This window comes from Mesoplodon densirostris, chromosome 2 (assembly GCF_025265405.1).
Source record: "Mesoplodon densirostris isolate mMesDen1 chromosome 2, mMesDen1 primary haplotype, whole genome shotgun sequence".
In the NCBI taxonomy this organism is placed as follows: domain Eukaryota; kingdom Metazoa; phylum Chordata; class Mammalia; order Artiodactyla; family Ziphiidae; genus Mesoplodon; species Mesoplodon densirostris.
This window is the reverse complement of record NC_082662.1, coordinates 153,305,631-153,377,719: the sequence shown is the minus strand read 5'-3', so window position 1 is coordinate 153,377,719 and position 72,089 is coordinate 153,305,631. Positions and strand designations below refer to the sequence as shown.

Genomic DNA, 72,089 nt, shown 5'->3' with positions numbered 1-72,089 from the left:
ATGTTCCTACATGAACATTTCCTATATGTCAAATCATTTGTTTTTCAGTGTAGGCTCACTGACTAAATAATTTCGGAGGGAATCCTTGAGAAATGCAGTGGAGGCTAATATGGAATAAGCTAAAATGTCAGCTCAGGAAGGTCACCCCTCCAATACCTTCCTTCTTAGGCCTCACATTGAGATAGAACAGTATAGAGAATGCACCTTGGAAAGACACTAGGTCAGACTCTCAGGTCTACATTTTATTAGCTGTGACTCTTGCTTTCTGAGCCTCAGCTTCACCATCTGTAAAATGAAGATGGCAATGCCCACTTTATAGGCTGTTGTTATTCAATAAAATAACATGGATAAGGTCCACATAAGATACCTGACCTGTGTCTTTCTCCCTGCTCTTCCTTTAGCCTTCTGAAGGAAGGCTGCCATCATGCTAAGACAGAGCAATGGGTAAGATGTTGATTTGAGGTTTGATCCAGGCAAGGACATATTCCACAGGCATTCAGGAGTCTCTTTGCATACAATGATCTCTCCAACGGCATTTGACTCAGTCCCTTTCCCAGATCTAATCCTGTTAGCATCAGAATTCCTCAAAACATTAAATAAAACAAAGAAAATCCTAGTATTATAAAGCTCTAAACTTGATGTAGTATTTCACCCAATACATAGAATCTTTATTGCCCCCCCAAAAGAAATAAGTTTTTAAAAAATAGGTGATTGTGGACTTCCTTGGCGGTCCAGTGGTTAAGAATCCACCTTCCAATGCAAGGGATGTGGGTTCGATCCCTGGTCGGGGAACAAAGATCCTACATGCCGCAGGGCAACACAAATTTTACAATGAATTGCAATTTGATGAGCAAAATTTTAAACTATATATATTATATAAAAAATATTTTAAGATAATAAAATGGACATTTACAGCAAGCACATAATAAAACTGATCAATAGTCAAAAGAGAGTCAATGTAATTAATTGCCTGAAATCAAATTTAAATAACCAACAAAAGATGTTTTTTTTTTTTTTTTTTTGCGGTATGCGGGCCTCTCACTGTTTTGGCCTCTCCCGTTGCGGAGCACAGGCTCCGGACGCGCAGGCTCAGCGGCCATGGCTCACGGGCCCAGCCGCTCCGCGGCATATGGGATCCTCCCAGACCGGGGCACGAACCCGTATCCCCTGCATCGGCAGGCGGACTCTCAACCACTTGCGCCACCAGGGAGGCCCTACAAAAGATGTTTTTAATGATTTTTAACAGGATCTGAGCTTGTAACATTGGTCAGCTATAAAACAACTTGACTTCCTGCACACACACACACACACATACACACACATACATATCACACTTCTAGATGGAGAGAGAGTAGGTGTAAGAAGTTATTATTTGTTATAGAAATTTTGTTAGAAATTTATGAAGAAAAGAATAAAAATATATTTTTATTACCATTAACCACTGTGCCACCAGGGAAGCCCTCAATATTTTAAAATATTAATTACATGTTGAGATGATATTACTTGAAATATATTGGCTAAATAAAATGGTATTAAAATTAATTTACACCTGTTTCTTTTACTTTTTTAATGTGACTACTAGAAAATCTAAATTTACATATGTGGATTGCATTAAATTTCTGTTGGGCAGTGCTGGGCTGGAATGTCAGGTGTATGGCTACCTGTTTCTCCCATGGACTGCCAGCTCTTTGAGGATGGATACTACAGCTTGCTGATCATTTGCTTACTGTGCATTACCTTCATGAAAAAAGGTATTACATGAAATAATACTTTTCATGTAGTAGATAATCAATAAACATTTGCTAAATTTAATTTATTTTGGAACAAGACACTACTTTCTGTTATGAGAAACTACTCTCATCTTGTGGATTTTTAGAACATTACTAGCAATGACTGTTAAATTTAGATTTTATTTTTCAACCAGAGAAATCTAATATATTTCACATTTTTCTGTCTTCCCTTATGTGCCAGTTCTTTGAAGCATCTTTATTTGCTTCTGAGTTCACCCCAGTGCCAATTACTTGAGGATACCAGATAGTTTTGCTCTTTCTGTACTGATTACTTCTGTCAGCACCAAGATAGAAATACAAAGCTAAAACATCGAGAAAAAATCCTGAGGGAAAAGAGAGGAGAGAAGGTGGGAAGAGAAGAGAGATCTTAAAAACAGAAATGGGTAAAAATCTAGTTCATGAAGCAGGAAATGGAATGGAGAGTCTGGTCATGAATCCCAAGTAAGTACCTTGAGGAGAGGGACCCCGACAGAAGAAGGCAAATACAAAGACCCAAGGGTCAGTCATTGTTCAAATCAATGAACAAGAAATTGGGGTTTGGAGGCTAAGATGTGGAATGATCAGTTCAAATGAATATTCCAAGGCAGCAGTTAAATATACTTCTGAAGACCTGGGTCCAGAAGGCACCCGGGAAAATGTTTTTGTTTATCTTGAGTGAGTTTGACATATGGCCACCTTTATGATCTGTTTAAGTTCTTTTGATTCTGCTTGATGGAAACAGGTGCACCAGAGCTGCAACACGTCTTTCTTGGTCTCCCATCAGGTACTCAGTGAAGCACAGGGAACAGAAGAGAGTTCCCAGTAATAACGTTCCTTCCCCTAACTGGTCCTGCTTTATAGACAGAAAGTGAAGAACCAAGATGGGTTTCTGTGGCTCTTCCAAGATTTGAGGAATGTGTGAAGCACGCCCAGCTGCAATGTGGGGCAGTGAATGCCAACATTTAGAAGGCTATATTAATCAAACAAAATTATTTTGCTAATATGTATTCACAATGTATAGTCACAATCACCTATTTTTATTTGATCTTTTTTTTTTTTTTTTTTTTTTGCGTTATGCAGGCCTCTCACTGTTGTGGCCTCTCCCGTTGCGGAGCACAGGCTCCGGACACGCAGACTCAGTGGCCACGGCTCACGGGCCCAGCCACTCCGCGGCATATGGGATCCTCCCGGACCGGGATATGAACCCATGTCCCCTGCATCGGCAGGCGGACTCACAACCACTGCGCCACCAGGGAAGTTCCCCGACCAGGGATCGAACCCACATCCCTTGCATTGGAAGGCAGATTCTTAACCACTGGACCACCAGGGAAGTTCCTCTGCCTTCATTTTTAATTTAAAAATCTGTCCTTGCTTATTTTTCAACCTGGAAAAATAATTTAATTGCATTATAATGAAAATAATATGTATTTCAATTAGTTACCAATTATAATTTATATCGATACTACTGTAACTCATGCTGTCTCCATAAAATATTCAAATAAATGCACTATAATATTGCACTGGGGGCTTCCCTGGTGGCACAGTGGTTAAGAATCCACCTGCCAATGCAGGGGACGTGGGTTCGAGCCCTGGTCAGGGAAGATCCCACATGCCGTGGAGCAACTAGGCCCGTGAGCCACAACTACTGAGCCTGTGCTCTAGAGCCCGCAAGCCACAACTACTGAAGCCCATGCACCTAGAGCCCCTGCTCTGAAGCAAGAGAAGCCTGCACACCGCAATGAAGAGTAGACCCCGTTCACAGCAACTAGAGAAAGCCCTCACGTAGCAACAAAGATCCAACACAGCCAAAAATAAATAAATAAAATAAATACATTTATAAAAAAAAAGGTTACATTTATTCATAGAAAAAAATTCAAATTGAATCAGTGGATTGACACCAACTAGATCCATGATGTTTATGTATATTACTAAAATGACACACATGCCTGACATCCACACTATAATACAATAATAATATCTGAGACAATACAGTGTTTAAAGTGAACTATGATCTTACCAAAACAATAAAGCTGTGTTTAATGGAGGAATATTTCACACTGCTGTAGCTTTAAATTTTAAATTAATTACAATTAAATAAGTTTAAAAATTCAGTTTCTTAGTCGTCCTAGCCACATTGCAAGTGCTTAACAACTATACGTGACTATGGCAACATCTATCTCGTTCTCTACCCTCCTATTTTTTCTTTTACTACTTTTTTTTTTTTTTTTTTTTTTTTTGTGGTACGCGGGCCTCCCACTGCCGTGGCCCCTCCCGCCGCGGAGCACAGACTTCGGACGCGCAGGCCCAGCGGCCATGGCCCACGGGCCCAGCCGCTCTGGGGCACGAACCCATGTCCCCTGCATCGGCAGGCGGACTCCCAACCATTGCACCACCAGGGAAGCCCCACTTTTTTTTTTTTTAAACTCTTTAACCTTGCCCAAGAGAAAAGGTATTGTTAATCTAGTTGTGTTCAAGGTCATTGGTTGAAACATATTTCTCAGTGATTGTTTCTTCCACTTCTCAGTGCCATGTAGATGGCTGGGTAATTTGAACCCACTTCCCTGGATCTCTTCTACTTCCTGGTGACAAAATAGCTGCCTAAAACTTCAGAATTACATCCTATCCTCTTAGCAATTCACAGTGAAAAGAACCTGCATCTTTTCCAAAAGTTAAAAAAAAAAATTCTAGAATTGAATCTATTTGCCTCCAGTGATCTTGACTTGGGCTATATTCCTGGCAGGGGTGGCGTCAACCTCACTGAAACCACGCGAATGCAGAGAAGGAACCAGCAATTCCCTAAGAAGAGTCAGGGCACATTTACCAGAAAAAGGGCAAGTGATTACTAGGAAAGCTAAAATGATCAATCTCTGATACACAGATAAATTGGAAAATAAAAATAATAACCCCTAATTTCACCATTCAAATATAACTATTGTTGGTATTTTGGCAAATTTACTCCCATTATTTTTCCTGGGTATTTTTTAAGTAATTGTAACTACAGTTTACTTAAAATTTTTCTCCTGCATTTTTTTCTCTTCCCATTCTATTATATGCATTTTGCATGTCTATCATTTTTCTAACCATAATTTTAATGGTCACATATAAATGAACTCTAATTTACTCCCATGGACACCAAGGTTGCTTCCTTTTCTTTAAAAATTATAAATAAAGCTGTGATAAACATCATCATGCATATAGCTTTTTCTACTGCTTGGACTATTTCCTTAGAATAGTTGAATTTTCTAAATGTTGAATTACTGGGTCAAAAGGTATGCATACATTTAAGCTCTTTCTAAATTTTGACCATTTCCCAAAAAGGATTGTACTTATTCATAAGGCTGTCATCAATATAAAAGTAGGCATCATATATAAAATGTTCTTGTAAAGTCAAAGGACACCACTAAAGTATGGTGAAGGTAGCAGTTTCTTTGAGGGTGATAAAATGCTTATGAAGAGGATTTTTTTAACCTTTGAGTCTATAACAGTTTTGCAGAAATCAGTCCCATACCATTCAATTATGCAGTTGCAAGTTTTCTTTCTTGGAAAATTGTTAACCATACAAGAATGCAAATTAGTAGGATATTATTTTTAAAAGTAATATCAATAACATGGCATGGGATTATTATAGATTTCAACTAATTCTCATTTCGCTAATATCTTCCACACTGTATAGCTAATTAGGCATCTGGACAAAAATGTTAGTGTTGTTAATAATAGCAACACAATGGAGACATGTCTCCTGAGTTTTAAATACCTTTCTCTACCCGTTTGCTAGACGTTTTGAACCTGAATGTTTCAAGACATCTCAAACACATCCAAAATGGAAATCATTCTAGGGTTTAGCACAGTGCCTAGCATGTAGAAAATGCTCAGTAAATCTGTAAATGAATGTTGTCCGATAAATCTACTTTACTTCCTATAGTCCATTGTGCTGAATATTTTTTCATCTACATGGGCTTTTCATCTAAAGCCCATTATCCTACAGTCTACCTCCTATGTACCTTTTTATTTGATTAATCACCAAATTCTCTTGATTCCACTTTAGAAAGGCCCATTGTCCCTACTCTCCAAACCATTTCTTTGCCCTAGTTCACTCCGTTATCATCTCTCACCTGGATTATTAGCACAACTTCTTTGTTCTCCTGCTTCTAGTCTCATCCTTTCCCCACCCTCCTAACCTAATGAGCTTTCTAGAATTCAGAGCCAATCATGGAACTCCTCTGCTCAGAATTCCACAATGGTTCACCATACACAGGGCAAAATCTGAAACCATCTGCATGGCATATAAGATCCTTCATATTGTTTGACCTCTGCCTATCTGCCTGGCCTCACCTCTCCTCTCTCCTCCCACCCCTACCCCCAGCAGTTCACTGCACACTGCAGCATGGCTGAACTGACGATAGTCCTCTCAATCTGTACTAATCTTCCCCTCTTTCTTTCTGCAAATCATTTTGCAGCTGCCTCCCTGGAATACTCTCTCTCTACTTTGTGAGTCTGACAGAAAATTTCTACTTTTACTTCAAAACTCATCTTAAGAGAAAAGTAAGTCCTTTGAAAATACTGAAGAGGAGGTCATATGAGAACAGGCTCAACTATATAGTTCTGGCACATAGTTCTGCATAAAAGCATTGGTTGAAGTCATCAGAGTGGAAGAATTCTCAGGACAGCATGAAATGAGAGACAAGCAGTTGGTCACATTAGAAGGCAGAGGAAGAGGGAAAAAAGGAGTGTGATGAATGCAATCTTCCAGAAACCAAAGGAGGGGAGAGTTTTAAGCAGAATGGTATGAAAAAAACTCAAATGCAGCAGAGAAATGGAGTTGGATGATGACCTCAGAGCATGCATTGGTTTTGATATTGAAGTAGCTTTTGTAATCTAAGACCAGTTTCAGTGGAAGGTGGGGGCAAAGTCTGACTTAAATGGTTTGGTTGAACAAGAAATGGAGTTAACAACTATGAACTACACCTTCCTCTCCAAGGCTGGGAATAAAGAGGTGGGAAGATGGCCATTGGGTAGTGACTTGAGGGGTAGATAGGAGGATAAAGGCAGGATGTTTTTGAGAGAGAATATTAGTGAGCAGAGAGGATGCAGCAGGGGAGGAGGGAATGATGAAAGATACAGATCTGAGACAGAAGAAGATCCCTGAGGGGACTGAAAGGGATGTGATCAAGGGCCCAGATGGAGAACTAGGTTTCATATAGGAGAAGGGACACCGCAATCTCTAAGAATGTAGGAAAAGAGAAAAGGCTGTATGTGATTGTCAGTCTCCAAAATATTGCACAAGGCCTTGTTAAAGTTTGCCAAATGATCAAAAGATTAAAGGATGCTTGATAGGATTTCTACATACTTCACAATATTACTTCCGGCCAATCTTGAAAGTGAGAGGCAAGGATTTAGTGGTATATATATATGAATATGGAAAATGACAACTCAAAGTAACTCCTTGGGAAGGAAATGGGGAAAGGTAGTGTTAGCTTGGAAATAATGCCACAAAGAAAGTGAGGGAAAGAGGGGAGAATGTGATGAAGGTAAAGCATGGTTTTTGGAGCCAGACAGACCTGGGGGAAATACTGGCTCTACCATATACTAGCTTTGATCTTAAATAAGTTTCTTAACTTTCTCTGAACTTGAGTTTCTTCTTCAAAAAATAGGGGGAATAATGCTTGCCTCATAGGATTGGAATGAGAATCAGAGATAGTATATTTTGAAAGGTGCAAAGCATGTACTGTTTTTTTCTCACTTTCCACTCCCTCATTTCCAGGAAATATCACTTGGATATATTTATTGACTATATTTAAGAGATCTTCATTAATATGTGTGCTGGAGAAGTTTTTAAAAGAAATATGCCATGTATAGATAGATTAAGATGGTTTACTTAAAAAAGAAAACAGTAAAAAATGGATAGCATGAGGCCAGAATAGGGTGAAAGACAAAACTTGTATAGCTTTATAGCTTGTGACTATAAAGGATAGTATAAGAAACCTTACTTTAAAAGGTAATATTGGTAGAGAAGTCTTGAAAGAAAGAAGGAAAAAAGGAAGGAAAGAAAGAAAGAAAATGAAAGAAAATGAAAGAAAGAAAGAAAGAAAGAAAGAAAGAAAGAAAGAAAGAAAGAAAGAAAGAAAGAAAAGGGGGCTTCCCTGGTGGCACAGTGGTTAAGAATCTGCCTGCCAATGGAGGGGCCACGGGTTCGAGCCCTGGTCCAGAAAGATACCACATGTCGCAGAGCAACTAAGCCCGTGTGTCACAACTACTGAGCCTGCACTCTAGAGCCCAAGAGCCACAACTACTGAAGCCTGTGTGCCTAGAGCCCGTGCTCTGCAACAAGAGAAGCCACCTCAATGAGAAGCCTGGGCACCTCAACAAAGAGTAGCCCCTGCTCGCTGCAACTAGAGAAAGCCCTCACGCATCAATGAAGACCCAATGAAGCCAAAAATAAAGAAAGAAAGAAAGGAAGGAAGGAAGGAAGGAAGAAAGGAAGGAAGCAGTATTGCTCATAGGGAATATTGTAGAGTGAGAATAGAAGAGAGGGACTCACTTTTCTAGTATGAGTCAGTATTTGATTTTACATCATTTTATCACAGTAAAGTAGAATAAAGACTGATTCAGCGCAGTGTAATCAAAAGAGCATGGATTTGGGAGTCAGACAGCCATGAGTTTGACTATTGACTTTGTCTCACACTAGCTGGGTGATCTTGGACAAGTGACAAATTCCTTGAATCTCAGTGTCTTAGTTTCCTAAGCCTGCCATAACAAAGTAACAAAAACTAGGTGGCTTAAAACAACATACATTTATTGTTCCATAATTCTGGAGGCTATAACTCCACAATCAAGATGTCAGCAGGGTGATACTCTCTCAAAGACTAGGGGAGGATCTGTTCCATGCCTTCTTCTAACTTTTGGTAGCCCCAGGTGTTTCTTGGTTTATAGATACATCACTCCAATCCTCTGACTTCGTAAGGCATTCTCCCTGTGTTTCTGTGTCTTTACATGGCTGTCTTCTTTCAAGGACCAGAGTCATATTGGATTAGGAACCCACCCTACTCCAGTATAACCTCATCTTAAATAATTATAGCTGCAATGACCATTGAGTAATTATAGCTGCGATGACCCTATTTCCAAGAATAAGACCACATTCTGAGGTACTGAGGGTTAAGACTTCAACGTATCATTTTTGGGGGTACATAATTCAACCAATAAGACTCAAGATCTTCACTCCTTATATGAAAATAAAAGTATATTCCTTGTGGAGCCCTCCTACATCGTTGGTGGGAATGTAAATTGGTGCAGCCACTGTGGAAAACAGTATGGAGGTTTCTCAAAAAACTAAAATTATAATGATCATATGATCCAGCAACCCCACTCCTGGGTATATATCTGAAAGAAATAAACACTAATTCAAAAAGATACATGCACCCCAATATTCATAGCAGCATTATTTACAACTGCCAAAGTACAGAAGCAACCTAAGTGTCCATCAATAGATGAACAGATAAAGAAGATATGGTATATATATATATATATATACAATAGAATACTACTCAGCCATAAAAAAGAGTGAAATTTTGCCATTTGTAGCAACATGAATGAACTTGGAGGGCATTATGCTAAGTGAAATAAGCCACACAGAGAAAGACAAATACTGTATGATAGCACTTACATGTAGAATCTAAAAAATGCAACAAACTAGTGAATAAAACAAAAAAGAAGCAGACTCACAGGTATAGAGAACAAACTAATGGTTACCAGTGTGGAAAGGGAAAGGGGGAGGGGCAATATTAGGGTAGGGGGAAAAAGGGTTATTATGGGATTATATGAAATCATGTGTGTGAAAATTTGAAAATTGTAAAGCACTGTAGAATTTAAAGAATCTTTCATTCAATAAAGACATAACTAAATAAAAGTCTAATTAAATGTGAAAAAAATACATTCCTTGCAAAGTTGTTATGAGAATCCTGTGTGAACTTATGAAAAAATAACTAGCATAATATCTAACACATAGTAAATGAGAAAAGTGAAGAGGAATCAAAACCAGTCATCAAAACTGCATTTTGGGGCTTCCCTGGTGGCGCAGTGGTTGAGAGTCTGCCTGCCGATGCAGGGGACACGGGTTCGTGCCCCAGTCCGGGAAGATCCCACATGCCGCGGAGCGGTTTGGCCTGTGAGCCATGGCCGCTGAGCCTGAGCATCCAGAGCCTGTGCTCCACAATGGGAGAGGCCACAACAGTGAGAGGCCCGCATACCGCAAAAAAAAAAAAAAAAGTTGCAGAAAGTATTACCTGTTAGCCCCAAGTACTCCCACATGTAGCTCCCAAGAACAAAGACATTCTCTTATGTAACCATGGTACAATGATCAAATTCAGGAAACTTAACATTGCTAAAGAACTATAATATTTCACCAATTCTCCCACTTAAGTCCTTTTTAGCAATTTTTTTTCTGACCCAGCACACGTTGCCTTTGTCATTTCTCTTTAGTCTCTTTTAATCCTGAACAGTTCCTTAGAAATTATTTTTCATGATATTGACATATTTAAAGAGTACAGGCCAGTTATTTTGTTTCCTATTCCTAAATTTGGATTTGCTTGATGATTTACACATCATTAGATGGGGTTATGTATTTTTGGCAGGAATACTATATAAGTGATACTGTGTTCTCAGTGAATCACATCAGAAGGTTGTCAGATTTTCTTAAGTTTTGCCAATCTAATGGACAAGTAATGAAATTGCATTTTATTTTGAATTTCCTTGATTACTTATAAGGTTGAGCATCTTTTCCTTGCCTGTTCAAGTTACTTCTTTTAAAGTTGTTTAATAATCTTTGCCTATTTTTCTTCTGAGTTTTTTTATTGATTCATCTGAGTTATTTATAGTCACACGAGTCATAAATGTTCTTCCAAAGTATCACTTGTCTTTTATATTTACTTATGCTACCCTTTGTTTTACAGATCTTTAAAGTTTTAATGTAGTCTAATTCTACCAATTTTCCTTTATGATCCCTTTTGTTGTCTTGTTAAAAAAATCTCTCTGGTGCTGTAAAGATATCTTACATTTACTTCTTACAGTTTTAACCTCTGTTTTTCACATTTAGGTATTTAATCATTTATATTGTAAGGAAGAAATGTATTATTTTCTATATGTGTATCTGGTTATCCCAACACCATTATTGAATAAGTTGACCTTTTGCCACTGATTTGTAATATCTGCTCTATCACATACTAAGAGCCTACACATGCTTAGATCTTTTTCTGGGCTCTCTGTTCTGTTTTATTAATCTATTTGTCTATCCTTACATCAATATAAAACTGACTTAATTACTCTAAAATGACTTGCTGTGTCATATGTCTCACTAACTACTCAGGCTACTCCTCCTCCTCTTGTTTCTTTTTATCCTCCCCAAATTATTTTGGCTGTTTGTGGTCCTTTAACTCTTCCGTATAAGTTTTCAAATCAGTTTTTCAAGGTCCTTAAAACATTCATATTGAGGTTTTTATTGGAAGTGCAATGACTTTACGGAGTGTTACAGATAACTTAATCTTTATGATATTGAGTCCTTCCATCCATAAGCATGAATCTGATCTATCTTGTATTAAATCAGGTCCTATGTTATACTCTTAAATAACATTTTGTAATTGTCTCCATGAGTCCTGCTCGTATTTTACTGGATTTTATTCCTAGAGATCACTGCTAATGTGAATGTTATCTGTTTTTGTTACATTTTAAAATTGATTATTGTTGGTGTATAGAAATCTACTGATTTTTACAGGCTTATCTTGTGTTTAGTTCCAATGGCTTGCCCGTCCATCTTTTTTTTTTTTTTTTAGACAGATATATCTTCTACAAACAAAGATAGTTTTCTTTTTCTTTCAAATTTTCATACTTTTTAACTTATAGCATCACATGGTTCCTCAAATAGTGTTGAGTAGTAATAGTCATAATGAGAGGCATCCTTGTCTTGTTCCTGACCTTAAAGAGTTTCACCATTATGATGTTGGTTGTAGCTTCTTATTAGGCAACTGTAGCAGACATTTTTAGTACCCAGAAAAGTTCACTATAGTTCAGCTGCACCTATGGTGAACATCGTTGACTCATGCTAACAATATCTCACCTCAAGCATATGCCATATATCTCTGGGGTTTTGTTTTAGTTTTTTCGTTTTTAGTTTTACCCGATGGACTTCTCTGCAATAGTCGGGCTTTTCAAAAACCATAGAAGTCCACTCAGTCCTTGTGTGGGGATACTACATAGAAGTGCTGGGCTAGAGGTCACCCCTGAATCAATGGTGAATGGGAGCTCAAGGATGGATGTCCTGGCTTCTAGTCTTTCCTTCCTCTGATGGACGATTTTTTCTATGCTTCTAAGGGTCTCAGTGGTATTGAGATGTTGTGGCTTATAACAGTGATATTGATAACACATTTATATTGGCTTACCTTCCTTGCTTGTTTCATTCTCTCTGCGACCTCACTGCTGCCACCTGGAATCACCTCTCAAATAAAGTACTCAATACTTTGTTACTTGTCTGAAGCTTTGTTTTCAAGGAACTTTAAAAGAGTGTCTCTCTATTTTGTAGATTTTATCATGAATTTCTAGTGAATTTTACTGAATATGTTTTCTATCACATCTGTGAAGATGATCCTATGTTTCTTTTTGTTTAATTAATGTGGTCAATTACTTCAATAAAATTTCTTGATGTGGAAACACCTTTTCATTTGGGGGGATAAAAATCCTTCTAGTCAAAATGTGTTAGTTTTGTTTCATTGTTGGTTTCTTGGCTTTTGGATTTTCTTTTTTTCCTGCTGGATTTGATTTCCTAATATTTATTTAGGATTTTTGAATTTGTATGTATAAGTGAGACTTGGCCATACTTTTCTTTCTTTATATTATTCGAATCAAGTCTTGATATAAATTTGCCTTTTCTCTTTCATTTTCTAGGATGACTTGCATTAGAAAAGGATTATGTATTCTTTGTAGATTTAGTGTAAAGTCACATAAGCCTGAAGTCTTTTTTTTTAGGTTGAAGGAAAGAGAGTAAGACTTCAAATAACAGATTAAATTTTAGTGGTTATTATTTTATTTTTTATCTTCTTGAGGCCATTTTGATGACTTATATTCTTCTAGAAATTTTTCCATTTCATTTAAGTTTTTAAATATATGGGCATCAGTTTAATTTTTCAAAATATTTATTCTAGTCTAGTTTTTAAATTTCCTACTGAAATGTAATTTTGCTTTTTTTCATTTCTAATGTTTTCGTGCTCTCCTTCCTTTTGCCTTTGTCCATCTTGCTAGTGCTTTCTCTTTTCATTTAGTGTTTTCAAAGAACCAGCTTCTCATGGTGGTTTTTTTTGTTTGTTTTCTGGTTTATTAATTTCCCCCTATCTTGATCATATTCTGGGTTAGTGGCTTTATCTGCTTCTACCTACTATTCCAGGTATACAGCTTTACATCAGCCATCTCACAGGCTGTGGTCACATATTCTTCCAGCCCAGCTGCATTTTTATTTAATTTATGCTTTGAGAATTATACTCCCAACCACTTTTGCCAATTCTCTGACCCAGAATCCAACAATTATATACCTTTAGCCCTCATCACTGCATTTTGTTTCTATTCAGATATGGTCCATGAGGATTTGTATCTTGCTTTGGAATATAGCTATATTTTAATTGTTTTCTTTTATTATATTTTATCTATCACGCGCTGCCACATATTTTGGGAGTGGTAGTTAAAGTATAAACTCACGGTACCATCTTGACTAAAAAAACAGGCAACTACAGTTCTAATTCTTTTTAGAATTTAAAACTGTTTAGAAAAACAAATAACTTTGTAGTTCCTAGAGTAAATTTTAACTAATTCTATTAACAAAACTGATCTCTTTTTTCCCCTTGGAATGTTTAAAAAACTAAAATGAAGCTATATCTGTTTAGAATATCTACTTAGGAAGTATGTAAGAATGAAGGATGAGAACCTCAACAAAAATCCAAAAACAAATGCTTAGCCCATTGGCCCAAGGATGGGTCTTGAGCCTATCTTACACACAACAGTTTGTACCTCCCCCTAAAATCCCTTTTTTAAGACATACCTCCACAGTCTCCAAATGGAAAAGCTTTAGGTATCTATATATTTCATGTCACTTTCCTCCCAGAAACATGAGCTGAGGATGACCCAGCAGGAGCTTCAGTTGCCTTACAAATGTGTCCACATCACCATCTTCTTAAAGTCCCCATTAACCCCCTCATTCCTTGGAGATAGGGGTTGGAAAGTGAGAGTGGGAAAGAGAAATGGGAAAATGCTAGCTGTGGTATTTACAGAAGGCCTAGGGCAGGGAAGTGGGAACAAAAAGAAATTAGGGATGAGAGCCAGTGGTTAGAGTGGAAAGAGTACTGACTCTGCCCAGTGAGCCCAGGGAGAAACCTGGGGCCAATCCCTGGTTCCCACGCCCTCCCCCACTCCAAGGCTGAGCCAGCACAGCTCCACAGATCTGACTTGGTATTCTGGTTCTGTGCTTACGAGCTCTGTGACCTTGGACATGTTGCTTAATCTTTGCACTCCTTTCCTTATCTGCAAAATGGAGATAATAATACTTCCTTCACAGGATTGTGTTCTACACTCCAGAGAACTAGAGATTTCCCGCCTTTCTGGGAAGACCATGCATTGATTCACTTATCTCCATGGAGTAGGAATTGCAGTATTCCAAAAAAAAAGGGCAAGCAAAAGGGTTTTAATTCTCAGCATTCTCTATCAGATGTGGTGCTAGTGTCCAGATATTACGCACAATGCTTCTGCCCCCTTCCCAGAGGGTCTATTTTGCTGGGCCCTAGAGTTAGGACAGTTCACTTGGCAATGGGGCTTATGACAGAGATGTACACCAGCTGAGCTTCTGCCAACCTTAACAGTGACCTGACGGGGGGAGGGATGACAGGAAGTGGAGATGCTTTTCAACCCCTCTGTCAATTTCCTTAGGGCAGAAATCAGGGCTTATGGTGACATCGAGTAACTGCTCTCTGATTCATTAGGGGCAAGTTGTTCTCTATGGTTTGTGACCTATTCCTGCGTCACAAATTGCCAACCAAAACTTATCATCTTAAAACAACAAGTATTGATTATTTTACACAGTTTCCAAGAGCCAGGAATTGGGGAGCCACTTTGCTGGATGCTTGTGGCTGCAGGTCTCTCGTGAGGTTTCAGTCAAGCAGTGGGCAGGTCTGCAGTCATCTGAACTCTCAGCTGGGGCTAGGGGATCCCCTACGAGCTCACTGATGTGGCGGTTAGCAGCAGATTTCAGTCCCTCGCCACACGGGTTCTTCTGTAAGGCTACTCACAGCATGGTGGCTGGTCTCCCCCATAGTGAGCGAGGAGAGGGAGAGAGAGAGAGAGAGAGGGAGACAGACAGAGGAGAGCTGTAGAAGCCAGAGTGCCTTTTATGATCTAGCCTTAGAAGTTGTGCACCAACATTTCCGCTTTATTCTATTCATTAGAACCGAGTCACTAAGTCTAGCCCACACAAAAGAGGAACTATTAGGCTCTACTTCTTGAAGGGAGGAGTGTTAAAGAATTGTGGGCATATTTTTATTAAAACTTTTAAAAATTCTTTTTTAAAATTTCAGTTTATGGAGGTATAATTGACATATAAAATTGTAAGATACTTAAGGTCTACAATGTGGTGATTTAATATATGCATACATTGTGAAAGGATTCCCCTCATCTAGTTAATTAACATATCTGTCACCTCACATATTTATCTTATTTTTTTTTCTTTTGGTGAAAACATTTAAGTTCTACTCTCTTAGCATATTCCAATTATACAATACAGTGTTATCAACTATAGTCGCCATGTTTTACATAAATCCTCAGATCTTATTCATCTTATAGCTGAAAGTTTGTACCCTTTGACCAACATCTCCCCAATTCTCCCACCCCCAAGTCCCTTGTCATCACCATTCTACTCTGTTTCTACGAGCTCAACTTTTTTAGTTTCCACATATAAGGATATCATACAGTGTTTGGCTCTCTCTGTCTGACTTATCTCACTTAGCATAATGTTCTCAACATGTCCACCCATGTTGTCACAAATAGTAGGATTTCCCTCATTGTCATCGCTGAAATAATATTCCACTGCATACATATACCACATCTTCTTTACCCACTTACCTGTTGATGGACACTTATGTGGGTATATTTTTTAAACCACCACAATGATGGAAAATAAAAATGTAAGCAAGCATGACTTCTAAATCATAAAGGCAGGGGATTTGCTGCACGTTCTCCTTGTTGCAGGTATGCAACCTATTTCTTGGAAGGCGTACACAGACTCTAGTGATTTAGTGACCCTTGCTTAACAATAATAGACAAAGCTAAGATCTATTAATCTCACCTGCTTTCCTGGAAAGGAAAATTGTTGTGGACCCCACATAGGAATATTTCTCAAGGGTCTCCCATAACAGACCATTGTAAGGATTAATTGGGATAATGAATGTAGTGTCTGACCGCTAAGAATTGTTCACTAAATAGTAGCTGTTATTATCCTGTCATCAAGCCTAATTGACTACACCTTTGAAATCTCAGGCATCTTCTCATTTAATGTATTATCCCCACTTGTCCTTGATTTCATCTGAACTATCAGACAGAATCCTTGCTTCCCTACTGTTTTTCTTTAAATCTTAATCATAGGTTATGTTTTATAGACACTCCATTCACTCATTGAGCCAATCTACTAACAGCCTGACACTCCTGAGATGAGTCAGTGAAACTCTGAGCCAATTTGACTGAGGAGAAAATAAGGAAAAGGAAGATTTTAAAATATTATCCAGCCATAGTGGGAAAATTTTAATTATACTGGCATGGTTTTATACAGAATGGAAAGAGGGCAATTGATATAAAAAATGAGCTTCCCTCTCAACTTTAAAAAGATGCCTTTTTCTCTTTTGATGAAATATTGAGTCATTCTATCTCTGGCAATATTTTCATGGGTAATTGAGTCTGTAGTTCATAGTCTAGTTCTGAGCCTAGCAATGACATCTGCTTGAGTATTTTAGCAATTAAATTGATGCTTTACACAAAATTTCCTTCCAAATAAGATTTTTTAAGGCCTACTTGGAACTCCTGGGTGATCTATTGTGTTCATATTGGGGGTACTATAACTGTTCAGTGTGTGTGCATTTGGTTTATAAAATGTTGTGTAAACGCTGAGTGCCAAGATTCATTGCTGCTGTATTTTTCTGTGTCCAGCATAGGCACAGAATGTTTCTTTCCTCAGTGAGATGAAGTAATGGTAGGTCTTCAGGGAACCATCGTTCCTTTAGATTCAATTCCTTCCCTCTGACCAGGTCACTGACAGCTTTTCAAAGGAATTAATGATTAACAGCTGTCAACCCAGGGTCTCCCAGACCCATTCTTAAGTAATTCACAGGTCTCCTTCCTAGAGTCACACTGTGGTTTCTGCTGTGCTGTGTTTCAACTTTTATCTTCCCTTGAATTTATGATCATCCACTTTGAAAACACATGTTATCAAGAATTTCAGGGTATTCCTCTGTACCAAACAGAAGCAGTTAGCTCTGTGGTTAAGAACACAGTCTCTGGAGCCAGGATATCAAGTCATTATTATGCTACTTTCTAGCTATGATATCTTGGGCAATATAACTTTTTTGTCTCTTGATTTCTGCATCTTAAAAATAGAATGTCTCTTGTACCACAATGTTCATTGCAGCACTATTTACAATAGCCAGGACATGGAAGCAACCTAAATGTCCATCGACAGATGAATGGATAAAGAAGATGTGGCACATATATACAATGGAATATTACTCAGCCATAAAAAGAAAGGAAACTGAGTTATTTGTAGTGAGGTGGATGGACCTAGAGTCTGTCGTACAGAGTGAAATAAGTCAGAAAGAGAAAAACAAATACCGTATGCTAACACATATATATGGAATCTAAAAAAAAAATCGTTCTAATGAACCTAGGGGCAGGACAGGAATAAAGATGCAGACATAGAGAATGGACCTGAGGTCACGGTGGGGGGGAAGGGTAAGCTGGGACGAAGTGAGAGAATAGCCTTGACATATACACACTACCAAATGTAAAATAGATAGCTAGTGGGAAGCAGCTGCATAGCACAGGGAAATCGGCTCGGTGCTTTGTGACCACCTAGAGGAGTGGGATAGGGAGGGTGGGAGGGAGGTTCAAGATGGAGGGGATATGGGGATATATGTATATATATAGCTGATTCACTTTGTTATACAGCAGAAACTAACACACCATTGTAAAGCAATTATACTCCAATAAAGATGTTAAAAAAATAAATACATAGAAAAAAATAGAATGTCTCTTGATTTCTTCTTCTTAAAAATAGAATAGAATAGAAAGGCTTACTTTAAAAATGAAACAGTTAATACATGAGAAACACTTAAAACAGTTCCTGGCACTGTAAGTGCCAACTCTTATCATTATTATCCAAAGGATGTGGATCATGGTGACTGTAGACTCTGGTAAATACATTAGGAGAATTTTTATTAAGTGAAAACTTACAAATGAACTGTTTTACTGGGTATATCCAAGTTAACTCTGGCAAACTAAACCGTGGAAACAGCACTAGTCCAGAGAGAAACGTTAAATTTCTTCTATCACAAAGAGGTCCCTGCTCTGATTTTAAATTACATACTAGGGAAATAAGATTTGAGGTACAGTGGGTGTATAGAAAACCAGAAAAGTATCTCAGCATCGCTTAGGGGCAACAATCTGAGCCAGAATAACCAGTATTCTAGCATTGATTCTTCTTCAAATAGAGGATTCAACTGCCTTTAATTTGGAAGGACAGACTACTGGGCAGAATGTGTGTCAAGCCAGCCTGCAGCTGGTTGATTTCTCTGCTGGCCACTCCATGTGTTGCTGCCTTCTACGTGCACCATGAAATGGCCCTGTGACTATGGCAACAGGATTGCTTTCCCCCAGCAATACCTACTCAGCATGACCCTTGCAGCTGATGTAGTGAGAAAGACTGTCTGGGACAATTTTCCTTTAAAAAAATGTGACTTCTTTATGTAATAAGCACTGAAGGATTAATGAAGTTCTCTTCAACATATTATATAATATTCAGTACATTATACACCCTTATATTCCAGAAACACAGTATACTGCTCCAAACGTACCCAGCACAAACTAATCTAGTTGGCCTATTAACTCACTCTCTCCCCAAAAGTGTAACCACCTGGAAGCCATACCTAGATGCTGCATCTCATCTGCAGAAATGAACTTATGGGATACTTCAAAACTTGCTTGCTAGTTTGAGTCTACCATATCCAACTCAGGAGATGTTCCAGTAGTTTGTGCCTATTTTAAGTCTAGTTCTACTGTGATCTCATCCATATTGCCCACTTCTTATTCCTCTATTATTTGTTTATTAAATAATAAAATTTAAGCATCACCAGTATATTAATTATACTAGTGGTCCCAACTTAGCTGTGCACCAGAACACATGGGAGCCTTTAAAAATTAGATTGCAAGGGGGCTTCCCTGGTGGCACAGTGGTTAAGAATCCTCCTGCCAATGCAGGGGACATGGGTTCGAGCCCTGGTCCAGGAAGATCCCACATGCTGCGGAGCAACTAAGCCCGTGCGGCACAACTACTGAGCCTGTGCTCCAGAGCCTGCGAGCCACAACTCCTAAAGCCCGGGCTCCTGGAGCCAGTGCCCTACAACAAGAGAAGCCACTGCAATGAGAAGCCCACGCACCGCAACTAAGAGTAGTCCCCACTCACCACAACTAGAGAAAGCCCGCATGCAGCAACAAAGACCCAACACAGCCAAAAATAAATAAATAAATAATAATAAAATAAAAAAAAAAAAGATTGCAAGATGCACTACAGACCTGTATCAATATTCAAGGCTAGGATTCAGCAAGTTTGTATGGTTAACAAACATCCCAGGTGATTTCTATACAGCCATTCTATGAACTGGTTTGGGGAACAATCATCTTAAGAAATTATAGGCCAAACCAAAAATTTTAATTAGGAAAAGCTCTACTAACAACCATCTTAAGAAAAACGGAACACAAAGAAAAGGAAGAGTAACTTCAGTTTTCAAATATTTCATTGGCTACCCAGAAAAAAGTATACTATCCTTTGCTCTCTTCATAGTCATAAGGTTATGGCTGATTCTTATGACTTTTCTACCAATCTAATGCTTTTGAATTCAAAGTTCTTCTCCTGGGAGACTGATGCTCACTTTTATTACCCCGTTATTATCATTCCTATTTTGCCAATTCAGATGCAGAAGCTGAATTCAAGGTCATGTCACTGGTGAATATGGAGATGGACTAGGAACCCAACCACTGGCTCTCCAGCCAGACCCAGAACTGGCTAACTCTGTCGTTTGGGCATGCAGATCTATCTAAGTGAGTCAACACACAAAACCTGCAGGCATGCAGTCAGAGCTCTAAGGTTACCTTTGTCAAACAAGGCATGACATGTATTAGCAGTTCTCTCTGGACTCCATGTGTCAAGCATAAGAGCACTATTTAGCAGTCACTCCCCGGGTCCAAATCAGCTGAAATTCAAGTGAAATTCAGATTTGGCAGGTTTTGGTGGCGATTTTAGGACTATAGTAAAGATATCCTCAAAAGGAGAGTACAATACCTTTTTGTGGAGTATCTTCTTTAACTTTGGTAAGATTAGAAGTGCTGTTTACCTCTGTGCATCAACGGAACTCTGTGAAGTCATGGATTCCTCCCGGTTGAGGTCCAGAGCTAACAACTACTGACTTTTTTTTTTTTTTGGTGGTACGCGGGCCTCTCATTGTTGTGGCCTCTCCCATTGCGGAGCACCGGCTCCGGACACGCAGGCTCAGTGGCCATGGCTCACAGGCCCAGCCGCTCCGCGGCATGTGGTATCCTCCTGGACCGGGGCACCAACCCGTGTCTCCTGCATCGGCAGGCGGACTCTCAACCACCACGCCACCAGGGAAGCCCAACTACTGACTTTTAAACTATACAAAATCAACGTATGTAGCAGTACATCTCTAAGAATGGCTGTTAGTAATGCAAATTTCAGTTAAACTTGTTAGAGAATAACTGTGAGTCATGTAGGTTTTCAAACCTGTTTTTAATAATGGTGAAACAAGCTGATTGCACTTGGGCAAGGGGTACTTTATTTTATTTACTTCACATTGGAGCTCTTGATCCTGGCAAGTTTAAATGAACCTAAAAGGCTTCCTGAACCATGGTCAAGCCCATAGGGAGAAATTTTGCATATGTCTCTGTAAATGGGCAGATTCCTCTGTAAATATAGCATGTGATTGAAGCTCCCTGGGTGGAAACAGGAGAAGAATTAGCCAGAGAGGAGGCACCTGTGAATTTTGCGGGTGAGACTCAGATTAGTTCCAGTTACTAAGCTCCACTGTGAAGAGATGCGGGCTTCTTTTTCAGATGCTAAGGCTGTTCTGGATTTCTAGGATAACTGGGTCCAAAACATAGGACATAAACGCCCCTCTCTTTAAGATAAAGGCCTTCTCTAATTCAAAGCCATGACTCATAAAGACATTCCCCAGGGTAAAGTCATTTCATTAGGAAAGTGAAATGCTGAGCCATCTGGATGGATTTGAGTTACCCGGAGGTATAATTTGCTGCTTTGGAAGATTCCTCCATAGAGACCACATCTGGGGATTCCTTTATTCACATAAAAACAGAAAAGTACCTTTCTCTAGATAGGACCAGCCCGGACCTTCTCGGTATTTGCATATGGCTTTGAGGGCAGAACGGGCTAGTCTTTTTCCTCACTGCATCCGAGGTCGGCCGTGTCTTCACCTTCCCTGAGAGTCAGCTGATGGATCCCTCACTCGTCCGAGGAGGAGGGGATGGGCTCCTTCTTGCAGCTGCGGTGCTTGGCTCGGTGTCGTTGGAGGTGGTTGGAGCGGGTGAAGGCCTGGCCGCAGTCCTCACACCGGTAGGGCCTCTCCCCGTTGTGCACCCGAATGTGCTGGGCCAGCTCCGAGGCAATGCGGAAAGCCCTGCCGCACTCGGCGCAGAGGAAGCCCTTCTTCCCGGAGTGGATCTGTTGGTGCCGCTTCAGGGTGGAGGAGCGCGCAAAGGCCTGGCCACACTGCGCGCAAGGATAGGGCCTCTCGCCCGTGTGGATGCGCTGGTGACGCGCGAGGCGCGAGGGCTGCGCGAAGGCCACGCCGCAGTCGGCGCACTTGAAGGGCCTCTGGCCCGTGTGCAGCGTCTGGTGCTCGATCAGGTTGGAGGATTTGGTGAAGCACTTGCCGCAGGTGGGGCAGGGGAAGGGCCGCTCGCCCGAGTGCACGCGTTGGTGCTCCATCATCCGACTGGCCACGGCGAACTCCCGGTCGCAGGTGGGGCAGCGGAAGGGCTTCTCGCCCAGGTGCGTGCGCTGGTGGCGCAGCAGCGACAGCGGCTTGTTGAAGGTCAGGCCGCACTCGGCACACGGGAAGGGCTTGTCGTTGCTGTGCATGTTGCGCTGGTGTTTGCGCAGGTCGGAGGAGCGCACGAAGGCCTTGCCGCAGTCCGGGCAAGGGTAGGGTTTCTCGCCCGTGTGCGTGCGGATGTGCTTGCGGTGGTCCGAGGACCAGGTGTAGGCTTTGTCGCAGAAGGGGCACCGGTAGGGCCGTTCGCCCGAGTGCACGCGTTGGTGCTGCTGGAGAGTGCCCCGGTGGGAGTACACCTTCCCGCACAGCTCGCACGCGTAAGGCTTGGCGCCCGGCGGCTTCTGGAAGGCCCGCCCGCCCCGCCGGCGCTTGTGGGGACACGCCTCCCTCTGCCCGCCCTCCCCGGCGCCCGCCGGGTTCTGGTCCTTAAAGCCTTTCCGCACTTTGGCCAGCGCCTCCCCTGCCAGGTTGGCCGGGGTGGCCGACCCCTGGGCTGGTATATGTGTCTCCTGCGTGGAGGGGTCCCAGCTGCCCGCCGCCTTGGGGACACACGCTGGAGAGGAGCTGTCTGGGGACTTGTCTATCCCTTTCTGTGCACAGAAATACCTTCCAGAACCAGGGAAGTTGGATGGGACACCTAGAGCAGCGTCCAGGTTTGCCCTCCAGTCTCCATCATTGCCAGCAGGTAATGGGTCCCTAGGAGGTTGCATCTGACCGAACCCCTTGTGTGAGAGGCTCCTGGGGAGGGCACTGGGAGTTGGGCTTGCTCTGGGGGAGTCCTGAGTCAGGGTGATCTTTGACTCATCTCTTTCCCAGCTGGCCTTCTTCCTAGGCATTGCCATGGGTTTCTTCCCCAGGACTCCTGCACTGAAGGAGTGAGAGAATTTCTCTTCCTTTTTGCGGAACGGATGCTGCCGTGGCAAGTCAGTGTTGTCCTGAGTCCCTTGGGAGCTGAGCCTTGAATGGGCCTGCTGACCAGTGTCACCAGTATCCCCTTTGTCTCCTGCCTGTCCATGGTCCTCATCCTCACTCTCCAAGTTCAGGCACAGCATCCGGGGGTCATAGCTGCAGAGAGGAGATGCCTCACCCTGTCCGTCCTGGGGGTCCACCTGTGCCATATGTGCAGGCCCTTCTATCCCTGCTTCTCCGACACAGACCTTTACTTGGCTCGGGACACCTGCAAAAAGGAAAATCACAAAGAATGGACTTAATCACCTTCACGGCCACAGGGACTGAGTTCTCACTACAGATCTGTGTCCAGCTGGTAGCCGTTCCAGCCACATTGCTGCCCTTCGCAGGCGAAGGAGGACCTGGGCCCTGCTGAGAACTCCCCAGTCACCCTTAATCCTTGGGAGGTCGCACTTGCCCGAAGCCCCAGGAGACAATGCTGTCAGGATGGCAAGCGTGGGGCATTTGTGGAGTGCCAGCTGTACCCTGCCCTGCCCTTCCCAGGGGCTCAAACACCAACTGCTAGCCAGGTGGGTTCTCTGTGAGCCTGGGGAAGAGAGAGGGCAGGAAGCAAGGTCTGGTCCTCCTCGGACCTCTTAAACTGCCGTCCTGGTCGGGAAGCTGAAAATCAGGCCGGCTCTTGCCATTTCTGCCAGGAGTGCAAGCCTGCCACCTCTTTTTTTTTTTTTTTTTTTTTTTTTTTTTCAGTACGTGGGCCTCTCACTGTTGTGGCCTCTCCTGTTGCGGAGCACAGGCTCCGGACGCGCAGGCTCAGCGGCCATGGCTCACGGGCCCAGCCGCTCTGTGGCATGTGGGATCTTCCCAGACCGGGGCACGAACCCGTGTCCCCTGCATTGGCAGGCGGACTCTCGACCACTGCGCCACCAGGGAAGCCCGCCTGCCATCTCCTGATGGTGGCAGCTGGGACTGCTTCCCAGGCACTGGACTGCGTGGGCCACCCCTTCCAAAGACAAGGACCAGCTCCTGGGAGAATGGGGGGTGAGTCAGGAAGACACCAGCGTGTTCCCAAGAAGAAACCCAGCTGCCTCTCTCTGCTTAAGGGGGGCTTCTCAGGCCTTTGCAGTGAAGAACCCCCTGCTGCTGGGCGGGATAGACACATGCACCCAGGGAGAAAGGGATGCCCACCAGCAGCTTGAACTACCTCTGAAGTATTGCTTCATCTCAAATGTTCATGAGAATATAGATTCTATGTCATGTCTGTTTTAACATGAAAATCGTGTTTTAAGTTACCTTCAGTTTAAATGTTTAACTTTTCCCCAGGTGTGCTGTATTTATCCCATGGCCTCATGTATTCCTGGCATACCCCCATATGCTCCCACAGGTGTACATACCCCAACTTGAAAAGTATGGACTTAGGGTTTTGACAGCAAGCCATGAGACAAGGGAGGCTTTGAGTTGCATTTTCTGATTGATTTTATTTTAGCTTGAAGATACAAAGAAAGCCTGCTGGGGTTGGTTAATAAGGATTGTTTGTGTGAGTTTTACAGGAGTTGCTGGAGTGAGAGACAGGTTACTGAGGGTCTCTGTGGAGGCCAGGGTGGGGGGTGGGGAGTGGGGCAGGATGGGGTGTAGGTGGGGGGAGGAGCAATTTCTGACCCGAGGGCTGAGTTTGCTTTGCTCTGGAGGGAACCTTCTGAGAATCCCAGAGAGCAGTATTACTAGCAGTTCCATTTTCTGGACAAATGTTATGAGCCAGGCAATGCGCTGAGCATTTCACAAGCATGACTTCCTTTCATTCTCCCAGCAACCTTTAAGATAGATGCTATTACTATTATAGTATCCTCTCCATTTTACAGACCAGAAAACTGAGGTTTCAAGAGATTACTCACCTGCCCAAGGTCACACAGCTCCTAGACAGCAGCCGTGGGGTTTCTGACTTCAAGGGGCTGCCCTAGCTCCCCGATGTGGCCTCCACACTGAGGCCCTGCCCCGGGGCTGGGCCCTGCCCAAGAGCAGCCGCAGCATCCTGGGGTGGGGACAGCCGCTGTTTTCTGAGGCATCAAAGCCCCTTGTGTTTTCTGGGCCAAGACACCTTGGCTACAGGGCCTCACGGCTGGGCTCCTCCCTGACCCTGTTGACCCAAATTGCCCTGCACAGGAGAGGGAGGCCAGGCCTTTGCCTGAGGTGGTTAGGCGTATGAGTCACTGAGTGTTTGCTTTCCGAAAGCCGCTGCACCCTCCGCCCACCTTCCACACCTCTCAGAGGGATAGGCTCTTGGTGTGGCTCCAGCGGGCTCCTCTTCAGGGCGGGAGGCGTGCCATCATCCCTCAGCAAGACGGATTCATTCATTCGACAGATGTTGACCAAATAGTCAAAATCGTATGCCTGTGGGTCGACAAACATCTCTGAGCCTGGTTCTCTTCGTCTGCAGGATGGAGATACTGCCCCTACTGTACAGTGTGGGGCACGCTCCTGCACACATGGCTGGCACTCAGTGACTGGGCCATTGTCACTCGTGCTATCTCCTCTGCACCGCAGTGGGACTCCTGGGAGGTGTCTAGGTGGATGATCTTCACAGCTTGGTGGTCAAGGTTCACACAGTAAGGTCGTGTCCTGCTATATTAGCCCCTGTCTCACCAAACTGCCCTTCCCCCAGCTCCTGCCCGATCACAACAAGCCCAGTTACTCTGTGTGGGCTGGAGGGAGGGGAGGGGCAGCGACGGGGAGGACTCCTCACTCCCTCCTTGGATACAGAAGCCATAGATAAAGGGAGGACACAGTGCAGTAACGACTGGAGTCCAGCATCTCATGTCCCTTTGTACCCGAAGCCCAGGGATCACTCCCTCCCTCTGACCCTTCTGCTCTAACCCCATAACACGTCAGAGTGTAGCTGGCGTACCTCTTGGCAGGAAACCAAGTTCGACATATTTTCAGCATAGTGGTTCTTAGAGAGTGGCTGTGTGTGTGTGTGTGCGTGTGTGTGTGTGTGTGTGTGTGTGTGTGTGTGTGTATAGAGGAGACACAGCACTAACCAGCTTACTATGACTCACTGAGGCCGATGTGCCTGCTCAGGGACTGTGATCTGCCAGCAGGATGGCAAGGGGACGCTGGATTTGATTGAAGCAGGTTCCAAGGCGTCTTTCTTTCTCTGGGACAACACGCCGTGCATGCTCACAGAGAGCTGTTCACGGGCCACTCATCTCACCCACTCCCCACCCCGCCTTCTACACAACATGTGTCTCATCCCTTTCCTCTGGGCCCCAGGGGAGCCTCCTCAGGGCGGCACACAGCCCTGTCCTAGCTCACAGCTGACGGGGACCTGCCTTTCCAGATGGGAAAGCCCTCTGTCTGCAGCCACATCCCCAGTGAATATGTCCCGCTGTCTTCCTCCCGTAGCTGCCAAGGGTGCTCTCTTGACCACCAAGAAGACCGAGAGGAAGGCAAGGGCCCAGGCTGGGGTTTTCTGGCCAAGTCGACACAAATATTCCCGGTCTGGAAGAGGAACGCTGACACCCTGGTGCGGGCAGGGCCCAGCCCTTTCCTGGACCTTCCTCCGTGCTTGCCGGCCAGGGGCGGCCCCGGCTCACCTACCTCACCCGTGGACGTGGATGCTTTGCAGAAGCCTGGCCACAGGCCTTGTTCCAGCTCCCAGCCCCTGCCCCTCTTTCCCTCCATAGACGGTAGCCCGTCCACCCCAGGGCAGCCGCCTCCCACCGTCTCCCCCTGCCCACCACCTTCAGGCCTCGCTCTTCACTTCTGGCTCCGACACAAATAGTCACTTACCTGGGAAATGCAGACAGCCACGTGGGCACCCCCCCACCCCGGCTTCTCTGTCACATGTAGCTTCTCAGCTACTGGAACTAGAGTTGGGTACAAATCAGCAGAGATGGTGTCTCTGTCCCTCACGCTTTTGTGTCCAGTCCAGCAGCTGTGGAGAGAGCTTCAGGAGGTGGGGCCCGCGTGATACACTCAACCTTCCTGCCTGCTTCCCGGAGGGCAGCCTGGGAAGTCTACTGGGGCTGCCCTGTCTCGCTGCCTGAACTGATCCTGCTGCTTCCTCTGCGCCTGCCTCCCCTCCTGCCAAGGCCAGCCTCCCTCCCTCCCTTCTTCCCGCCCTCGGGAAGGTTACTCAGTCCTCCTGCAGGTGGCCCTCTCCCTCCTGCTCACTCTCATCCCTTCTTCCAGCAGAGCAGGCACTCAGTCCTTCTGTCCTGCCCCAATATGTCCATAAGCCTCTGGTCACATTGTGAGCTTCCTGGGGAAGCATGCTTTCTCTTCCTGGGAAGCAGGACGGGGTATTTTGCCTGTACCCCTACCTCCCCGTGCTAGTACCCACCTTTTGCAGCACTGTGGTTTGAGCTGGGGTGTTTCCAGAATGTTTTGCAGTCATCATCGGCTCAAAGATGCCCATGACTATTTAGCTGGGGGTGGAGTACGGGGAGATAATTTTCTCTCCTGACTCATATACAAACCAAGCCTCTCTCTCCATCTTTCAGCCTTGCTTCCCATGCAGGTTCATTCTGAAGAGAAAATTTTTAAAGAATTTTTATTGGAGCATAGTTGATTTACAATGTTGTGTTGGTTTCTGCTGCACAGAATCATATACATATACATATATCTGCTCTTTTTTTAGATTCTTTTCCCATATAGGCCATTACAGAGTATTGAGTAGAGTTCCCTGTGCTATACAGTAGGTCCTTATTTGTTAGCTATTTTACTTATAGTAGTGTGATATGTCAATCCCAATCTCCCAGTTTTATCCCTACCCTCCTCAACCCCTGGTCACCATAAGTTTGTTTTCTGCATCTGTGACTCTACTTCTGTTTTCTTTCAGCATTGCTTCCCATGCAGTTTCATTTTGAAGAGAAAATTGGCCCAGGATCAAGTCTCAGTATGTCTAGAATTGGCATCCACTCGAGTATAAGGTGCTTTTATTAGGGTGAATGCTCAGCATGTTAAAATAGGGGATGGAAGTATGGTACCTGTGATGTCCCTAGGTGGCCAAAAATACACTGCTTGACAGTAGGGTTCTGGGACTGGGTTTAAATCTTAACTCACGACTTGTGTGACCTTGGACAAGTTATTTAACTTCTCTGTGCCTTAGCTTCTTATCTATGAAATGGGAATCACGGCAGTACCCCCATCATGGGGGTCTTGGGAAGGTTAAATAAGATCATGCATGTAAAGAGCTTAGCACAGTGTCTGGAACGTAGTATGTGCCCAGAAAAGTTAGCTGCCCTCCTTGTTATTATGGATGTTCTTGTCTCTAGGGAAGACATGGCTCACGGGGCTCCTTTCAAATCCCCACTGCCTTGTCAGGGCTGCAACTCTGACAGCAATAGTGACACCTGACACATTTTTCTGAACAGTAAACTTCAGAATGCGATTGAGAGAGGTAGGTCTCTCTGCCCCTTGGCGTTTTGTAGGTGTGGCTTCAGAGGAAGGAGTCAGGCAGCAGAGAGATGCCTCTAGGTCTTTGAGTCTGCAAGTCTGGAACAGGGTTCAAAACCTGATGTCCCTGAAATAAAGTGCAGAATGCTACAGATATGTGGATATGCACTGTCTAGGCAAGAGGATCCTTAGCTATTACGCATTTCTCAAAGGGGCTGTGATCGAAAAAAGAATGAGAACCATTGGTGTTGTGCAGGGGGAGCAATAGGATAGGGAGAGTTGGTACTTAAAATATCTCCCATAGCAACACTGCTGTTCAAAATTTCCCAAGTGGCCATGTCACACAGGATGGCCTTCAGATACCTTTGGCAAGAAAGTGACTAAATTCCTCAGAGGGGCCAGAGGAGGTGAAGGCTGAAGCTGGGGTGGAAGTGTATGGGTCCCTCCCTTCTCCCAGCCTTGCGGCACCAGTGCACATGCGCTGAGCTCTTCCTTGTGCGAACACTACGCTGACACCACATGCAGCGTCTCCCTGAATCCTCTCTGCGTTCCAGTGGAGTGGCTGCTGTCAATGTTACTCCCGTCCACAGACGGAGGATGCAGAGACACAGACGGCTTAGTGCCTTTTCTAGGCTCACAGCACATGGTCACTACCGAGTGGAGCTGTGGTTCCAAGGTATCAGGGTCTGCGCTTTAACCACTGAGCACAAACTGCCCAGACACTGTCACCTCAGAGCCTGTGTGTTTGGCCTGGTTCTGCCCTCCCTTCCTCCTGGAAACCCTCAGTCCTTCCACCTGAGGCTGTGTGACATGTGCGTGTGTGGTCCCTGCAGTCCCTCCCCCAGAAGACCTTCTTTTCCCTCGGCACAGCTGCCCAAGGAGACGATGGGTCCCATAAATGCCAATTTATTATTGTCCAGCCAACACAGCTTGTCTTTCATTGTGCATTATTTCTAGAAACCCTAAGGATCAACTATATAACAAAAGCTCACACACCATGGAACTTCCGTGTTAACTTGCCCACTTTGTCTCCCCCTTGGTTTTCAAGACACCCTGCCCTGACCACCTCGCTGGTGTGGGCCAGGCGACCTCACCGAGTGAGAAATGGGATAAGGAGCAGCCTGGGTACTCCCGACAGCAAGACGTAACAGGAGCCCCTTATCCCGAGTCACCTACCCTGAGAGATCCCCAGAGCCTTCTCTGACATCCTGTGTAGTCAGACCTCCCTGACTACACATGCATAGAAAGGCTCCTTGGAGGTCAAAAATGGAGGGGGCACCACCTCATAGTAAGTGATGTCAACTACCCATAGTCCTCTTTGCTAGAATCCACCTTGGCTAAGAGATGCGCACGCACACAGGGGAGTACTCACGACAGCAAGACGTAACAGGAGCCCTTATCCCGAGTCACCTACCCTGAGAGATCCCCGGAGCCCTCTCTGACATCCCATTTTGAAGTGTCATGCACCTTTTCTGTGTATGGAACTTCATCCTAAGGAGCTGCAAGCAGGGAGCTGAGCAGGCCTCAGAACCGAATCCTGGGTCTTGCTCAGGCCCCTGGTCAACCTGCTCAGACCCAAGGGGACAGGGACCTTTTTCACTTCGACAGCACAAGCACATTCGCTATTTAATCTCCCCAGCAGTCACTTTGGGGACCACCGGGCATGAGAGTTGAAGGGAAGGCCACATCTTTTTCCTTCTTTTAAGAGCTCTTGGAATCTATATCATTTGGCCCAATCCCTTCGGTATGGAAACAAGGGAGGCATTGTTTTTGTTTGTTATTATTTGCAAGTCTACCTTCAAAATCTGGCATTTTCCTTGAGCTGTTCTGACTGGCAATGGTGAAAACTGGGGTCCCCTTGCCTGTCTGGGAAGGGGAGAAAAGAGAGATTGAGAGAGGCTTGCAGGGCACTGGGGAGAGAGAAGGGCACCTGGCCCCTGCCAGCCATGGTGCCAGAGCCCAGCAGGGCCTATGAACCACACCGACTGGACCGGCAGGGCTGAGTGACACGGGTGGAGAACAGGCCAGACTGGACCTCCGTCCTGGAGGACGCGTGGGCACCTCACTGAGTTCATGAACCGTGGACATTGGGTCTGATTATGATTCTGAGAGGACCTGAGAAACTTCCCGGTTCCATTGATGAGGCTCCAGGATCCCCTCCCCTGCAGGTTTTCCCCATGCTCTGCCACCAGCTGTCATCACAGTGATCTAGTTGAGCTGCTTTCAAACAGTGGGAACCATTGCTGAGAAACCAGTCATCCAGTCTGCTTTCTTGCCCCAGGCCTGTGTCATCCTTGAGGAAGATTAATGGAGCCACTTAAGTGGCCCATATGTGGGAGAGACTTTAAATATTTGTTGTTTTTCTCTCAGGCATCAAAATTTGTTGAGTAAGAGAATGTGTGCGGCGAGCAGAATTGTGGGTGGAACAGGAACTTGGTACATGATCTCGGGTTAGACAGACCTGGATTTGAATCCCAGGTGTATTTGTTTGACGACCTTGACCAATTTCCTTAACTTCTCTGAGCCTTAGGCTCTCTGTCTGTAGAATGGGAATAAGAATTCATTACAACTTTCATTACAGGGTTGTTGTGAAAATACCCTGAAACAATATTTGTAAAGTTTTAGCCCAGTGTCAGCCATGTAGTGGTTTTTCAATAAATTATTATTTTTATCCTAGAGCTGGTGGGAGCTTGCTGATGTCTTTACCCCATCCCTGTCCTTCCAGAATGCTTGTCCTTAATTACTCTGCCACCTGAAGGGCACCATCTTTCTGGTTCCTACTCTGGTCTCCTTGCCCCAAAGCATTCCCACTCAGAGGCCAGCCAAGCAGACTTTTTCAAGGCCAATGATGTTCTCAGAGCAGTGATGTCAGGGCTTTTCATTGTGTGTTGCACTCGCCACACGTGGTAGTCAATGCCATGGCTGGGAGGTTCGTGCTCTAGACAGGATGACAGAACATGACGGTGACTCCAAATGTCAGTACTTCCTAGAACTTTCTGCAGGATGGCACCAGGTACAAGTGAGGCAGGAGATAGATGGACCCCAGGCTGAATAGTTTCTCCCCTGTGGACAGAAACTCCATAATAGCAGAAACTCCATAAAAGCAGGATGATGGAGGAGGCTGGGCCCTGCCCAGATAAGAGATAAAAGACCACATAGTCTTCATTCTCAAAGTCAAGGAGACCTCCCTGACTACACATGCACAGAAAGGCTCCTTGGGCGTCAAAAATGGAGGGGGCACCACCTCATAGTAAGTGATGTCAACTACCCACAGTCCTCTTTGCTAGAATCCATCTTGGCTAAGAGATGCGCACGCACACAGGGGAGGATCCTGAGAAAGACCAAATACGGACTCAGAACCAGGCAAAGCAACATGATTGGTCAAAGGAAACCCAGAAGAAATGCCCCATAAAAGTGATTCAAACTACCACGAGGGCGCAACTCTCTCTCTGAGCCCACCCATGTGTCTATCCACATGTACTGTACTCTTTTTCCTCCTAATAAACACTTTACTTACTTCACTATGTTCCGTCTCTATGTGGAAATTCATTTCTACATAGCTGACAGGCCAGGGCCTTGTTACTGGCCACTGGTCCCTGGTGGTCTGGTATCTAGGATTCAGTGCTCTCATGGCTGCTGCCCGACCTCAGTCTCTGGCTGGGAGCCGAAATCCTGCTTCAAGCCAGTGCTGGCTGAGGCCACCCGAGATCAGAAGACCTTCACTTGACTGATAGCACCACCTGGCAAGGGGGAAGCCTGAACAGTGTAAGGACCGAGAATGCAGGCTCTGGAGTCAGGCTACTTGGGTTAGTTAATCCTGTTTCTACCACTTGCTGCATGACTGTGGGCAAGTTACTTAAGCTTTCTGTGCCTCAGTTTCTTGATCTGTACATTACAGTTAATAGTGTCTACCTTCCAGAGTTCTTACGGGGTTTAAGGGAGATGATGCTGTACTTGGTATCATTCTTGCTCTGCATAAAAAAAAAAAAAATAGGGATCTGTTTAAATATGATGATGGTAGGACCACACTCCCAGAGATTCTTGGGGTCACAGCAGACCCTAGAATCTGCATTTTGACAAGCCCCTGCATGACTCTGAGGCATGCTCCAGGGAGCAAGGAGGAGGAGAAATTGGCTCTGCCTGGGCTCCGGAGAAGTCTTTCCAAAAGAGATGCTTTTTGACATGGGCCCTGAAAGATGAACGTGAGTTTACCAAGCCCAGACAGGGAGGGACAGGGCCACACTACCATCAGGAATTTCACGTCACATTCCTCGCCTTGCTCTGCCCTTCTCTGTACAGGGACGGGCCTCTCAGCTCTCTGGCTCCCCCTCTGGCTCACTTGAACATTGCCACCGGGATTCTGACTTCTGCCTGCGGCTGCCACAGGGCCCCTCCTGGGCCACACCACCTACAGTGCTGGCCAGGGGTAAAAGGGGCCTTTTCTTTCCAAGGCCCCCACTGAACACACACGCGTTTCCTCGCAGGTGTCTAGCTCAGCTGCCTGAACACAGAGGTAATTCACAGGAGATGAGGAGAGGCGTTTGAGGTTTCCAGGAAAACACACCTCCCTTTCCCTTTGTCAGCTGCTGCACTGAACATAACTGGAGAGGACCTGTCTTCAGAAAGGTCTGGCGGAGGGTGTGAAGCCAAGATTCTTGAAAGAAATTTCGTTTAGGGCTCCTGGGATGCGATATTACTCGGTACGTGCGGATTCTCCGGGCCAGGGTGAGCTGAGGACTGGCCCTGCCCCCTAGCCCAGCAGTTCGCATGTCTGTCCTTTGGAAAGACTGAAATCCTCGGGCAAGTCTAGTTGGAGGGTGTGGGTGAAGGACGGATGTAAAAACATAAACAAAATTGAAAGTGGTTATGAACACATACAGGCATACTTTGCAGTTTTATGCCATCCATTTGAAAACAACAATGAGATAAGTTATGTCCTCGTACATAAAATGAATAAAAATAAAATTTAAATTTAAATCTTGCATTCAGAATAAAAAGTATCCACAATCTGCTAGTGGCTGGCCCTCACCGGGTGAAAGTGCCTTAGCTGAATCCAGTCCTCAGCCTCACAGAAACAGACACGTGATTTTGACGGGGTGGTGGGGCTGCTGAGGTGATGACTCCAGGCAGGGCTGCTCTGGAAATGAGAACTCTCAGTGTCCGGGTTCAGCTTTTCAGCCAGGTTTCTTCATCGGAGAGGAAGCAGAGAGGGTGAAGAGAATGAGAGATGGCAGACGCTCTCTGCACAGAGATTTGAAGTCATTCTTTACCAGGACAAATGGGGTAGGTGAGTATTCCAGGCAGAACAGTAAATGCCAAGGCCATGAGTTCAGATTCTGCCCAGCTTGTTTGAGGGGCAACAAAGGAACCAGTGTAGCTAAGGGAAGGAACAGCAGGAAAGGAGATCAGAGAAGCAGCGAGGGGCCGACTGTGTAAGGCCTTATAGATGATGTAGGAATTGGTTTTATTTGGAGTAAAATGGGAACTCTTCAGAGGGCTTTGGGTAGATCGGAGGTATCAATTCATTAATTTGACAAATATTTAGTACCCACCATGTTCCAATTACTGTTTTAGACTTTAGGGTTTTATCAGTGAACAAAGCAGACACAAATTCCAGCCACAAGGAACTTGTAACGCGGAAGATCTATGTTATAAAAGAAGAAAGGTCTCAAGTAATGACCGCAGTTTCCCCCTTAAGAAACTTAAAAAGGAAGATCAAAGTAAACCCAAAGTTGGTAGAATACAGGAAATGATAAAGATCAGAACAGAAATAAATAAAATGGAAAAGAAATATAATGCGGAGAAAAAACCCAGTGAAACCTAAAGCTGGTTCTTTGAGGAGATCCATAAAATTGATAATCCTCTAGTCAGACTGATCAGGTAAAAAAAAAAAAAAGAGAGACAACACCAATTAGTAATATCAGGAATGGGAGATATGACATCTCTATAGATGCTACAGATATTACAAGGATAAAAAGGGGATATTATGGACAATGTTATCCCAATAGATTTGACAAGTTAGAACAGAAAAATCCCTTGAAAGAAACACACTACTAAAGCTTACTCAAGAACAAATAGGTAATGATGATAACTCTGCATCTATTAAAGTAATTGAATTTGTAATTAAAAACAAGCACACAAACAAAAACTCCGGGTCCTGAGGCCAGGTCTTTCTACCTCCTCCTCACTTGGTCCCCAGATGCAGGAAGCTGATGGCAGCAGCAGTGGTAGACTCAGGAGGATCAGTTAGGAGGCTTTTCAGTCATCTGGATGAGAGATGATGGTGGTTTGGACCACAATGGCCACAAATGGTGAGTCAACTTCTGGGTATATTTTGAAGTTAGAGCTAACATGATTTGGTTACACACTGGATGTGGAAGTGAAAGACAGAGAAGAGTCAGGGACAACACTAGGATTTTTGGTCCAAGCAACTGGAAGGATGGAGTTGCCCTTAACTGAGTTAAGGAAGACTGTGGGAAATAGAGTTTCAGGGAGAAGATCAAGGAGTTTAGGCTTGGACAATGTTTCCAAGTGGAAACATTGAAGAGAAGATTGAATATTGGCGGTGGATTGGGTATAGGCATCTGGATTTCAAGATGGAGGACTTGGTAGAATGTAAAATTTAAGAGTTATCAATGCATGAGTTGCATTTAAAGCCACGTCATTTTAATGAGTCACCAAGGGAGTGTACAAAGGGAAGAGAAGAGGAGCCTTAGACAGATTCAATGTTAAAAAGTGTGGGAGATGAGAGGGAAACAAAGATGTCTTCAGCAAAGAGATGAAAAGAAGAGAACAAAAAGATTTGAAGGGAAATCAGAAGGATGTGATATTCTGGAGATGAAGGGAAGAAGTGATGGCCAGGAGAAGGAAGTGATCCATTATATCAAATGGTGCTGAGAGCTCATGTTAAAATGACCACTAAGAAATGACCATTTGACTTAGCCACATGGGCATCAAAAGCTGATTGGAGTAGATTTAGGAGAGGAGAGGAATTGTCAGTGAGTATAGATAGCTCCTTCAAGGAGTTTTCCTGTAAGAGGGAGCTGGGACACGGGAAGAGTATGTCTGTATGCTGAAGGAAATGACCCAGTAGAGAAAGGGAAATTGACGAGGCAGGAGCAGAAGGAATTGCTGGGGAGATGTCCTTGAGAAAGTGAGAGAGGTTGGGATCCAGGACACAAGCAGATGCTGGCCTCCACACAGTTCATCCACGGGAACAGGAGAAAAGCTAAAGGACATGGACACAGATGCAGGTGTGTGGGGAGATGTGGGGAGGGGGCACTCGAGGAAGTGTTCTTTCTAGGGCTGCTTTTTCTCCCTGCAATAGGCAGCAGGTCATTGGCTGAGATGGAGGGTGGGGGAGGAGGTGTGGGAGGCCTGAAGAGAGAGCGGTAGGAGATATTCAACTAGGAGAGTAAGAGAGTGAATGGGTCCATGATTGCCAGGCAGCATTTAAGGCCCACTTGAGGTTAGCAGTCATAAACTAATGTTAGACCGGTTGGGAAGGTTATGTACTTTCCTCCAGCCATGGTGAGCTGTGTGGGCACCAGAACGGAGTAGACTCAGAAGTGGAGTTAACCAGGGTTAGAGTTTTGCCAAACCAATACAGTGAAGCAAAGGAAGGGTGTTGAAGATGAAGAAGTATGGAAAAAAAGAAGATATGATTAATGTGATAAACCATGGAATTTAAGCCAAGTACATTAGGGAGAAAGAACATGAGGGGTGCAGAACAAGTTAAAAGGCAGAAGATCCAGCAGTCCCACTATGACGAAGGATTGTTGGTGATGGCATTTCAGGAGCAGTGAGCTAGGAAGTTGGGAGGCACTGGTCAGAGAGGAACATGCACTGAAACTGAGAAGATGGAGGGGGTGCAGTTTGTATCAGTGTCAGGCATGTGACTTAGGCCGTTTAGAGTATCTGTGTTAGGGTGGAGAATGAGACCATTGGAGGAGAAGAGACCAGGGAACTGAGAAGCCAGATACATGGGGTGTAGTCCCAAGAATGATGACATGATGGTGTGGGTGAGAGTGACAGTGAGCCACATGCTAAGATCCACATAAAGAATGAAGGAAAGTGACCTGGGGTTTGTGGGAGACTGTACCAAGGAGGGGTGGTGGGTGTTGCAGGCTGATGATTTGATCGTCAAAGCCCAGAAGTTCTTAAAAGAATGGCCTGACACAGCAAGAAGGAATGAAGACGACACCTGCCCCACCAAATGGTAGGAGGGATGTAGAAGAGAAAGATAAGTCACCCCTTGAGCAGAGGCTGCACGGAATTGCTCCAGAAGAGAGCCTGTGCTCAATGAGAGCAAAAAGGGAAAGAGAAGACAGTGAAGATACAGGATAATGTTTCTAATGGTGACATCCCACCACGCTTAAAACATCTCAGACCAAGTCTCATGCTACCTGCTCACTCCCTTCCTGCACTCCAGCCACAGTGTCTTTAGCATGTTTCTTAGACATGCCAAGTTCTTCGCAACCCCAGGGCCTTTGCATATGCTTGAAATCACACCTCTGCCCCCACCCCAATCCTTTAGATCTCATGTTGAGTATTATTTCCTCTCAGAAACCTTGCTGAACATCCTCCTTAAAACAGGGTGCTGTGCTGGTGCCACAGAAGTGATCTACACACAAATTTTCTGCTGTGAAGTAGTCCAGTCTTGTGAAGCAGATGAGGAAGTGAGCAGGTGATTTGGAGTTTGCTAAGAGCCATGATGGGGCAAACCTAGAGAGAGCACACAAGAGAAAGCCTTAACTCAGTCACAGTAGTGGTGGGGGGATTCAGAAAATGACTAAACAGAGGCCTAAAGGATGAATAGGAGTTAGTTGAGAGAGGGTGGGAGGCTATTGAGAGAACGTAGGGAGCTGGGAGCCCTTCTGATGGCTGAGTTAGAGGAGGTGAGAGGGGCTGATGCTGTAGAGATGAGGATGCAGGGCCTGTGGGTCATGCTAAGGAGCTTGGGCTCCACTGAAGGATGATTATTTTGTCTTTAGAAGGTATATAATTCTTTTGCTGAACAATTATGAGCAGAAACAGAACATGATCAAACTGGGCCCCCATTGTGTCTGGCCCCAAAACAAGTGCAGAGCTGGCACTCCAGAGCCAGATGACTCCAACCTTCTGGGGGCACAAAACAAGGCCTAGAGCTGTCTGGAGAAAAACATTTGGCTGGAATCCTGCAATCACCAGAGCTACAGAATGTCCTAGACCCTAGACTATTGGCCTCCCACCCACCACCCAGACTATTTTATTAACCAGCTTTACAATAGTTACACCTTCTCCATTTGATTCCAGTGCCACATCTTGACCTGCCTTGCACCTGTTATCAGTAGAATCTGCTACAGGCCCTGGTGTGCAGGAATACTGGGTTCCTTTGTTTTCTCATTGTGGTTGGAATGCGTATCTCTCTACTTCTGGATCTATGTCAAGGTCCTCAAGTCCTTCACAGGACCAAGGGGTCTGGTTCTTGGGCATTTGTCTCCACGGGTTACCATGGAGACACCTGGGGCTCTTACAGCAGGGAGCTCATAGGTCTGCAGGCTCAGGGATGCTTCTCTGCCCTCCTCGGGGCCTGGAAGTTCTTTGCAGGCTGGAAGGGCAGCACATCCTGGCACTGCAGCCACTTCCCTCTGGGGCCTTGATACGTCCCTGGGGCGCTGCAGGGCCAGGCTGGGAGTGGTGGTTTGAAGCCCTCACCCCACCGGGCCAGGAGAACTCTGCAGAGGGGAGAAACCCCCTCTGCCTTTTGCTTCCCCTGGCTACCTGGCTTCTTCCCTCAAACCCAGGCCTCCCTCGTGTACTTTCACAATAGTCCTGGAGGCCCTTAAAACCCAGAATCTCATTTTAACAACTGAAAAACTAGTTTCCCTTTCTCGTAATCTTTAAATCTGCCCAGAAATTGAGGGGAAATGTTTGCATTCCATCCTTTAGCGGCAGTCAAGAAGTGGATTAAGAATAAAACAATTCAGTTTCTATATTCAAATATCCTATCTTGCTAGTCCTGTTGCCTGGAATCTCCTTTCCCATTTTTCACCCTCAGCTCAGACGTCGCCTCAGATAGAAATTATCCGTATTCATGAGTCGCCCTTACTTCTCAATCCCTCTGCATTACTTTCCTCCGTGTGGCCAGCCCACACCTGGCTCATATCAGGTGTGTGCTAAACTGAACCGAATTCAGGGCAAGATGGTGGATCCGCAGGATCTGCCTGTTGACTGGTGGTTGCCCAGGGAAGGTGGGCTTAGATAAGAGGCACCAGAAGAGGTGCAAGACTCGGGGACACCTATAGTTCTCAGAATAGGACAGTCAAAGGCAGAACAGGAAATGGAGGGCAGGGCCACGCCCCCTGGCTTCCCACCTCTATTTGCATCAGCCCTCTGAGAACGGGAGACGTTTCTAGCATCGACCAGCAGGTGGCAGCCTTGCTCCTCAGATGAGGGACTCCTTTCCCCAGGATAGGCTAGGATGGCTTCTTGCTGTGGGAGATGGTCCCCAGGAGGCCTTCTCAAGGCCAGTCTCAGAGTGATTTGAGGCGCAGACAAGGCCAGTATGCCAGCTGCTCTACACGCAGTTGGATCTGTAACTATTTGTGGATCCAACTTTTTCTAATTCCAAGACTCCTTAGATCTAGAGTTTGTGCATACTTATTTAAAAAAAAAAAAAAAAGATGCACAGGTCTCACCCAGAACCACTGAATCAGAATCTCCTGGATGGTCCCTGGGAAGCCCCAGATGATTTTGATGTAAGCAGGCCAAATTCTTATTTGCCTGATTTGATTCCATAGGCCAGCCTTTCAGACACAAAGTTGACTTTATCGATGAAGAAAGCCTAGCACAGCTCTGCCTACAGCCCACCGCTCTGCCAGAGGCACGAACTTCATCGGCGAAGGCTGAGCAGGTGTCTCCAGGAGATGGCTGCTGGGCGCCAGGCACAGCCTCATCCTCCCACAGCATCCTCCTCTCTCCTTGTTCCTATACCAGCCTTGGCTCGGGCTGCAGCCAGAACACAACCCATGCCCACCGCCAGCTGAGCTTTAACCCCACCGCAGGGCTTGCTGATGAGTCTGCAGAAGCAAACGGTTTAGTAAGCAGCTCCATCACCTCTCAGGCAGGCACTATTTCCAGCAGCACCCCATGAAACTGAGGCCCATGGAGGGCGTCCTGGTGTTGATCGGGGGCCCCAGTTGGCAGGGCTACCCATGCCTGGAAAAGCCGGGCTGGGGGGCTGACTGTGGGTCTTCCCAGCAGGGGGACCACATTACCGCTGCTGTCCCTTCCTGCAGCCTTCCCCAGTCCCTGCCCCCAGATGGCCCTGGGCACAAAGCTGCCAATGTGGGGAAAGCCTGGAGGAGGGGAGCCCAGGTGCTAAGCAGCCAACCTGAAGGAGCTGGCCTGGTGGGGGTCCGCCCTGATGGCTCCCCACGTAGCCATCACCACTTCCTGTCTCCATGCCGTGTCTACTCTCTCCCTCCACCTCTTCCTGGACTGGCCCCTGCCATCCAAATCCTATGTGTTTCAGAAAGTCACTTTCAGATGCCACTTGTGAGGCCCCTGCACTGTCTTCCCTGCGGTCGGTGCAGCATCTTCCTCCTCCACCTCCTGTAGCACATTCTCTGACGCTCCCTCATGGCGCCATGTGAGAGCATCCCTTCTGTATATACATCTTCCCAACTGCATCGGAAACAGGGGGTGGTGGTACCGTGTGAGGTCTGCCCCTAGGCCCTAGTGCAGGGTCTGGGCAGGACCTGACAAGAGGAGGTTCACAGGAAGTGATAAAGAAATCCAGAAAAGAGGTGTGGTTGTTAACTCTTGCAAATGCATAAGGATGCTGGAGAAGATGGTGGCAATCTGGAGTCGACAAGGAAGGTTTCATTGTGGAGGTGGGAATGGATCTGGGCTCTGAAGGAGGGGTTAGGTGATTAGGTGAAAAGGTCACCAGCATGTTATGAGATCTTTCTTCTTAAGTCAATGCTGAAATATTCAGGGTGGGAGGAAAGTGGCCCATGGTGGCCATGGACCAATCAACGATCAACAGGTGATCTTGTTGATGCTCCTGGTCAATGCCCAGTACAACTTTCTGGAATATGTGGAACTACCCAGGATTGAGGAGTACATGGAGAGCCACGCCCTGGCTTCCTCCCTGGACCCAGCTCACACTTAGAAAGGAACATCAAACACAAAAGCAGAGAGGGCTGGAGACAGATATGCTGTCAGAGTGGGCACGGCACCCCCAAACCCAGTCCTTGGGCTTATGGTGTGGCCATGCTTGACACCAGCCCAGCAAAGCCACATCCTAAAATCAAAGAGGGAACAGCCTGAGAGGTGGAATGCATGTCTTTGGGGACTTCTGTGCTCTCAAGGACCTCCCCCACCTTCTCCCCTGACCCGGAGGTATGTGTTGTGAGACTTTGCGTGCTTCCCCTCTTCAGTGAAAAGTTTGGGGTCTTTGCTTAACGAGGGTCAGGGTGTTTGGAGGGGACAGCAGGCAGGATGGAGGAAGGGGGCCCCCAGGATGGGTAAAACCATGTTCTCCAGCTTTTTCGCTCCTCCCAGAATGTATCACCCAAGCTCACCATCCTCCCTTCTGAGTTTGTCTAAGACAAAGAAAGGTTCCACCAGGGAGTCCCCTCTCGGCCACCCCATGGGCCCCTGAGAGTGGGTGTGGATGCTGTGGTCCAGGTGGGGAGCTGCAGGCCCATGACATGATCAGCACCCCACCCTCCCCCTCCACGGCTTGCCCAGCCTCACCCCTGTTGTCTGGGAAAGCAACACCCAAGGACAGAGCGTGCCTTGCGTTCCCCTAGGAGAATGCGCTCTTTCTCTACTATCTGATGGAGCTCTGGCCAAAAAGGGTACATCTCCCTGCCTTCCTTTCTTCCTCCTTGAGGGCCTCCCTGTAACCTTTATCAGGCCACATTGCTGAGCTCAGAAAAACAGACAAGTTATGTCCATGTGGGAGCAGGCTTCTCCCTTGTGGCATCCTGTAGATCTGGCCACCTGTGGCCGCCCCAGCTTTGAGCCCCAGGCTGGCCCTGGGCCACACCCCTCCTCCTCTGCTTCAGGCTGGCTTGCCGCCTCCCATGAGCCACTCAGGTAAAAAGGAGGGCAACCACAAGAGGAAAACAATCACTTTTGTCGCCCTAGGCGGAGGTCCCCGCCCAGGGCAGAGTAAAGCTGGAGCATTACTTGCAGTCCACAGAAGCCAGCCCTGTCCCTGGGCAGCAGGAAGAGGCTGCACGGAGATGCTGGGACAGGGAAGGCGAAGCATCCCGGAGCCCAGCCTGGGGCATCCTGACTTGCCATTTCTGATGTCAGCATCTTCCTATGCCCTTTCATGGGGTCAGAACCAGGAAAGGCGGAGGTAATGAGATCCAAATGATGCTGGGTGAATTTTATGGAAGATGAGTGTTGAGCCCATTTCACTGACCAGTGCTTATCGGTAAACAAGCTGCAGCTCTTCCCTCCTGGCTCATCCCAAACACACTCTCCCTTCTCTGCATCCATAGCTGTGATTCAGTTCTTCATTTTAAGCCATGTGATTTGTCTATGGGTCTGTCCTCCCCACTGGGAAGCCCTGGGTCCCCTGTCTCTGACAGCGAGTGCAATGCTTGCCCCTCGTGGGCACTCAGTGGACATTTTTCGAGGAAATGAATGAACACTTAGGTTCCATATAGCCCCAGTGGCTCTGAGGACAGAGCAGCTGCTGAACTTGGGGTGCTGATTTGGGTGCTCCTCTGAAAGTGAGGGGAGGGATGCTGCGGCAGGAGGTTGTGTCCTCTGAGTCGCTAACCTTGTAAGAACAGGACCATCCTCAGGTGGGTAAACCAGCCTGGTTCTGTCTGCACATCTGTGCTGCCTCCTTCCTTTGACCATTCCTCCTGGGCAGCACGTCCGGGTCTCATTTAGTTTTGAACTCTAGCACAGAGCCTGGTCATCCCAGGCGCCTAGCAAATGCCCATTAGATGAAGCATGTTCTCGCCTGCATCTGTGCCCGGGCGCCGTCGACACCCATCGTGGCTGTAAGGCGGCTGTTTGAGCACCGTATTGTCCCACCCCTTCCCTGCACATCCTGGGACAGGAGCCCCAGTGATGGGTTCTCTTCCGCTTCCCTCCCCCAACATCTGCCCCAGAGCCTGCTGTGGCTCCCTGGGCCCCTGAAGGCCTGGCAAACCCCTCGCATAAAGAGACAGTATTTGTAAGATGCTCTGATGGGTAGAGGAAAGACAACACGTTCTATTTGATAGAGGCTTGAGAAATTCTCAGGAGAAAAATGAGCTGGCTCCTCATATTTGACCCAAACTGCCCAGAATGTTGTATCCTCCCCTCCTCTCCCTCACTTTCCTTCACAAGCCGCAGAGGATGGAGTATCAAGCCCATCACGCTAACCAAGGCCTTTTGGTCATTGAAGGACCTGGCGCGCATGCCAGAAAAATACATCTCCTCCTCTCCTGCCAGGAGCCCAGATCCCCTCAGAGAAGCCTGCTGGCTCTGCAGATGTTGGATTCTGAAACTGCATCTTACACTTGGTATCCTGAAACCCACTGAAGAAGCAGGGACCACGTCTGACTCAGGAATGGACTCGTGTAAGTAAAAGAAAATCTCCCAGGCCAGCCATAGCAGACACTCATGGTTTCCTGCTCTAACTAGTCCTGAGTATTTGCTTAAATGAGCTCTGGGTGACATGCCTGAAACCTCAGACAACGGTCACACACACTCACACCTGCTCTAAGCCCTGTGCTCTCGGCTACACACACAGCACCTGTGGTGCAGACACACCTAATGAATGGGCCTTCTAGCCTCGGGGAGTAGAACGTGGGCCTGCTGAGCATGAATCATATCAAGAGAGAGGGGAGCCTGAGAACTGTAACAGCCCACGAGAAAGATGACGGCCTGAGTAGGGACAAAATCACCCATAGGGTCAGATCCCAAATGATGTGGGAACATGGAATGCATGAAAACCCCAAGTGGAAGCTGAAAGCCCAGCTGGATCCCAACTTGTCTGTCTAGGCAAGAAGCCCATTGTCCAGTCCATTATCCCAGTAGCAAGCAGCAGAAGTAACAATAATTACCAAGACCAAAACCAAACCAAACCAGGGACTTCCCTGGCAGTCCAGAGGTTAAGACTTTGTGCTACCATTGCAGGGGGCACAGGTTCGATCCCTGGTTGGGGAACAAAGATCCTGCATGCAGTGCGGTGCAACCAGAAAAGAAAAAAAAAAGTTTGGGGCTTCCCTGGTGGCACAGTGGTTAAGAATCTGTCTGCCAATGCAGGGGACACGGGTTCAATCCCTGGTCCGGGAAGACCCCACATGCCACGGAGCAACTAAGCCCACACGCCACAACTACTTAGCCTGTGCTCTAGAGCCTGCGAGCCACAACAACTGAAGCCCGCGCGCCTAGAGCCCGTGCTCCGCAACAAGAGAAGCCACCACAATGAGAAGCCCGTGCACCACAACGAAGAGTAGCCCCCTCTTGCAGCAACTAGAGAAAGCCTGCGCCCAGCAACAAAGACCCAACGCAGCCATAAACAAACCAACAAATAAATAAATAATTTTTAAAAACAAGCTTCATTCCTGATAGACAGTCCAAGAGAGAAAGGAAAGGAAGCATCAGAAGGCACGTTGAATGCTAAAAAAGACTTTCTATCATTTGAACATAGCAAAACCAAACCAAACTTTGTCAGTTTCCATGTTGGTTTGATGGGGGAGTGCTCAGAGTTAGTCGAGTTAGGCAAGAGCCTGCTCTGCCCGGGGCGATGTATCCCTCTGGCCACCTGCCATGCCCCTGTGCTCCAGTCTGCTCAGGGATAATAAGATTTTTGTTCTCGAAGATCGGAACATGTAGTAGCCCAAATGCGATGACTTCTGTGGACATCAGCCCTCCAAGTGACATTAGTGCAGTAGAGCGTTTCCTGCTCAAAGCCCCCTGCCTGTCCCACAGTATCCCATCTCCCTGGAATTCAATCCTGGATTCATACTCAGCTAACTCATTTAAGTGCCACTAAATGCTGGGAATGGTAATAGGCCTTTTCATGTTAGGCCTCATAACAACCCTACAAGGGGCATATTTTCCTTTTATAAACCCAGAAATTGAAACTGATTGCTTCCGCCACTTGCCTAAGATCACAAAGCTAAGTGGTCTTCCGATTCCTAACACAGTGTTTTGCTACCACACAAAAGCCTCCTCCTTCTTGTTTGAACCTGGAATGGTGCCATTTGCCCTCTATAAGTCCCTCAGCAGGGAGACAAGGCAGGAAGAGGCGGGGCAAGGTACAGTCAGAGCCTTGGCATGGACCCTTTCCTCCACGTGCCCTCCTCCTCCTCCCGTGGAAACTGACTGTCATGTTCCCTGGGGGTCTCCCATGGTGGTCAACAACATGAAATCAGGAGCCAGACTGCCTGGGTTTAAATCCCATGCACTGCCACGACGACCCATGTGACATCAGAAAAGATATGTCCCCTCTCTGGACCTCAGTTCCCTCATCTACAAAGTGGAATTATAGTAGCACCACCTCATAGTGTTTGTTTTAAGATGAACTGAGTTGATTTGTGTAAAGTATGTAGGACAGTGGTTAGCACTTAGTAAACGGTCCATGTCTATTATTGCTATTAATCACAGTTACTTTCAATACTTCATATTACTTCCAAACAGGGCAAATTGGTTGCCTTACTCCCCTTTTATGTAGAAAACAAAATACAAACAACTGAAGCTAAACAGCCAATAGGTGCTCTAAACTCAGGGTCCCAGGCTGCATCTCTTGCTGAGCTGAGATCTCTGAAGCTCCCCCTGGGAGCCTTCTTATGCCCAAGAGGTACCAGAGCACCTGGACTGGGCCTTCTAGGAATTCATGGGTTTCTCTGGCTAAGGAGTGAAGCCTGGTTTCACGTTCTCCCTACCACCAGCTCTGCGCTCACTCACCCACCTGTCCTGGGGATGCTCCGGCTGTTGCTTCAGCATAAAGCCTGCACGAAGAGCCCCTTGGGGGTCGGGGCTGCCAGCAACTTCTTGCTGCCTTGCACGTAGGACGGACGAGTGCCTGCCTCTTGGCCTTGGCCTGGCCCTGAGGGCCCAGTGCGAAGTTCCTTACGTGGCCTGGAGCTTGTTCCAGGCTTCCTAACAGGAAGAACCAAACGCTGGCTCCTCCCTGAATCCTCACGTTCTTCTTATTCTCCTCTTTCTTTTAATAGGATCCAGGTGGCCCCTTACTCAAACCAACTGCTTAGAGAGCTGCCTCCACCTTTCATTTCTTTTGACAGTTTTCTTTCCCAGAAGGTAGGATGGGGAACATGATGAGGGAAAGTGTGACGTGGACCTCACTGAGATGGAGAAGAATTGCTTGTAAAACAGCAGCAATGGGGTTATGGGGGGAATGTACCCATTTCCCTGTGAAGCTTGTGTTGGCTGAGGAGAGGAACCCATGCTACAGGCTCAATGCATTTTTCCAGACTGTAGGGAGAAGGTTTCAATAGACTCATGAGGAAACACAGATATGATTTGTTTTAGTTAAGATGATCCTAGCTATTGTAATATACAAATTCTCAAATCTCAGTGGCTTAACATGATACAAGTTTATTTTGTACTCCCACAAAATCTGATGGGGAAAGGGCTCACTCAGGCAGCCAGGCTGGCAGAGACACTGCCCATTTAACATGTGGCTTCTGAAGTGAGCTGGATTGGAGACATCCAGCTGCAGATGGGAAGAGGGCCGTGGAGAGCCAGGGAGGAGGCCTTTTTGGATCAGCCCTGCAAGCGGTATTTATCATGTCTGCCTTCATGACATTGGCCGGAACTCAACCCCTGGGTTCCCTGTCTGAAGCGGGGCTGAGAAATGTAGTCCATGCTGGAGAGCCCCTCCCAGCACCAACTCCACACTGTGGACAGAGAACATGACTCTGGTGGAACCAGAATGGGAATTCTAGAATGAGAGTCTACCATTGAGATCTCAGCTACTCCTGAGATGGAAGGAGAGATGGAGGGATCTAAAAGGGCCACCTTAATAAACATGGGGCAGTAAATAAAAAGGCAGAAGTGGCTACCCAGGAAGCTCTCAGATGAGCTCAGTGTTAAGAAAGAACATGTATAAAAGAAAAGTGGCTGTTGACCAATAACAACATAAACTATAAAAGACTGGTATGGCACCCTAAGAGTCATGTCAGGAATGCAAGCTATCTGAAAAATGTTAACACAGATTTTTAAAGCTTTTTAAAGCATTGTTTGAGCAGACAAGCACAGGAGACTTAGCTCTGTCCCTAGTGGTGGGTGATCGGGTGTTCCTGAGGGTCAGAAAAACATTCCTACCCATCTATTTTGCTTCCAGCTTCTTTGTCAAAGTGAATGATTTCAAGACCAAAAAGAGCAGAAGACACCGACATCCTCAAAGAATGAAGAGTGTGCACGAGTGAAACTTACTCCTCAAGTTAACTGACATATCCTGGCCTGAGTACATTACATTCCAAAATTCTGAAAAAAATTCAAGAAGGGATTGCTGTAGCTTCAGGAGAATAGTTAACTAGACTGCCTGGGTTTGAATCTTGGCTCTGTCACTTGCTAGCTGTATGACCTTGGGGAAGTTACCCAATCAATCTGTCTTAGTTTTTCCACCTGTTAAATGGGTAAAACAATAATACTTACTTCATAGGATTGCTGAAGGATGAAAGGATAAGATTCTATTTATTCTTTTTTTTTTTTTTTTTTTTCGCGGTACGCGGGCCTCTCACTGTTGTGGCCTCTCCCACTGCGGAGCACAGGCTCCGGACGCACAGGCTCAGCGGCCATGGCTCACGGGCCCAGCCGCTCCACGGCATGTGGGATCTTCCCAGACTGGGGCACAAACCCGTGTCCCCTGCATCGGCAGGCGGACTCTCTACCACTGTGCCACCAAGGAAGCCCTCTATTTATTCTTAAGACTCAGCCTGGCACCTATTCAGTGCTCAAAAACCATTAGCTGATGCTGCTATTACTACAGTATATGGCTGATCTGATATGAAACATTGGCTAGGAAACATCATGGCAATCAGAGAAAAGTTTAGAAGACAGAGATAAACAAATACATTCCAATTTTGAAAATAAAAGAAATGAATTTTCTCAATGCTATCAGTGCCAGGCAAAATTTCTGACTGTACTGTTATTCAATAATTATTATTACATACCTACTATGTGTTGGGCCCTGGAAATATAGCAGTGAACAAAATAAACAGAAATCCATGCCCTCTTCAGTGTAGTAGGTCTAGTAGGAGAGACATATAATTTTAAAAAATAAGTAAATATACAACATGTTGGTTGCTGATATGTGGTGTGGAGAGAAAAAAAGTGGGGAAAGAAGATACAGGGTGTTAGAGGGAGAGGGTTTCAATATTAAAGAGGAGAGTCAGGCAAGGTCTTGGACACAAGAAGACCTTTAGTAAAACCTGAAGATGTGTCACCCTCTGGAGACTCACGGTGCTGAGTCTGGAGATGAAGGAGGAGGCCAAAGTTGGAGAAGTACATCCATGAGAATGGATGTACCTCTCCCTGGTGGCGCAGTGGTTAAGCATCCGCCTGCCAATGCAGGGGAGATGGGTTTAAACCCTGGTCCAGGAAGATCCCACATGCCGCAGAGCAACTAAGCCTGTGAGCCACAACTACTGAGCCTGCGCTCTAGAGCCCGCGAACCGCAACTACTGAGAACTCATGCCACAACTACTGAAGTCCGCGCGCCTAGAGCCCGTGCTCTGCAGCAAGAGAAGCCACTGCATTGGGAAGCCCGCGCACCACAACAAAGAGTAGCCCCTGCTCACCGCAACCAGAGAAAAACCCACGCATAACAACAAAGACCCAACGCAGCCAAAAATAAATAAATTCATTAAAAAAAAAAAAACCAAAAAGCAAGAGACTAAAACCTAGAAAAGAGAGGAAGTCCTAAGGACTGAGCTGGAGCACATCTCAATGTTGAATGTTGAGAAGAGGAGGGGGAAGCAGCACAGGGAGACCCAAAAGGAGCAGCCAGTGAGGTTGGAGCACAACTAGGAGAGGGTAGTATCTTGAAGGCCAGTGAAGACAAGGTTTTCAGGAGGGAGGGACTGACTGTGTCAACAACTGCCAAGCGGTCAAGTAAGATGAAGACTGAAAAATGGCCATTGGAACAGCTGGCTAAAAGGATTGTCAGTGGACCCTAGGAAAGAAAGTAGTGATAACTAGAATTCAAGATCGGTCCACCAAGAACAGGTTTTGCCAGATGACTCACATTCTTTTATTTAGAACATATCTCTGGACAGTGCAATAGTTTGCCCAGATTTCAACATGGTGTTTGAAAAAAAGACTCTTCTGGTATTTTTGAACATGATGGCAAAACATGGGCTTGTGACACAGTTTTATTACTTGAATTTATAAACGGCATGTTCTACCCTCTCTCTCCTTGGCCTGTTCAAAAATTCTATCACAGACTCGAATGAAAACATCATTGAAATGATAGTCCAGTGTGCAGACGTTGCAAAGCTAGGAAAGATAGAAATATATTGACAGAACACATAGGATCCCAAATAAGTCTGTTGGACTAGATAAATGGGCAGAGTTAACAAAGTAACGTATAACAAGAATGAATGGGAATTCCTGCATTTTGGTAGCAAGGACTGAACACCTCAATATCAGATAAGGAACCAGTGTTAGGCTGTAGTAAGTGAGAAAGCAACCCCAGAATTTAATGCTGATAATAAGCTCCACATGAAGCAAGATAGCGATATGTTACCAAAACCTATTGTCATCCTAGAAGGGTGGTATCTACAATAATTAGTTATCTTATGGCATCTCTGCTGGTCAATCCACACCTACAGTATTTTGTTCCATTCTGGCATCATGCTTAAAGAGGGAAATTGACATAGCAGGGCGCATAGAGACGAGAAAAGCAGGACCCACGAAAACCACGACAGCTTCCCTGCCGGTTCTCCACACCGCTCTCAGGGTGGTTTCCCTTGAACACACGTAGGATCACAACACTCATTTATTTAACATCTTCAGAGTTCTTTCTCCCATTACCTACAGAATAAAACCTAAGACTTTCCACATTCTCACCCTATCTCTGCAGCTCCATTCCCTCTATTCTTTCAGTGGGCTTGATGCTCTGGCCCCCTGTCCCCCTAAGCTTACCAAGCTGGTTCTCACTTCCTGCTTTCTCTCATTTCATGCCCTCCCGCAGGCTCCTAAAGCACCTATTTTTTCCCCTGTGTTCTTGCCTTAACTCACTATGTCATTGTTGCCTTTTTTCCTACTGATATCCCAAACTAGACTGTAAGCTACCTCAGGGCAGTACTTCTTTTTTCCCTCTTATTTTCTTACTTAGAGCAGATCTTGCCACAAAGCAGGTATTCAGTAAATATGAGGTAAATGAATGAAAGGGGAAATAAATGAATCAGTGCTGGTTCCTCTGACTAGAATGCCCTCCTTTTCCATTTGTCCATCTGGGAAATCTCATTCATGTCCAAAGCAGCCAGCTCAGGCAACAGGCATCCTGAGAATCCTTCCTGCTGCTGCAGGTGCTCCCTTCCTGTAGCACTTGCCACGTGGCACCACAGAGCACTCAGGGCCTTGGACTTATGTGCCTACCTGGTCGCTCTATCTTGTTCCTCTTCATATGCTCAGGACAGTGGCTGGCCACATACCTGTGTCTGATGTCATATCTTATGAGGAATGACTATAGCAACTGAGATTGTAGAGCACAGAGAAAGGAGAAATAGGATTATTTTAATTAGGAGATTTAAAAAAATAGATGGCTGTTTGGCCTTGGTGTTGCAGTGGTAACTCACATCTATGAGGGGTAAAGTGGATAGCTCTCCAGTCTCTTCCAACTCTGGGTCTTTGTGACTCTTGAGCTCTGAAATTCAACAGAGTTGTCTTATCACTGAATTGATATGATAGTCTTGCTTCAGGCTAAGTGGCCCCAGGAAAGGGCTTGGAAGAAGTATGGCCCCCTTTGCAGCAGGTAGATTGTGGTATGAGAATAAGTGAGATGGTCACCGTCTGGGGCAGCAGAGAGGTCAAGGGAGAAGTTTCTAATCTCTCCCTGGCCTTATGGGAAGAAAGCTTCCCTGGTCCCACAGGGGTTGGGGCTGATGGAGCAGCTCGTTACAGCCTGCTCCAGCAGGCTCACTCCAAAGCCAGGCTCACTCCAAAGCCAGTCTGGCCACTGCACCACAGACCTTTGTCTCCCTGCATTTGGGGTGTGGAGACACAGCCTTGTGCCAAGGCCCCAATTCATTCGGGCTCAGGGCAGGTCTGAATTCTCACAGAGATCTAGCAGGAGGTCATCAGTGTGGGAAGGGAAAGGTCATGGCAAGACTGAATGCCCCTGTGACCCTCAGATGCAGGGCCACTTTGGCCCTGGGATATGGGTGGAGGGAGGGGTGGGAGGTCAGAGGGGATATATCCACAGAACCTCTCTGCCAGCATTCTTTAGCCACGAGATGAGATTTCCAGGAAACCTGTGGGTCAGCATAGCAAGAGCCTGGCCTCAGCTTTCAGGCCATTAATAAAGGTTCAGAGGACATGGTACCTTGTTCTCAAAGGCTCAGCTTCCTGGAAAGGGCATGCAGAAGACTGTTCCCTCTGTATTGAGCCTGCTTGGGTCTGCCAGGTGTCTACAGGTCTGCACTCTGAGAGTGGGATAAGAACCAGGCTGGCCGACAGGGAGCATTTCTAGGTTTTTCCTAAGAATAGAAGTGATAAGATAACGGCACTCAGGTTTTCTGTTCCATTCATCTTATCAAAGGGACAAAGTTTGTAAGTGCAGCGCTCACGTTTACAACCACCTGAGATGACATTTGACGGTTTCAGTGTCCCTCTGAAATGTTCCCCTTGCTTGACTCTCCCTACCTGTTCTCCCCGTCCCTAAACACCACACCACCTCCCCTCAATCCCATCACCAGAATCTCAGAAAACAATTCAACTCACAATAAACTAGTGAAACTCTTAAGCTGAGTTCCCTTCTTTGTCTTTGCAGTGAATTGGGGGGCCCTAGTGGCCCCTAAAACTTGCATCAGTAACTTGCTTCTGCCCTGTCACACTCAGCAGCAGGTCCCAGCTCGCTCGGACAAGGACTGGCCTGACCCCACTGTGGACCCTGGGCTGGAACTGGCCTGTGTGAAGGCGGAGAACGGTGCCCTCCCCTCTCAATTCTGGGAGGCTGCTATTCTAGGGAGAAATACAGATCTGGTAGACTATTTTTGAAAAGCAGTTAAAAACAATTTGTAACTGTAAGCACCTACCCAGAGAGTTGCTTGGATCTTTACAAAAACAACATCTGGGACTTCCCTGGTGGTCCAGTGGTTAAGAATCTGCCTTCCAATGCAGGGGACACAGGTTCAATCCCTGATCAGGGAACTAAGATCCCACATGCCGCGGGGCAACTAAGCCCGTGTGCCGCAACTACTGAGCCCACATGCCACATCAAAAGATCCCGCATGCCACAAAGAAGATCCTGTGTGCCACAACTAAGACCCAACACAGCCAAATAAATAAATTAATTAATTAAAAAATAAATAAATAAAACATCATTTTAAAAAATCTGTTGATTGTAGCTCAGTGCCTGTCACACAGAATCCATTCAATCAACATTTGGCAGATGTCACTTGAATTTGTTCTATCGACAATAATTTAATGAACAACAAACATTAGTTCTGGATACTGAGGGAGAAATAAAGAACAATGTCAAGTTCCAGTCCTCTGCTGTCCTACAATCCTGTGGGGGAAGAAAGACATGTATTTGAAGAGTAAAATCCCACTGCAAGGCAATCTATGACTAGGGCACATCTGTGCATTGCGGTCCTGCAGGCTATAAGAGCTGAGGGATGTTTTGCTTGGCTCAGCTCACCAAGTTGGCTGGGTCCTACCCAGTGTGCCCTGGGGCCATCTACAGCAGCTATGCAGGGCCGTGACTTCATCCTGTGGAAGGAGATGACCACATCCTCCTCTCTCTGGATGTTAAGGTCCAATTCTCCCAGCTCTAATTTGGCTGGAAACACTGTATAAACATCAGAGATGATGTCATAGGGGAGGATTACAGAGGATATGTTGGTGTTACATTATTTAATTTTGTCAGTGAGCATGATAAAGGTAATGGATTGGAATTGCTATAATGAGTGTTTTTGATGTTTGCCACGAGGAAATTGTTAAGGAAGGAAGATTGCCAAGGGTCATGAAGAGGAATCCAAAGCAAAATCAAGACTAGAAAGTTCTCCCCTTTCAGATCTTTCTGCTGCCTCTGTACCAGTTCATTCTGGAAATCACAGCATGACCAGACCAGTGGGCAAGCCTCATCCCTGAGTGAATCTCTTACCCGCTCCAGACAGATGGGACATCATACCTTCAGCTTCCCACTCATGAGCAGACTGGCAGTGTGTGCCCTTCTTAGCTGACCTCTGCATGGTCAGTCTACCACCTGTCAATTGTGTTTTCTCTTCCGTCTAGTTCTGGGCTCCCTGGAAGAAGATACTCATACAAGTATCTGTGGTGTTACTCTGATAGTTTCTACTGTTTGCAAGATGGCACTGTTCTGGCCTTTACTTAATTTCTCTGGTTCTTGACACAATTTATACATTTATGTAGCTGACCAATCTCCCCAACCATATTCCTGGGTTCCCCTTTTCCCTGGCCCATCTTGACCATGTTCAGGTGGGGTCTTTGTGTTTGCAAGTCATCTATGACAGCCTCCTACGCCACCCTCTTCTTCATACCTTGCCCTCCAGCCAGACTTCTGCAGACCAGAAATGGAGGAATTGGTGGTTATTCTGGCCTGCAAATTCTCCAGCTGTTTTTCCTCTCTTTTTAAAGGCTGGTCACCCTGCGATGCCCACGTGTTTATAGGTGTCTAGCCCACTTGGAACCTGGTTTTGAGCCACATCACTCTTCTGTCCTTATACTCCATGGGGTGAGGGATACAGTCTCTCTGGTTGTGCTCTCCCGTACCCAGCACAGCACAGGGATACTCTAGGTCCTCAATAACTATTTGATGAGCTAATTAATCGATAACCTAGTCTTCCAAGATTCTCACTTCTACCAGCAGAATGCCTCTTGCTTAACTCCATAGGGCCAAGAAAGTGAAGTCCAGATGTCCTCTCCTGACCCTCTCCCCCTGTCCACCACCTCCTTCCCAGTCCATAAGGAATTTCAGTCTGATCCCCCTTGCAGAACAAATCTATGCTAAAGGCAGAATTTTCTTTGAGGTCACAAGAAAGAATTTCAACATCAGCTGAAAATAAGCCTCCCAGGTCCTTTGTGATTTCAGTATTTGGCCCTTTGAACTTGTTGCTCACCTTCAGGCCTGGAAATCTCACTCTTTCATCTCTTTCCAAGACTGGTATTTTTCAGGTGAATTGGTAGGGGGTAGAGGGCAGATATGGGAAGGTGGGATGTGGCTTGAAGGAAGGTAAGGGATATTTTAGTTATAAATGGTCTTTGGCACCACTTTGATTTTCAGATGTCTTTGATTTCTCATCCGATAGATTTTCAGTGTTGTTCCCAAACGTCATTAGCCTTTTCCCCAGTTGCAAACATGTCAGCTGGCTGTGCCTATCCCTGAGGCATGAGAGCGGGTGGAGGCAGACACACAGTCCAGCGGGTGCAGGCCGAGGGAGGGCTGCCAGAGCAGGAGCAGATGAACAGAGGAGCAGCTAGCCGTTCCTTGGAGCCCACAGCCCACTGCGCCCACCCCCAGCCCTGTCCCCGCAACGCATCGCAATCTCCTTGCAGACAAGGCTTCCACTACAGGCCTCTTGCTTCTCTGACGCACAAAGAATGTCTGGCTTGGTAACCATTTATTCAGTGATTATAGGATTAACTGCAACCTGCAGCAAAGGTAAGCCTTTAAACAAAGGTTTTGCTTTGGTTTTTTGGAAGGGAAAGGAAAATATAGAACAAACAAACATATTATCCATTAATGGGCACTTTCAACTTAGGACTCCAGCAATTTAGTTATCAGCGAGGATATCCTCATGCAAGGAGGTAATCAAGTTCAGGCTGCAGTGCCCACATCCCTCCTTTTCGTCACAGGCTCAACCTTTGATTGCAGTTGCCATGGCAAGAAAATTGTTGCAAGAGAACAAGAGAATGATGGTGCCTGTACTTGGGAAGTGAGATGTTTATGAACATTCACATTTTCTTCTTTTTCTCTGCTAGAAAATAAGAAGGAATGGGGGATGGGAAGCAATCTCATGTTCTCTATTATGTGCCAGGCATGAGGCTAGGTGCTTAACATATATATTGTATGAAATATGTATGTATATGTGTGTATAAAGCCCTTTTTATTGTGAACTACAACTCACCTACCAAAGAGCACACAAAACAAAGATGTTCAGCTAATTGTATGTGCAAAACTGTTTGTAGAAATGTGTTCTTCCTTGAAAGAGGATTTACATTTACTTCTGCCAGGCAGTTGGGATGGTTCTAATCCGAAACACCTGGGAGGGTTTGTCTAATTCTAATTCTTCCTTACTTCTTCAGCATCTCAACTCAAAGTAAGAGGATTCACCATTGACCCTTTTCACCCCTGGACTGCAATTCATTCCCTTAGTTCAGCCTCTTAGCTTCTCTCCAACCCCTCAGGATTTACCAAATACTCTCAAGCTAAAGCAGTCCTATCTACCAGTTTACTGCTCTGGGCCTCTATACTGGCCTGGTAATTCTTCACGCTCTTGTTAGCACTCACTTTCTTTTTTTTTTTTTTTTAAGCTTTTCTGGTTATCATCAACAGGAAAATTGGTCTGAAATATCTAGTTTACCATTTTCAAACTTGGGTAGGCTAACGAACTCACTAAGGTCATACATCTTGAATAGCTTAGATAAGGCTGGCTACAAAACTTGTTTCTTTTGTTTTACACTAAGCTATCCTTTACTCTAACTGAAAAAGAAAGAAAAAAAAGAAAAACACCAGAGCATTTCAAATTGAACCAGAGTTTTACGTTGCCAGCTACAGAAGTCAAAATAATCTCTTAATATTTAACTATGAATCTCTTAAGTATGTTCTTTAAATCTTGTTCATCTTTGTATTCTCAGCCCCTAGCAGAGTAATTTCAGATAGTATTTGTTGAGTAAAAGAAGGAATAGGTAAACGGGTGAAATATAAAATTGCTAATGAAGGTACTTTCTACATGGACCACTAGATTCCTCAACCTAACGAACCCCCATCCAGTGTATCACAGAATATCCTCTCTGTCCAAGTTTCCTTTTCACGATAAAGTTTTTAAATGGTATGAGTGGAAAAGACCTGTAAGTTGAGGGTCTCCAATCTCAGCTCCTCAAAATATGGTGAGGGATCTTCAAGTTCAAGGCTGGTCTAGCTTCTTTCCAGGGAGCTCTAGGGCTGTAAAGGACTATCAGATGGTGGACTACCAGATGGATCCACCCACTGTCAACACAGCTTCAATATGCCCTCAACAAAACTCAGCATCTCTTCTCCCCCTACCAAACTTTTAAAAAAATATTTATTTATTTGGTTAAACCAGGTCTTGGTTGCAACACGCAGGCTCCTTAGTTATGATGGGAGAGTTCCTTATGTGTGACATGTGAACTCCCAGTTGTTGGATACATGTGGGACCATACTCCTACCAAGGAATCAAACCCGGAACTCCTGCATCGGGAGCACCGAGTCTCACAAACTGGGCTAGTAGGAAAATTCGTCGTTAGATCTATTTTTATCACAGAAATATCAGCCTTGTTTATTCCCACAAGCCTTCAAAGAATTGAGGCAACAACTGTCATGCTCTCTCCTCCCCATGTGAATCTTTAGTAAAAGATAAAAGATTCATTCGATTATGAGGAGAAGCACTAGTATAGATTCCTCTCCCCTTTTTAATTGCTTCTCCTTCACTTTGTTTACTGCCCCAGTTGGTGCCACTGCTTTTCCCACTTGCCTATACTAGTATCCTAATGGTCATCCCTTATTTCATCCTACCCCAAATCACCAACTTTGATGAGTTTTTAACCTAAATATTTCTCATATTTGTCCTTCTCCTGAACCTCTCCACTCTTACTGCTTGAATGTGGGCTCTTTTCAATGCCCACCTGGAGTGCAGCACTGGCTTCCTAATTGGTCTCACCTCCATTCTCTCTGGACCATCCTCCACAGAGAGACCAAACACAGCACTGCATTCTTTAAAGCTCTCAGTGCTTTCCTATCACCTGCAGACAATGTCAGCTCCTTTCCAGTTTGTAAAACTCTTCATAACCTGGCCCCTGCCTACCTCTCAAGCCTCATGTTCCCTTTTTTGAAGTTCATGTTCTAAAATTACCAAATATATTATGCTTCCAAACATGTCTGTTATTCCTTCTGCATGAATTTCTCTTCCTTCCCTCACTTCTTCATCTGCTTAATTTGTACTCCTTTTTTAAGAATCAGCTTCCCCAGGCTAGTCCAAGTGATCTTTCAGTGTGCTCCCAAGGTAGACCTCAATCATAAAACACAATCCATTATATTGAAAGGGTTTTATATTTATCGCTTTCCCTAATCTGTAATAAACTTGAAGGCATTCTAGCTTAGTGGTAGCACTTAATAGGCCTTTAATAACCTCTAGGTGTTCGTTCTTCAGTTTGAAGAGTTTAATTGAATAATAATATTTAAGATGAATCAGAATTAGAATGCATATTGTCCAAGTATCTTAGTCATTTCAATAGGTGGTTTGTTATGTTGTTTCTTGAGTTTTATTTTTCTCTTATTTTTATCACTATTAATAAGCATTAATATTATATTATTGCTACCTTAAAGGTATATTATATTTGCTACCTTATTAATCTTTATTTTATTATCCGAAGAGTTGATTTTTTTACATAACTGGATGGGTGTATTGAGAGTGAGATCTCATTTTCTCTTTTTAGAGCCCTCACATATTTTGATGTTCTTTTCATTCTCCTTCTTCATGGAAAGAGACTTGTGTTTTTTTTTTTTTTTTACTGTGCCCCACAGCATGGAGCTTTATTTATTAATATGTTACCTTTATTAATACGTTACCTTCCTTCTAGTAGGATTGGGTCCTACACTGTTTTATGTCTTCATTTATTCCACATGCTAACGAATTCCTTATGTTTGTGTCCTGGAAGCCCCTGATTCCTCAGAGTAAAACCCTTCCTTCAGCAGAAATGAGAAATACCCTTGCTGGTTATTCTAGTTGCAAGAGCAATATTTAGTCTTGTTCTCCTCACCCTGCCATCAATCCTGGGCTCACTGTCAACCTTCTTGCCTTTGATGTAAAAATTCCAGCTTGCCTTGGCTTTCTGACAGTAATGGTGGTGCCTGCTTCAATGCCTATCACCAGTGGTTTGAAGAGGCAAGAAGGATATGAAGGGAATGGATGCTTTTTACAGCCGACTTGGCCTGTACTTGGTTTTATTGCTTTATTCCCTTACAACTTATAACGCTTGAAAGGCAGTACAAAAGCTTATTAGCCCAGTGTCTGACAGTTCAGAAACTAGTAACCTTCAGACTGAGGTTCCCTCCATTGACTTACTCCGTGTGGCAGATTAAACTTTCCAAAAATGGCCACAGCTCTATTTCTCATCCTCCATGCTATTCCAGGACCTGTCAGAACCGTATCAAGAAGTGAAGTCTATCTCCTCTCCCTTCAAACCTGGGTGGATCCTGTGACACCCTGGATGAGTATAACATAATAGAAGTGACACTGAATAACTTCTGAGGTTAGGTTATAGAAGGCAGTCTACACTTTGGGAACTTTGATTCGACCTGTGAGAAGTCCACTTACCCTGAAAGGCCATGTGGAGATATCACATGGAGACAGAGAGAGATGCCCAAGGGACCCCAGCTCTTTCAGCCTCCAGTTTTGTGTCTTCCCACCCAAGTAACAGAGATGTGAGTAAGTGAGCCTTCAGAGGATTCCAGCTCCCATCCTGTGAGGGTGGATCAAAAGTTTCCCTCCATATCTTTCCCAAATTGCAGACTTATGAGCAAAATAAATACTGTTGTTCTAAGTCACTAGGTTTTAGAGTTGTTTGTCATGCAGGAATATATGGGCAGAACACGCCTCATCATCAGAGTTCAGACAGAGACTCTCATTTGATGCTTTTTCTGTAAAGGTGGAAATTTGAGATTCTAGATGTGCCCTTAGATGGCAGAATGGGATGATAAGTCAGAGGGCTTTAAACTCTTTGTGTTGAGGCTTCTGTGTGAAAATAACACTGGAGATACTTTTTCAGGGCCCTTTGGAGGCTGGGAGAAAGAAAGAGGAATTAAAGTGGACCAGAAGGAAGAGAAGCATGTGACAGACAGGCTATTCCCAGTACCTCCACATCAGAGGACGAGAGACTACCATTTCTTTCTCTGTGTCATGTATTACAATCCCAATTCCCCAACAGTGTTCACTGCCCTAGAGAAGAACACAAGAGCCTTACTTTTCCTAGTGCATGATTCTTCCTACAGAGAAAGAAGACTTGTCTCCTTCTTTTCATTTGTCACTTATATTTTTAGGGCATCTGACCTCAGGGATCAGGAGAAAGGTGGGTGACTGTGCATGGTGCTGGCTGAGGATTACCATGACTTTTGGATGCCACTTGCTCCTGACATGCTTTGTTCCTTCACAGGAACTCACATCTATAGGCTCTGTGACTTACAATGACAAAGGCATCCTAGATCCTAAGATGATCAAGGATTTGTCACTAGGTTTCATATATTTAGTTTTAAGATGTGATATAAAGACCAATCTAAAAAGGAAGACCACCATTTGTTCATTTCTTTACCTTAGTACCATACAGATGCCTCTGTGTAGGGGTGTGGGGTGGGAGGTATAGTATATGTACTCAACAGATCAAGGACTAAACAAGTTCTCCTAGAAGGGTTGAGGTGTTTTACTCATTGACAATGTAACATTCCTTATACTGGAATTTCAAGTAGGCTAATCAGAATTTTCTTCTGCATGTTTCATTTAATATCTTTGTTCACTGTTACTGGATGTGGACATAGGCATCCCATGTGCCACTGTCCTGGAAATGGCAGACTTGGAACCCTTGAGTCCCAGAATCTGGGACAGGCAGTTGGAGGATCAGTTGGTCTACCTTCCTCTTTCCCCCTCCTATCTTCCTGTCCTCCCATGTCCTCTCTCCAGTCCTTTCTTTGCTGTGCAAGACCACATCCTAGGGTGGAAGTAGAGGTAGAAATGGAATGGTAATGACAAGTTCCTGTGGGTGCAGGAGGATAGGCTCCACGCACCCCACTGTGCTTCACAGTCACCCATGTGGCAACTGTGGTGAGGTGGTGAGGGAGAGCACTGCATCTGAAGCCAGACCTGTGTTCAGATTCAGCCTCTGAGGCTTGATGGCTGTGTAACCTCAAACCAGTCATTGAGTCCCTTTTTATTTTCTATCTCTAAAAAGATAACTCAGCCTGCAGAGAGTTGTTGTGAGGACTAAGTGAGATGATGTATTAGAAAGAATTTTTTAACCTATGAAACACTCTACTAATGAATTACTATGTCTGTTAATAAAGACATAAGAAGGGATGAAGGGGTGAATCTAAGGGGCTATTGAAGGCAACAACAATGAGCAGACAGATGGGAAGAGAGGAGAGACATCCTCACAGGCAGAGGGTATCTGGACCAGAGTTCCTGCCAGCTGGGTCTAACCCAGTAAAGGGAAAGTAGAGGCTCACCTGGAGGTGTGCATGTGCCCAAACTGAGGTAACAGGTAAGAGGGGAGAGCAATTGAATAATAGCAGTCATGTGCTCCACACTGGCTAAATGCCGGGACAATGCTGAAGCCTTACATGCTCATTTACTTCTCAGGACAACCCTGTATAACAGGTGCTAGTATCCTTACTTATAGAGAATAGGTTCTGATAGGTACAAGAAATTTCTAAAAACCTCACATCAAGTAAATGGCAGAAGATGGATTCAAATCTAGATTTTTCAGACTCCAAAGCCCCAGCCAGGAAGATGGAGAAAAGGTTTTATTTTGTTTTAATGAATTTTTATAACAAGGAGGAGAGTCAGAAAAACCTACTGTGAGGCAGTTCCTAAAGCCGAGGTTTCAAAGAACCAGGGTGAGTGAAAGAAAGTAGGTGGCGGGACAAGTCAGAAGGTCCAGATGAGCCACAGAGACAGAGGCATATACCATCCTCCCTGTGGAATGGCTCGTGGGTGAGCTGGATGCATTTAAAGTGCTGTGGACAGAGCAACATCCTACAGCCTATTCTAGGTGAGGACCAGAAAGTCTTCATCTTGGGTCTACCTGTGCTCCTGTTCTTCTCTTTTCGTTGCAGTTAATAGTATTAGTGAATGGCGCAGACCAGCATTTACCACAGTATATTCCAGGGCACATTAGTTCTGTAAGATGTTAATGGATAAGACTTGGAAAAAAGGGTCAAGTAAATTCACTTCAATTTAATTTAAGACATTTTTTGAAGACCCACAACAGGGCTGTGAACTACAAATTCAACCATGAAAAATACAGATAAAGTTCTTGTCCTCATGGAGCTTGTAGCCTAACAGTCAAGTAAGTTTGGATATGTTATACCAAAGTGATGTAGGTTTCTTTACTGCAAACATTTCAGGGTTTTATGATGCATGCATTTCAACTTTCCAAGAGGAAGGTAGAGTATGCAGGGTATACTCTATGCAAAAAAGGGTACAGAGTATGCCAAATATCTGACCATGCAATCCTATTTTATTTGCCATAAAGTCTCTTCTCATGGCCCCAGAGCTGGTGTTCTGCAGCAAAAGCCTGGAGGAAATGCTGGGGGCAGATAGAGAAAGAAGGACATACACCACCTCCACCTTGCTACATGTCACCACTATATTGGTAAAGTGACCAAAAGAGATGATGGATAACATTTAAGCCCAGGACATGGCATTCAGGTGATGTAAATATGGGGGACAGTGGTCCCCGTTTGTGGACATTAAATGACAGCTACCTCTCGACACTGAATTCTGATGGAGAGTCAAGGCCACCTAGAAATTGCCAGAGGAAAGTCTGAGGGGATGCATGGTTCTCTATGCAGGACGGAGAGGCTCACTGGGCCAAAGGAGTAGCAAGAGATGGAGGCATAGTAAGTGGTGAGTGAGCAGTGGGTAGGTCCTTTCCTCCTAGGCCATGAGAGAGAGGGGATAGCGTTTCTTGTCAGAGTCTTACAGGAGGACCTAGGTGGCAGCTGTGCTGGCATGGGCCTGAGGGTGGAGCGTGTTCCATCTTGTGTATAATATAGACAGAAGCACTGCATGGGCCAGCAATCAAAGTTTATCACTCAGGCAAACAAGCCCAGGAAAAGAGCTGACAGATGGCTAGTCTTTTTTTTTTTGTCCTTCTCCAGGAAGACAGTTTGATCTTGGTTACCCTCTGGGTTTTTCCTCTCTTTCTCTGATCCTCTCGCTCTCACGAGATGTGCCCTGCACAGGCGTTACATAACAGACGGCCTGCAGGGAACACCTATACAAGAGGGCATGACAGTCAGACAATGGGCGGGCAGAGCTGCCCTGAGAAAATGGAGTCATTCATGAGGCCTGTGAGAGGCGGCTCTGTTCCCGGCTTGGCTCGCTGGTAAATGAAGTGCGCTGGGGACAAAGAGGGAAACTTTACACTCTTGCAATTTTCCCACAGTGGCAGGCTCACAGAAAAACAAGGCACTAGTTGGCTTAGAGGAGAAAAGGCAACCATATCCATAGACTTTGCTTTCTCTCCCAGGTCGTTGTCTTGTGCCAAAACCACAGAATAATCTCCCAGTGAGGGAACAGCAAGGCTGACTTGCTGTGGGCCTAAAAGGCAGAAGCCAGAGGGTATGTGTGGGTCTGCCTTCTGCTTCTGTCTGTTTCATCATCGCTCGATGGGTTTTCACTTCTGAATCACTCCTATTTTACCTCTGTTCCAGCTCACTTTGCAGGGAAAGAATGTTGTCAGTGAAGATGATTACTCTGAAACAGAAATAACAACATCTTCTCTAAGTGCAAAATGGGCTGCATCTTCTTCCACAGAGCCAGCCAGCTCACCTGTTCTCAGGCACTCTTCAGTTCTAGGACAGGATGACCATTGCTCCAGGCCTGTGTCTGGAATCACATCCAGAAAATATTTAGCAGCTGGGCCCAGGGGCTCTTTGCATGGGAATTTTGTACTGTAGGTATATTGCTGCTTTGACTTACAATTCACAAAGTGCCAAAAATTTAACCTAAAAGTTATGCGTGTCTTCTAGTGTTTCATATAAGACTAAATTTCTTGCCAAGATACCAAAATTATAACAAAGAATCTTACATATTAAAGAAAATTCCCAAACCCCACTAAAAACCTACTTATCTTGGTACAAAGCTCTTGTCCAAGTTAACTATTTAAAGAGATTTTTGGAATCTATTGTAGAATGATTGGACACATGGCACTATCCCTACCACTAGGAATTCCAGTGTAATCCCCAGTTGCAGAGTGGATCCCTCTGTGAGGTAAGTAAGTATAATATAATCATATAAGATAGGAAGGTCCCTCTTTATCTACCCTGGAAGGTTTTCTCCTTACCCAGTACCAGAGGTCTCCACAGGATAAAGAAGGGGAGAAGAGAGTTAGGAGGTGTAAAACACTTCCAGAATGATATGAAGGCACTAGTGCTGTCCAGTCTGGGATACAAATATAGTAAAATAGACCTGGGTTTGTAAGCGCAGCCCCATATGAGGAGGCTCTGTCCTTCTGGGCACTAAGCCTATGATGTGATCAGGTGCCAGCTGAAGAAAATGGTGGTTAAATGCTCTGGAATGAGATAGATGGGTCTGTATCTTAACTTTAAAACTTGGTAACTATGAGACCTTCAGGAAATTACTTTGCTTTTGTTTCCTCAACTGTACAATCAGAATGGCCACAATTTATAGGAAGGTGGGAAGGGGTAGACCAGACATCTGTCCCGGGAGAACTGGAGGACGTGAACTGTAAGGCACCCCCCATCTCAGGCCATTCACAACACTGAGCAGCCTCACGAAGCAGGTGGCAATTTTTTGAGAAGAATCCTCATTGACTTGGGAAAACTTCACACAGACCAGTATCGTGTCATGCACTGGGGCCTGGAAACCACTGCACAGATTATCTGCTGTGGTTGAATCCTACACTGACTTTAATGATATTCTTTAAAGAGTAACCTTTCAAGTTTTCTCATTTATGCTTCAGGTGTAAAAATGCAGCTTTCACCAAATCCATGGGCCTCCCCTAACTGCTTCCACTTTAGAATTTGAGGGAAGAATCAAAAGCCTGTGGGCTTGCAGATGATCAGAGAATAGGCAGTCACCAACATGTTTGGAGCACCTATCATGTCCCAGATACCATGCAAGACTTGAGTTACTTATGGTAGTTACAACAGAGTGGGAGATAGAGGTGAGGAAGTGGGTTAAATGTTACAAGAATGAAGCCTGGGAGCCTCTGGGAGTATGCCCTAACCAGAAGAGCAGTGGCTGGGGAAGATTTTCCAGAGGAGGTGATACCTGAGCTGAGTCTTGAAGAATATGTCAGCCAGGTGAAAGTATTGAGTGTACCCAGGCAGAAGGAGCCAAGCATGCAAGGCCATGGAAGGCAAGAGGGCATGCATGTTTGATACACTGCAGTAGTTCCACATGGCTGGAGAATTAGAATGTGGTGAGATGAGACATGGTGAATAGGAGCCAGAGATGTAGACAGGGCCCAGATCTCCATAATATTCTCAATTAGCTCTGAGACATCATTTCTCCCCAAGGAATACCTTCAATAGGGATATTTACTGCTCTAAGCATTTACTGATAATTTAATTCTTCAAATGGAATGGTAAAGCAGAGAAAGACACTGGGTAATGTTTCACATGTTTTCACGTCAGCAGTCCCTTTAATGACCTTTTTCTTTCCAATTTGAAAAGAATTCTTCAGGCAATTTAGTTTATGCTTCCATAACTATTTATCTTCTCTCTACTGACCTTTGAAACTGATCTTTGTTGAAAAAGCTATTTTTGACCAAATTGATCTAGATTACTCATTGACTAGTCTATTGACCACAGTTGCCTTTCAAAAGGGCTTCACCTTTTAAGCTTAATGATAGCTACCATTATTGGGCTATTATTATATGCCTGGCACTGTGATAAGTGTTTTGAAATATTGTTATTCAATCCTCACAACAAATCAGTGAGAAAGATACTACTATTATTTCTTTTGTAATTTATACATATTTTATATCTCATTCTTTTTTTTGAGGTGTAGTTGACTTACAAGATTATATAAGTTTCAGGTGTACAACATAGTGATTCACAATTTTTAAAGATTATATTCCGTTTATAGTTATTATAAAATATTGTTCCCTGTGCTGTATAATATACCCTTGTTGCTTATTTATGTTATACATGGTAGTTTGTACCTCTTCATCCTCTCCCCCTACCTTTCCCCTCCCCCTCCCCTCTCCCCACTAGTAAACACTAGTTTGTTCTCTATATCTGTGATACTATTATTATTTCCACTTTACAGATGAGAAAAATGAGGCTTGATAAAGCAATAGCTTATAAATGGCAGAACTGGGATTCAATCTGTTTGATTCCAAAATTTCTACTCTTCACCATTTCACTCCACCACTATTTTAATATACTTTTGAGGGGAACAACTTAAAACAAGATGTATGAGAATCACTTCCGGGTGGATAGTCAAGTTCTTAGACCAGAAAACACCTTTTCCTTTGCAGATAGAAGGCAGCTGTAGGGCTGCATCCTGCAGACCTACAAGCCCAGCTTCAAGAGCAAAGAAAGAGCCCAGAGTCAGCCACAGAGACATCAATTGCTTAATGGATGAGGGAGCTTACATGTCTGAAGCAAGGTCCTGGAGCAACGACAGGCAGGACATGGTGACAGTCTTCACTCCTGGAAGGGGGGCAGGGAGGGGAGATTACCTGTTATAGGGGAATTGATGTCAGGTGGGCTCATTAGTTACCAGGGAAACCAGTAGAGGGGCACACCCCTCACCACCCCTTTGATAAGAACAATCACTAGCTGGGGTCTGGGACAAGTACATAGGAAAATCAGTCATGTGTATAGGGTATAGGTGAAGCAGGCACTGGTCGGGCAGGGGATGTGCTGTCTTACAGAGAGCAAGAGAACAGACATCTTGAGCGGCCTGACCATATAGCAGCAAAGCAGCAAACAATCAGTGAATGTTCTAAGAGGTGATGGGGGAGATAGGAGGTCAGAAAAGAACTTCTCTCTGTGATGTGAAAACTTGAGTTAAGATACCTCTGAAGAACTTTAATGCCAATTTTCTGTAAAACTCTCATTCTTTGAAGTATGGACTTTAGTTAATAATAATGTATTGGGACTTCCCTGGTGGCACAGTGGTTAAGAATCCGCCTGCCAATGCAGGGAATACGGGTTTGAGCCCTGGTCCAGGAAGATCCCACATGCCGCGGAGCAACAAAGCCTGTGCGCCACAACTACTGAGCCTGCGCTCTAGAGCCCATAAGCCACATCTACTGAGCCTGTGTTCCACAACTACTGAAGCCCGCGTGCCTAGAGCCCGTGCTCCACAACAAGAGAAGCCACTGCAAGGAGAAAGCCCATGCACTGCAATGAAGAGTAGCCCCCGCTTGCTGCAACTAGAGAAAGCCTAGGTGCAGCAATAAAGACTCAATGTGGCCAAAAATAAATAAATAAATTTATTTTAAAAAATAATAATGTATCAATATCGGTTCCTTAATTGTAATAAATGTACCATGCTCATGTAAGATGTTACTCATAGGGGAAACTAGGTGAGGGGTACATGGGAACTCTGTACTATCTTTGCAATTTTTCTTCAAGTCTAAAACTATTGTAAAAAATAAAGTTTGTTTTAAAAAACCTCATTCTCCAAAGCCACATACATATTCCAGAAGAGCTTTTATTCTTAGAAACAATTGATTTGCTAAGATCATGGCCCAGATTAGAATGAGCAGTAATTATTAATGATTAAAGTTTAGTGCAGAAGTTCCAAAATTGTACACAGGAGTGTTTATGTATCTCTAAATCTATATGTGTATGGAGACATATATATATATATATATATCAGTGATTCCTGTTGCTCTTTATTTTGTAGACAAAGCATGATTGACAAAAAGTATGTGTCACACACTTTTTTACCTCATCATCTTTGAACTGCATGTTACTGACTCAGGTCCCTTTATCCATCTCTTAAGAGCTGTTGCATTAGTCAAACTGCCTGGGGTTGAAGAGGAGGCTTCCAAAGAGCTGATCTCGTAAATTCAAACTGGCAGGCTGGCCAGTTCTCAGGCACATGAAAGTGTTCTCTGGTGCTAAACACCCCATTCTAGTTGTGTCCATTTGGGGGGCATGGTTGTTACAGCCTTGATGCATTCACTGGGCTGCTTTTCCCTCTCATCTACCCTGCCCCAGCCAGATTAAGGAGAGCATGTTTTATGAAGAAACCAACTCCCTTAGTCAAGATTATTCAACTCCTTGTTACTCTCATCCCCTTTCTCCAGGTGGAGATCTGAAGGGTCTGAGGAGGGAGGCTTCCTGTTGGAGGTTGTATAGTCAGGTTGGAAGCCAGCAGTTGGACAGAGGGAGAAAGATGCTCAAAAAGTCTTGCTTCCCAGGGCCCCATCCCAACCACACCACTTCTCTCTCTCTTTTTTTTAGATAACAGTGTAAGGAGGTTAGTCAACATGAGTTTAATTATTATCCAGAAAACCATTAAGGGCTGGATGAGCTCACTCACAGAGGCCACTGGATTTCGGAAGCAGGGATTTTTATTTCCTCTGGACTGGGAGAGTTGAGTCATATAAAAGAACCCAAGCTTTACTGAATTCAGACCCACATTTTGTTTCCAGCCAAAGGTCATCTTGAAGCAGAGTGGGAAGCAAAACTTCCCTATAAGAGGGTTAGGCTCTGAGGTTGGTTCCCCTATTTACATTCAGACAACGGGAGGGCAGTTGATTGTTTTCACGGTGTGCAAAATAGTTTCACTTAGTAAAAATAGTTCTCAGTATATTTAGTTTACTCTCTCTCTGCCATAATGCTTATGTGGTACCCCCATAAATCTCTTCTCTTATTAGGATTCAGGGGCCTACTGACTAGCCCTTCTATAGATTGGGATCTAAAAAAGGCAATTCCTTCTTTGGTGTGAGCTTTTTCAGAATGCCTGTGCAAGGAATAAGAATTTGCTGGCCATCTTCCTGGGAGGAGACATCTGTATCAACTATAAGATCTGGCTTCTAGGTCACCAAGAGTTAGAAAGAGTTGAACAACCACCCTGGCCCCTTGGCTTGTGAGGAGCTCCCTCCAGGGTTAATAGGAAAAGAGATGAGGGCCAGGAGGTGGACACGGTCAGCCATTCTCCAAAGCCAGAATTGGACCTTGGAAGCCTTATGTTTTCTAAAATGATATAGGAAAATTAAGGGGAACCAGTAGACGAGGGACTTAGCAAGGCTGAAGCTACAGCACAAGGTCACATAGACTCTGAATGAACAAGCTGTGTCTCCAACACAGGTTTTATCTGACTCCAAAGTTCAGGCCCTTCTACTTGAGATTTAAATCTCTCATGTGGAATATGGTCAGTTAAGGCTGCAAAAGGGAAAGGAATGGAATCCCAGTGTTGAATATTTATGAATATATAAACTCCTGAACACTGTCAACAGTAAATAGATGGGAGCTCACTTCAGATATAATTATAACCATGCCAAAAAGTCATAATTAACATTGAAAACCTTTAGTGCACTTGCTATCGGAGCTATTGAGTATTCCTAACCCTGTGGTGCGGAAGAAAAAAAATAAAAGCCTGAGAATTCAGCTCATTTACTCAAGTCGTTGACACATCAAAGGAAAAGCTCTTCTAAGTCCATTTAGGTGGTTTAGGGCTGGGGAACATGCCCAGAATCCCTAAATAGAAATAAGTATTGGTCATCAGAGCAGTGTGGTCTGGCTGAGAGGTCACCTCGGACTCCAGAAGTTCCTTGTTCAACTCTGGTATCTAAACATCCAAAATGCCTTATTCACTTCAGAGGGTGAAAAACACTCAATTCCCCAGGATTGTCAGATGGAGTTTTCCAGTATAAAACATCTCAGTCGCTGGGAATCCGGCCAAAGTAAACTCCTGGTCCTGACCCACCCATACCTCTGAACTGGCTGGGAAGGGAGAGAGGGAAATCCCAAAACAAATGTAAAAGCAGTTTGTCAGTTTGTGCTGTGGCCCTCCCCTCCCCCGGGGGGAAGGTTCACTCCAGGTGAGACAGGATCTGGGGAAAGCTGTGGGTGATGAACTGTCAATGGCATCTCTGTTTGGTTCCAGGGCTGAGTGGGGCCGTGGCTTACATAACAGTTTGGCAGGGGTACGCAGCCAGGCGGAAGCACGCGGGTTTCCAGCAGCATATAATCATCTTTGATTTCTCTGTTTGTTCGGTAGTTTTTAATGTGGTGGGAGAGGCAGCGGTGCAGAAGGAGCAGGATTCTGACATGCTGCAATCTTCTGTTTTCTTCTACAGAACAAATAGCCCCAAACGGATCCCTGTGGCCAGAGAATTAGCAACTGCCACACAGTTGCTAAGTCCTCTCTGGGGCAGGAGCTGCACTGGAACCCAGTCCTGACCTAAGAAGGCCAGAGATTGACCTAAAACGTGCACATGAGCCTGATGGGCTGCTGGGAGGTTGGGGTCCCTGGCAGTGCCTGACACTGTTTGCCGTCTTGGCTGCGAGGACTATCGTGTCCCCCTCTGATCGTGCAGGTTGCTGTGTCCCATGCCATGTTCACCCAGAAAGGCAGGTAGTCAGCCCTTGTGTCTTGCTAACCAATGTCTCTCTCTCCGGACCACCTCCATGTAGGTACCAGGCTGATCATGTTGGAACCATGAGCATGTGGGAGCGACCAATTTACACAGTAACGTTCACTTGATAAAAGCACAAATTTCCAGCTTCTTTTGATCCTAATTTACCTGGAGTTGAGTAGCAACTATCCCCCTGAGAATGAGAACACGCTCTCTACTGGCTGTAGTCCCCACCAGTCCCTATCGTCCCTCACCTGGAGGTCTCTTCATTTACTTATTTTACTTTTCTGGTTCTTGCAGACATTTTTAGGTTGAGTTCCCTGTCCTATCTTAATTGTAATCATTTGCTATCATAATCATCTGCTTACCTCTCTGATCTGCCCGATAGACTGTGAACTCCTTGGGCAGGGGCTCAAACTGATCATTGATTTATTGAACAACTATCTATGGAGTCCTCACCTTGGGCAGAATGAAAAGTACTAGTTATTTTGTCAGGAATATAGTATTCATCATGGACTTCTAGTGCCTAGCACTGAGCACCTGCTCTCTATATGTATTTAGATTAAATGAATAAATGACTACTTCTTCCTTGTGAGACATGTTGATCTTGGCAGTAGGGTTCTGTTACCAAATATTCCCATGCTGTCAACCTTGTAAGCAGGTTTCCTGATAGAGTGCACCTTGTTATGCAAGTAATTTGCATGAACTTGTGTAATGTTGTTTTGCTCAGCTATTTCCCTATATTCAGATATTTCTAATCCCCAGCTTGCATCTCTAGCCTCATTTTTGGCTACTCCCTACCCTATCCAGCCATGCAGCATTGCTTATATGACGTCTCTGTATCCACTTCACTCCTGGGACATCCATGCCCTTGCTCACACTGTCTCCTCAATCCGGAATGTCCACAGTCTTGCCCTTTACTTCACCTCCTTACCACCCCTCCTGGCCAGCTCCCAGCCCACTCATAAGACTCAGCTCACACGTCACCTCCCCTAGGAGCCTCCGCTGATCTCTCCAGGCTGGGTTAGAGATTTCTACTTTCTGTTCTTGATTTTTGTGCAGATCTTTTATGAGTCTGTCTCCACCACCATGCTGACAGCCCCTGAGGTAAGGGACTGTGTCTTTTCACTTCTGGATTCTGAGGGCCAAGCACATAATAGGAACTTTCTATATGTAGAGAGAAGACAATTCAGTCATGCTGGTAGATGAGACCCTAGCCCGGCCCAGACCCATTATTAGCACCACATCGGTGCACACACATCCTCAACCCTGACACTCCCTGCAGAGGCCACATTACCTGCCAAGGAACCAGCTGGATTCTTGCTTTGTACAGAGACTAGCTCTCTGATGACATATCATGTTCTTTCCCCATTATAATTACTACCCAGGCTCTGTGTGTTTTCTCAAGCTTTCAGTGTTTGAGTACATGAGATTCTTTTGCTCTACATAAGAAAGCAATGCCATATGTTCACTAGATGGAAATTCCAGAAAGCTTCAGAAAAGCAACCAGGTTTTTGCTGTAGAACAGCCCCAAAATACCTCAGTGGAATTCGGGGTGGGAGGCAGATAAAATCATTTCAGGAAAAACTGAGGGCTCTTAGTTATGTGTGATTTCTGCTCCCTTTCTTCCATCTTAGAGTTTAGAACTTTTATCTCAAGTCCATTTCAATGGGATCTATGCCCCAAGGAAAATGAACACCCTCCTTAAACCTCAGTCTAGCAGCCCCAAGGGTGATGGTTGCCTCTAGGAATTCATGGCTCAACCCTACAAAGCACTTGCACCTACCATATACACACCAGCTGATAGGTGCTTTGGGGTCATGGAGATACCAAACACATTCACAAGGCTTACCTTGAGGACCAGATGGAGAGGAGACACACGTACAAACCACAGCAGCAGGAGGCAAATTGGAACAACTGGTGTAATAAAAGTCAAGTCAGTTGCTGTGGAAAAGTAGAAGAGGCAGTTAATCCTATAATGTCACCCCTGCTTAAGACCATTCAGTGGTTCCCCATTGATTTGCAGGTAAAGTCCAGATGCCTTAATATGACATTCAAGGCCTTCTGTTATCCAGGTCTTGGCTGTTCCTCAGCCCGCTTTGTCTCCTTGGTGCTTCCCCTGACCCACACTCATGCCCAGTGCTCCAGCCATGGGGATCCACTTGTTCCCAAATGAAGCATGCTCTCCTTCATCTCTCTTCATACCTGCAGTTTTCTTTGCCTAGAATGTCTTCTTCTTTTTCCACAAACGATTACATTCTGTTGAGGCTTCCAGTCCTAGAACAACCTCTCAGACTGAGTTATGTGTTTCCTCTTTGAAGCCCCTTAGCACCCTGTGCACGCCTCACTATCCCCCATCACAGCTGTCTATCAGTCTTCTCCACTAGACTGCAAGCTTCCTGAAGGCAAGGATTGATGTCCACCTCTGTAGCCTCAGAAAACAATAAAATACCAGGAAACTAGTAGATGTGCAATAAATATCTGTTAAACACTAAACTTGCTGAATACATATTGTGACAATCAAGGAAGTAAGTCCTTATGCAACAAAACCTTGAAAAATGAATTTTACGATGATTGAGAAAGGGAAAGGATATTTCACATTGAAAGACCAACTTATCTGGATATGTTTTAAAGGACTCAATCAATATTTATTGCTAGCTTGACAGAATCTTATCAAGGTATCCTTACCTTATACTCCAGCATTTTCATTCCTGAGTATTTACCCAAGAGAAATAAAAACATACATCCACAAGAAGACATAAAATAATGTTTTTGGAAGCTTTAGTCATAGCAGCCCCAAGCTGGAAATAACCAAATATCCATCAACTAGAGAATGGATAAACACATTGTGGAATATTTATGCATGGAATACTACACAGCCATAAATGAGAACAAATTACTAATATATGCAAACATGGATAAATCTCTAAAACATGTTGAGTTTAAAACTCTGACACATATAAAAGAGCTA

General features: G+C 45.0%; 1 protein-coding gene and 1 pseudogene across 1 annotated transcript; both read right to left on the bottom strand.

Moving 5' to 3' along the window:
- Window positions 1-21,585: 21,585 nt before the first annotated feature.
- Window positions 21,586-23,256, bottom strand: ZNF648 (zinc finger protein 648). The gene has a single exon (XM_060088707.1). It carries the CDS (start codon window positions 23,254-23,256, stop codon window positions 21,586-21,588), a length of 1,671 nt encoding a protein of 556 aa, XP_059944690.1.
- Window positions 23,257-56,107: 32,851 nt separating this feature from the next.
- LOC132484853 (U5 spliceosomal RNA) lies at window positions 56,108-56,231 on the bottom strand (annotated as a pseudogene).
- Between the last annotated feature and the right edge of the window lie 15,858 nt (window positions 56,232-72,089).

Coding starts and splice junctions, on each gene's coding strand:
- ZNF648 (XM_060088707.1), bottom strand. CDS start 23,256: ATGGCACAGGTGGACCCCCAGGACGGACAGGGTGAGGCATCTCCTCTC.